We start from the raw sequence: 72,089 nt of genomic DNA, 5'->3' as shown, positions 1-72,089 counted from the left end.
TCTTTTTACCTTGCCTTCCTTTTCTTCAAAGCTTCTAATGATCCCACTCTTGACAGCACCTCACAACAGCAAGGGTCAGAAAAGAAGAAATTTCTTACCTACCATATCCTCTGTCTTTGCCACTCTAACTTCCTGGGAAAGATTAAACAATAAATGAGGATATTTCCTCTATTTATTAGAAGAACTACATGACAGAGTCCACCAGGCTTAAATGCTAAATGGAAAAATTAGGGAATTTGGAAAATTTTCTCTCAAGACAATTACTTTGATTGCAAAGCTAGAGACTGAATGTATAATCCTATTTTTGAATGCTAGAAGCTGATTATCAACTGCCTTTCTTATTATATTTTTTCTTAATGTATTTACTTCTTTCTAGGCATTTCACTGGTGCCCTGATGGTGCAGTAGTTAAGAGCTTAGCTTCTAACCAAAAGCTAAGCAGTTCGAATCCATCAGATGCTCCTTAGAAACCCTATGGAGTAGTTCTACTCTGTCCTATAGGGTTGCTGTGAGTTGGGATTGACCTGAAGGCTACAATTTTGTTTTTTTTGTTCAAGACATTTGATGAATGGGAGAGAAGTTTATATTTTATAGAGAGCAAAAGATAAAAGCACATTAAATTTTTATATTAGTATTACTATTTATGGAAAGTTTTTTGTTTTGTTTTGTTTTTCCTATTTGAGTGTAAACTCCTTGAAGACAGAATATACCGTGTTTATGTTTTTACTATGAAATAGAATAATAATTAGAGAGAAAAACTTAGGTGGCATACCACAATGTAAAAAGAATTTTTACCATGAAAGTAGATCCCGAGAAAGAAATGTTGACCAAAATGGCACTGCCATTCTCATTATGGGATGTGTGTACAAAAGGAAAAATAGGGTGAATCAATGACTTTCATGCACTCTATATTACTAGGACCCAGACAAGGCACTGTTTAGTCAGAGGAGTCGTATTTTGATAGCAATAACTGGCTGAATATTTTTGCCTTTAGTTTGTAAATTAATCTCAAACTCCAGGTCATTCCTTTGGATTGAGACAGCAAGAGTGCTCACTTTTAGCTGTTTATCATGATTCTCAAGAGAGGACTTTGTAGGACATAGATCCTCAACATAAGTTGATTTACTCATAAATTATTTTTTAAATCTTTAAAAATGAATAAAAGCAAAAAAGTGTCCTTGATCTGTATTTGTGACAATAAACTCACATATATTAAAAAAGAGAAACATATTATGCCCTTAAGATAAAGGCCAAAAAATCATCTGCCTAAGGAGCTATAAATGATAGGTCATGCTTCGTATTCCTCAAGATTCAAACACTGGGCTTCATTTGAAGGGAAATAATTATGTAGAAAGTACACCCAATTTCCTTGATCATAAAAAAAATAATTCTAGGAAGCATTAGCAAGAGAGAACAGCCTGATCTGGCTTATAATAATATGTATGACTAAAGTACAAAGTAATTTCGTCCGGGCAGGGGCATGTTTTTTAAACACACCTGCAAGGGTACACAAAATCTTTCATTTCATTACTCTTTAATTGGTAGGACTTAATTGTATGCAGAATATTAATACTTTAAGTCAATCTATTTCCACTTAGATTTTCATGTCTGAAGGTTAGGGGATACTTGCACAGTATGTCATGATGGTAATAATTTGCTTACAATTTGGTTTGAAAATATGCCTATTAATGATTAAGTATATTTTGATATGATGATTAAATTCATAAAGAAACATTGGGAATTAGATACCAATATTACTGATTACACAATAAATAAGAAGGCTTTTCCCAAGACTTGCCATTCATTTTTTTTTTTTAAAGGTGAAGAGACAGCACTATTTCTAGCAGACCACAGGCCCCCAATCATGTCTGTGAGATGCTGGCTAGCTAAACAGCTTTCCTCAAATAGGCAGCACATTTTATTTTTAGATGGATTATTTTGAAATACTCAAAAATATATGTGCATTAAAAGATGGGTACGACTAAAGTTAGTTTTATTTCTTTAAATAGATCCAGGTAAAATGGAAATTGAGTAAATGATCATTAATAGCAGAATGTTAATAAAATATGCTATATAGAGATGATATTGGTATCGTATATATAATATTATACATATAATAATATATAATGACTTTAAAGGGTTGAAAAGCAAAGATGTCACCTAGAAGACTAAGACTAAGGTGTGCCTGACCCAAGCCGTGGTGTTTTTAATTGCCTCACATGCATGTGAAAGCTGGGTGATGAATAAGGAAGACTGAAGGAGAATTGACGCCTTTGAATTGTGGTGTTGGAGAAGAATATTGAATATACCATGGATTGCTAAAAGAACAAAGAAATCTGTCTTGGAAGAAGTACAATCAGAATGTTCCTTAAAAGCAAGGATGGCTAGACTACATCTCACATACTTTGGACATGTTATTAGGAGGGATCAGTCTCTGGAAAAGGACATCATGCTTGGTAAAGTGGAGGGCCAGAGAAAAAGGGGAAGACTCTCCACAAGATGGATTGACACAGTGGCCACAACAATGGGCTCAAGCATAACAACGATTGTGAGGATGGCACAGGACCAGGCAGTGTTTCATTCTGTTTTACATAGTGTCACTATGAGTCGGAATGGACTTGACGGCACCTAACAGCAACAACAGCAACATATCTCTCTCTCTCTCTCTATATATAGATATATTAAATATACATACATAATACCCATGTAAAAGTTCTCTCTTTATCTAAAGACATTATAGAGTCTGATTCACTCATATATTATTGTATAATAGCCAATGGAAAACACAGCAAACAATATTGTATAAAAATTGAGGTTCTCATTATATTAAAAAGGAAACATAAAATGAGAAATCTGCAGCAGGTGAGTAGGAATCTGTAACGAGATTTTGTTTTTTGTTTTTGCCTTTTTTCCTTCATTTTTTTTGTAATTTTCTGTATTTTCTACAATAAGGAAATATTGACTTAATTTTTTTAATAGTGCATTTAAAATTATAAACAACCTATCCTTCTGTACCATACATACTTTACAAAACTAGATTAAACATATTTTTTTGTAATAAAAAAGTATCTTCCATTTTGAAAATGATTTCATCTTTTTCAAATGATTGGACAAATTATTTGCTGTAGTTACTGATTTTTTATTTTATATTCTACTTAAAATTTTAATATCATTTTGTAAGAATAAATGTTAGTAATCGAATTTATTCAAAACATAGGAAATGACTTTCACTTTGGACAGCAATGAAAAGTAAATTCTATGCATGCAAATCATAAAAATGAATAGAAATATATTTAAATAGATATCATAAACCAAATAAAGTTTTAAAGGGATCCATACAAGTGCATACGTAGTATATATGCTGAAACCCAGCATCGTTGGTTACTCTATTAAACCATTATAGAAAAGTTCATTAGTAGAATACCTGGTCATTTTTGGATACTAGATACTTCTCTAAACCTGAGTCTAGAAAGCACTAAGTTTTGAAGTTGAATGTTGAGTTACATTGCCTTAACTTCGTATGGTACTTTAGGTTTTCAATGACCCTCCACATTCAATGTAAAATATACTTAGACAACTTTGAGGCAGATAGTCCATGAAGTTCAGAGGGTTTATAGGACTTACCATATCTATGAACAGAAGCCAGATCTTCTCATCCTGTATTTTCTACATCTTTCCCTGAGATAGCATGGGAGTCAGCATGAGTATCTAACCTGTCAAATGGATCAAAATGACCTTATCCCCCTTGGCTTCTGGATGCTGTGTACCAGAACACTGCCATTTTGTCTCTAGTGCATCAGGAACACCCCAACCATTGAGTGCTCTTGACAGGCTAGCCCTCTAAGAAAAGTCATAGATTAGGCATTTTCAGGTTCTCTTTTAGCATGATTAAAATGGGCTCCTATTTTCCCATTTTGTTCTCTTCTGGGAGACAGCGAGCTAAATAGAATGAACTAATTCTTACTAACGGAGAAGGAGAAGAAAGCATTATATGGTTCAAAGAGCACTGAATATGTCTTTCTAAAGGCAACACTTTAAATCCAGACAGGGAAGATGTTTTGGACAGTGGAATCTCATTGCGTGAATCCAATTATGTCAGGCAAGTGATCCTCTTCTTTGCCTAAACCTAGGATCAAAGATTAAAGCTGGAGTATATATGCATCTAAATTTGTCTGAAGTTTATTCTAGTTCCTGTCTCAGATCACATCATTCTTATCTACCATGATTGTACAAGTTTCTAAGAGTGTATTCCCCAAGTGTTCCTAGAGTGTAAAAAGTAATACTAATTTTACTTAACATTATATAATCCTAATGAGCATTAAATAATACGTTGCCTCACAACTCCTGCTCATCGTTTTACTTGTAATATACAGATTCATTGCAATCGTCTGTAAGGTATGGGCATTGCATTCAAACTGTGTCTTATGAAATCTGTTCCTGGCCTTATGGAAAATGTGTGCTGTATTCATACAGAAGTGGGGAGACCATGGAATTATGGAAGCCAGAATGACCAGGTTTTTTCCTGAAGCAAAGTGATAGGATTGAATTTTGTTTTGTTTGTAACCATTAAAATGTTTCAACAAAATATCCATCATACACGTTGTTGACTAAGTCAATTGAGTAACAGGCAAAGTGGACATAAAAACAATTATTGCTTTTGAAGTCTGCGAATAGAACAAAAGAGATGTCACTCTTCATCAATACAGGATTTTATAGATAAGTTTAATAGATTTCCAAATGCCTTATGACTCATGCAATTAAGCATTAGCACTAATTACTCTGTTTTTTTCTTCAAGGCTTGCTTCCTACTTTCACTCATTCAACTGAAACAATTAGATTCACCCAGAGAAATAGGTAATGTCTTTCCAAACCGTATTTCCCACAACACTTAATTTCCTGCAGTAAATCATTAAACAGTCAACAGATGCATTTAGTTTTCAGTCTCTATACAACTTCCAACAGCTATTTTGAAGGCAAAAGTGGGGATTTTTTTTCTCTTTTACTACCGGAAATCTGCTGCTGCCCCCAATTAGACAGACAAGTTATTTAAGAAATTGCTTTGCTTCTGTGCAACTTGCATGCCACTTTCTGTTTCAACATACCGAAAGTCAATATCAAATGCCATGAAAGGTCTTGGGTCAAGTAAGAGATTGAAAGCTCACTTTGTGAGCAAGGAAATGACTGATAGTTGATACACGCAATAATGGAACCATTCCTTTTAATAAGGGGGAGCGCCCAACAATTATATCGCCTAGGAAACCACATGCTTCAGAGTTGACAAATTATTGGGAAGCCCCCCCCACACACACACTGCCTTTTGTTTCATCTTCGAAATATAAAGCAAATATACTTTAGTGACATGATTTTTTTTTTTCTGGCACCTTTCCATAGCCAATTCCATTCATGCAGAAAAAGGATAAAATTCCATCATTCGAGCATGACATCTCAAAATTCAAACTTAATGAGAGCTTTGGCAGCTTCTGTCGAAGGCAGACAGTGATTAACAAAACACTTCAGAGTACAAGGCACAGCAGTGCTCAAAGAAAACAGTGATGATCTCCACTTAATTGTAGAAAAGCCCAAAGCATCTGCCAGCCGAGGAGAGCTGGAGCCATAAGGAGCTATTGCTCAGATAGGCTGTCATCTCCAGAGATCTACAACCATATGCTCAGCTCAAGCACAAACTCCAAAGAAGTTAATTTTCTGACAAAATACAGGGATAAATATGACATTCAAACAAGTGTGCTCACTCATCCTGAACACACGTTCATCTGCACGCATCAGATTTATGCATCGTTTAAACACAAGCAAATATAATTTGTTTGGAACACAAACATTGCTGCATGAGTACAGGTATAATTAATCTTTGTCTGCTCCACAGGTTCTCGTGTTCTACTGGGTAACCACGCTTTCAACAAACTTTTGATGAATGGAGGAGTCACTTGTTGCTTCATACCTAAGCAACATACACCACGTTCTTCTCAGCTCCTGAAATGAAGGCAATTTATTAGCTCAAGACGAGAAAGAAAATTTATTATGGCTATGATTTGAAGTTTAGAATACACACACACCTGAATGCAAAGATGGAATCTTGGCAAAGCATATCTGGAATACAGTCTTGCAAACAGAAGGAAAGTTTTCCAGTTGGGAAGTAGGTACCTGTCAGGATAAAGTCATCAGAAAAGTAATTTTGGGGTACCCATGGTCATGGTGTGTCCTAACTGAAAATATCACTAGGTAAAAACAAGAAAATAAGCAAAGAATAGGTTTTCAACAGCACTGAAAAAAATAAGAGGTTTCATTTTAGAACGAAAAAAAAAAAGAGTACAAAGAGGAATCCCATGTTCTCTTGTCATTTTAAGGCAAAGATTCCCGTTGTAATCTGTTCTCAAAAAATGCAACAGATAGCATCACGTGAATTAGAGGTGGCAGACAATCAACTGTCCATATCTTAAAAAACAGGTGTTCGACTTAACTTTTGCACACTAGCAAAACAGCAGTTAATTTTTCAGAGGTGAACGACCATAAAAACCAAGCCAAACCTAGTGCCGTCGAGTTGATTCCGACTCATAGCGAAACACAGTCCTTATAAAAACTAAAAAGAAGCCTCTGATGGCAAGCATCTTTAACAAGACTTAGGTTTCCACAGTAAACCTAACTCCTGTTAAAGAATTCCAATTCCCATTCCCAACAAAGAGTTAGATTTCTCCTTGGTAGCATCAGCACCTTTCAAGGTTACACCCTGAGGCTTGACCTTTTGCCTACTTGTAACTGTAGCCATTCTCCCTAAATTGAGAATTACAGAGGAAAGTGTCACTATTGTCATATGGGTGCAGAAGGTTTGTTAGAATTTGGGTTAACTTGCTATCTTGTCATTTTAGTTTTGATGTTAGTATATGTTCATCATTTAAAGATAATATCTTTCTCTGATTATAGGAGTAATTTATAGTAGAGAATTTGTCAAATGCTGATGGGTGCAAACAGAAAAGTTCAAATAATCCATGAAGCCATAATCATCAAAAAACAAAACAAAAATAGTTAATATTGTTATGCAGATCTACCTTACATGTGTATAATACTAATACTGTTGAACTCATATCAAAACATAAGTTTATTTTTTTATTTTTCTCCCAACACTGTACTCTGCAGTTAGACCCTTATCCATTATCATTATACAGTATTTGGAAAAAAAAACTTTAAATTGCTGCTTAATATTCCATTTACAGCTATATCATAACTTTTTTTTTTCCCATCCCCCTTTGGAGATTTCCTAAATGTTCTCATTATAAATAACAATATAATAAAAGCATTCTTAAACAAGGTGTTTTATCTGAAGTCTCTGAATCAATTGACATGATTGTTTTAAGACTCTATACCGTAGGTTGGAAACCCTGGTGGTGTAGTCGTTCAGAGCTACGTCTGCTAACCAATAGGTCAGGAGTTCGAATCCACCAGGCCCTCCTTGGAAACCGTATGGGACAGTTCTACTCTGTCATATAGGGTCACTATGAGTAGGAATCAACCCAACAGCAAAGAGTTTTTTTTTTTTTTTTAATACTATATGTTATTAAATTTACCTCCAGAATGTTAGTAACAAATTCTTACAGGTTATAAATGGCTTACCATTAAACGACATCTTCATTGATAGGTGTTCCTTTTTTGTCAAACCATGCCTTAGATTACTATCTCAAACAAAAGGCCTTGTATTAATATAAAAAATTGGTTAAAACAGTTCCAAGAAAGATGGCTTGGGCAGAAGAAATACTCACAAATAAATTGTGAATGAAAATGACTAGAATACATATAAATTTTATTATGAATTGAAATGTTATAGATTTGGGGAAAAATATATCATATTTTCTTCTGCAAATAGCTGTTCTCTTTTTGAGAAATATCTCTTGGCTTTTCACTACCACTCACTGTTAAATAACCAAGAGCTGTGTGGCCTACCTACCCCGCCAATCTTTTAAGTTTAGTGTTGTCTGAAGCTGTGAACTCAGATGTACCCAACATTCCTTGATCATCAAGTGAAATGTTCACCTACTGTAAAGATCAGCAGGGCATAAAGGTACAAGTAAGTTGCAGGGACAATTGACTTACCACTCTCAACATGACAATTCCTGCTTCTGTTCTATTGACTTCTCAATCCATGTCTATGGACTCTTGGGGAGTTCCCTATGATTGGTTGACTGAAGAGGAAAAAAATGAATCTGGTTTACAGGTGACTTTGTTCCACATGCTGTCCACAACAAAATGTGTATCCTCAGGACAGATCCTGAAGAACAGAGGAGAAGAAAATCACTAGCTAGGTAGAACTTTGTGCATCACAGTCATTTTCCACTTTACCTGGGAGGAGAAATGACATATTATAAAGATTTATCCAGTATAGTGATACCCCAAAAAGCCAAACTCATTGCTATCAAGTCAATTCTGACTCATAGCAACCCTATACGACAAAGTAGGGTTTCCAAGGAGCGGTTGGTGGGTTCGAACTGCTGACCTTTTGGTTAGCCTCAAAGCTCTTAACCATTGCACCACCAGGGCCCCACTATATGTATGGATGGTGACTAATATTTGGCCAGATGGTCAGGGTTTCAAAGTACTTGAGTGTTAATAACAAACTGCTTTAAGTAAAAGGTATGTGGGTGGACCACTCCAAATGGTCTCAAAGCGGCAGAATATGTGTGTTCTCCCTTGAAGCTCTCCTCCACTATGGAAAAGGCTCTCAATAATCAGGCAGACAAGATAATCTAATAGCCCAATATTCCAATATTCCAGTAAAATGGATTCCATTTCACCCAAATTGATCTGGCAACTAGCACTGCTAAGTGTCGTGATACCATTATGAGAGACCAATCTAAAACCTCAAAATTTTGTCATAATGCCCTAGAACCATTATCCATCCACCTGATGGCTTGCTTATTAAATTGAACAAATTCCATAATGGAGAGTAGAGATTTGTCTCACTAGAAAAAAATACTGTTTCTGGATTTGAATTTTCCTTTTTAGTCTACCATACTTCCAGCAGCAAAATCATCTGGGTACTTATAGCATTGTCTTATTCATCATCATCAAGGAACTTATTTTATAATTAAAGAAGATAGACAAAGAACTAATGCCTACGGAATTCTTTGTTCTTACCATACCCGTTTTACTACCCATCTGTCAGTTTGTTGTACTGTTGTGGCTTGCATGTTGCTATGATTGTGGAAGCTATGCCATCCACGTTACAAATATCAGCAGCGTCACACATATCAGACCGGATTTAGCAGAGCTACAAAACTAAGGCAGGTCAGGAAGAAAGCACTGGCAATCAACTTCTGAAGATTAGCCAGTGGAAACCCAAAGGATCACAACAGAATACTGTCCAACACAGTGCTGGAAGTTGAGTGCCTTAGGTTGGAAGGCCCTCAGAACACACAGTAGCTGCAACAATAGATTCAGCGTACCAACAATCATGAAGATGGTGCTGGAGTGGGCAACGTTTCATTCTGCTGTACATGGGATTGTCATGAGTCAGACATGACAGTTACCTGTCTCAATGGCAGGTAACAACAAGCATACCCATTATTCAGAAACAGCTGAACTTATATATATGTTGCTGTTAGATGCCATAGAGTCGGTTCCGACTCATAGCAACCCTATGTACCACAGAATGAAACACTGCCTGGTCCTGAACCATTCTCACAATCATTGCTGTGTTTGAGCTCATTGTTGCAGTCACCGTGTCAGCCCTTCTCCTTCATGCTCTTCCTTTTTTTCACTGACCCTCTACTTTACCCTTCTAGTAACACGTCCAAGGATAAAGGATGTGAGACAAGGTCTCACCATCCTTGCTTCTAAAGAGCATTCTGGCTGTACTTCTTCCAAGGCTAATTTGTTCATTCCTCCAGAAGTCCATGGCATATTCAATATTCTTCAAAAACACCATAATTCAAAGACAGCAATTCTTCCTCAGTCTTCTTTATTCTTTGTCCAGCTTTCACTTGCATATGAGGCAAGTGAAAATACCATGGCTTGGGTAAAGCACACCTTAGTCCTCAAATTTACATTTTTGCCTTTAACACTTGAAAGAGGCCTTTTGCAGCAGATTTGCCCAATGCAATGTGTCGTTTGATTTCTTGACTGCTGCTTCCATGGGTGTTGATTGCGAATTCAAGTAAAATGAAGCCCTTGATGACTTCAATCTTTTCTCTGTTTGTCATGGTGTTGCTTACTGGTCCATTTGTGAGGATTTTTGTTTTCTTTATGTTGTTTTTTTTATGTTGAGGTCTAATCCGTACTGAAGGCTGTAGCCTTTCATCTTCTTCGGTAAGAGCTTCAAGTCCCCTTCATTTTCAGCAAGCAAGGTATTTCATCCTCATAACACAGATTGTTAATGAGTCTTCCTCAAATTCTGATGCTCTGTTCTTCTTCATACAGTCCAGCTTCTCAGATGATTTGTTCAGCATACAGATTGAACAAGCATTTTAAACCATGTAGTATCCCCTTTTGTTGGAATGACTGCCTCTTGGTCTATGTACAGGTTCCACATGAGCCCAAGTAAGTGTTCCGGATTTTCCATTCTTCGAAGTGTTATCCATAATTTGTTATGATCCACACAGTTGAATGCCTTTGCATAATCAGTAAAACACAGGTAAACATTTTCTGGTATTCTCTTTTTTCTGCCAATACCTATCTCATAATAATATCCCTCATTCCACATCCTCTTCTTAATCCTGCTTTGAAGTTCCCTGTCTATGTACTGCTGCAACCATTTTTCCCCAATTATTTTCAGCAGAATTTTACTTTCATGTGATATTAATGATATTGTTTGATAAATTCTGCATTCTGCTGGATCACCTTTCTTTGGAATAGGCAGAAATATGTATCTCTTCCAGTCATTTGGCCAGGTAGCTGTCTTCCAAATTTCTCTGCATAGAGGAGTGAGCACCTCCAGCACTGCATCTATCTATGTATCTTTCTTTCTTTCTATGTACGTGTGTGTGTATATATATATCACACACACATATATACACATATATATTATTTTGAGGAGGTTTACTATAAAAGAAAGAAGTTGGTCATAAATAAAAATAACTTATTATTCCATGATAACAGAGAGAGGGCAGAGCACGTGGATACAGTTGCAAATATATCAATAGATGTGGGAATATGTGGAAGTGGTCTTCTGATTCTCTCCTGCTTCTATTTTCTTTGTGAAATAGGTAGCAAAGTTATCAGCGGAGTGTCAAGATCTGTAACTCACATAAATGTTTGAGGAGAAAAGAGAAATGTGAAATAGTAGTCTAGGACAGTGGAAGAGCAAGTGAGAAATGTAATAACACTAAGGACTTGAGACTGGTCACCTTGTATGTAGGATTTTTCTCTCGTCAACTTCAGCTCTGCATGTACCAGCATGGAGTAGATGGACAGCTAGCTATAAAAAAGGGTTAGGGGTTAAGCAGGCCGCTAAGAAGAAGGGAGAGATAAACAAGTGGAAGGATGCAAGGGAGTGATTATACTAGACCAGCAATCTAAGCTATGAGAAGGGAAGTGAAGATGAATAAGGTGAGGAACACATTCATCTCACGCTTCCCCAAGTACTTAATTATTTTGTTTCTACCCTATTCATCTGGAGTCCTAACAAACTTTTTTACTGTCTATTAAGTACTGTTTTGTGTCTTGAATAGCAAACTCTTTCAAAACACAAATATCTCAATAGCAACTTATTGATAAATAAATGATCACTGACTACCCGTAACTTCTTTGAAATGGGAATTTATCTCATGTATGGCCCATAGAATGGCAGAAGAAGTAGGTGGTAGGCTTAACTACTTGGCAAAACATTTTCAAGAGACAAGAGGAAGAACCATGCACTTTGAAATCTCTTAGACATGGGCTTGAATTCTGACCTAGCTGGTTATATGGTTTCTGCAACCAAAGCAGGTAACTAACCCTCTCTGAACCTGAGTTTCTTTGTCTTTGAAATAGAGATAATACTTACCACACAGCTTTACAGTGGATATGAAACAAGGTAATAATGTATATTACCTAATACATTGTAGGCCAGTTTATTTTTAAAAATGTGATGACTTTTCTCCTCCTGTCAGCTGATCTGCCTAAACTGTGTAATCTGAAATACAAGGTCATCTGGGTATTAGTGGATACTGTGTAATAAACAAGATTCTGTGGTCAAACATGTTTAGAAACGCTGTGTCAGGCAACGGTAAAGAGTGTTCATTATTGTAGAATTTGCTATATGTTTGATACGTTCATATACATTTTCAATCTTGAGAGAGGGCTGTAATCTGCAATGTTTCCCACATGTATTTGACAGGAAAATTCATTATTTTCCAAAATATTTAAAGGGCCTCTTATTCCACAAAATGTACTATTGGGAGACATTTCTTTGCCTGAATTTCTACTCTGAGACTTCATTCAAGGAGAACCAAACCCTATATACTGTATTTGTCAGAACCAATGGCCTTTTCAAAGGCCATGCCATACTTTTAAAGAGATCACATAGTTATTTTTCAAGGGGAAACAGTCTAGAGACTCTTAAGGAATCAAATTAGGAACTTAATGTTGAAGTCTTCTTAGGCCTCACTAAATTCTCTGTATTTTAAGTTGGGGCTAATTCCTCTTTACGTAATTTATTACAATAAGTATTTTGTCACACCCACAAAATTTGAAAGTTGGGGTATACTTTAGAGTTTAGCTAAGGGCTTAGAAATCATACTAACGATAAATAAACTGAAGCTCAAACACATTAAATGACGTACGGAAGTCAATGTGGCTCATATTTTGGGGGGTTTGTTTTTTTTTTTTGCGCTTTAAGTGAAAGTTTACAAATCAAGTCAGTCTCTCACACAGAAACCCATATACACCTTGCTACACTCTCCCAATTACTCTTCCCCTAATGAGACAGCCTGCTCCCTCCCTCCACTCTCTCATTTTCTGTCCTTTTCACCAGCTTCTAACCCCCTCCACCCTTTCATCTCCCCTCCAGGGAGGAGATGCCAACACAGTCTCAAGTGTCCACCTGATCCAAGAAGCTCACTCCTCACCAGCATCCCTCTCCAACCCACTGTCCAGTCCAATCCATGTCTGAAGAGTTGGCTTCGGGAATTGTTCCTGTCCTGGGCCAACAGAAGATCTGGGGGCCTTGACCACTGGGGTCCTTCTAGTCTCAGTAAGACCCTTAAGTCTGGTCTTATGAGAATTTGGGGTCTGTATCCCACTGCTTTCCTGCTCCCTAAGGGGTTCTCTGTTGTGTTCCCTGTCAGGGCAGCCATCTGTTGTAGCCGGGCACCATCTAGTTGTTCTGGTCTCAGGATGATGTAGTCTCTGGTTCATGTGACCCTTTCTGTCCCTTGGGCTCATAATTGCCTTGTGTCCTTGGTGTTCTTCATTCTCCTTTGATCCAGGTGTGTTGAGACCAATTGATGCATCTTAGATGGCTGCTGGCTACCGTTTAAGGCCCCAGACGCCACTCTTCAAAGTGGGATGCAGAATGTTTTCTTAATAGATTTTATTATGTCTTGGCTGTAATCTTTATAGAAGCATATCACCAGGTCTTTCTCCCACGGAGCTACTGGGTGGCTTCAAATCTCCAACCTTTAGCAGCTGAGCACTTAACCATTGCACCACTGATCCTGAAAATACAAGCTCTGGCACTGTGATCTTGTTGTAAATGAAGAAGTTTCAGATATCTGTTACCAAGTTAAAGAAGCAACCAACTTTTTATTGACCTTTTATTTATTAAGTTTCAATTTTTTATTTTATACGTTTTTGTTTGAAATTTAAATCTCAGCCCAGGTGGGTTGAGACCAATTGATGCTTGTTAGCGTTTAAGACCCCAGACGCCACTCTTCAAAGTAGGATGCAGTACGTTTTCTTAATAGATTTTATTATGCCAATTGTCTTAGATGTCCCCTGAAACCATAGTCCCCAGACCCCTGCTCCTGCTACGCTGTCCTTCTAAGCATTCAGTTTATTCAGGAAATTTCTTTGCTTTTGGTTTAGTCCAATTGTGCTGACCTCCCCTGTATTGTGTGCTGTCTTTCCCTTCACCTAAAGTAGTTCCTATCTACTATTTAATTAGTGAATGCCCCTTTCCCAATCCCCGCCCCTCCCCCCTCTCGTAACCACAAAAGAATGTTTCCTTCTCAGTTTAAACTATTTCTCAAGTTGTTATAATAGTGGTCTGATACAATATTTGTCCTTTTGCAACTGACTAATGTCACTCAGCATAATGCCTTCCTGGTTCCTCCCTGTTATGAAATGTTTCACAGACTCCTCACTGTTCTTAATTGATGCATAGTATTCCATTGTGTGAATATACCATAATTTACTGACCCATTCATCCATTGATGGGCACCTTGGTTGCTTCCATGTTTTTGCTATTGTAAACAGTGCTGCAATAAACATGGGTGTGCATATATCTACTAGTGGAAAGGCTCTTATTCTCTAGGATATATTCTGAGGAGTGGGAATACGGTAGTTCTATTTCTAGCCTTTTAAGGAAGCACCAAATCAATTTCCAAAGTGGTTGTACCATTTGACATTCCCACCAGCAGTGTAAAAGTGTTCCAATCTCTCCACAGCCTCTCCAACATTTATTATTTTCTGTTTTTTGGATTAATGCCAACCTTGTTGGAGTGAGATGAAATCTCATTGTAGTTTTGATCTGCACTTCTCTAAGGGCTAATGATCGTGAACAGTTCCTCATGTATCTGTTAGCTACCTGAATGTCTTCTTTAGTGAAGTGTCTACTCATACTTTTTCACCATTTTTTAATTGGGTTATTTGTCTTTTTGTAGTTGAGTTTTTGTGGTATCATGTAGATTTTAGAGATCAGGCGCACTGATCAGAAATGTCATAGCTAAAAACTTTTTCCCAGACTGTAGGTAATCTTTTTACTCTTTTGGTGAAGTCTTTGGATGAGCATAAGTGTTTGATTTTTAGGAGCTCCCAGTTATCTAGTTTTTCTTCTACATTCTTTATAATGTTTTGTGTACTGTTTATGCCATGTATTAGGGCTCCTAACGTCCCCATTTTTTCTTCCATGATCCTTATTGTTTTAGATTTTATATTTAGGTCTTTGATCCATTTTGCATTAGTTTTTGTGCGTGGAGTGAGGTATGGGTCTTGTTTCATTTTTTTGTAGATGGATATCCAGTTATGCCAGCACAATTTGTTAAAAAGACTGTCTTTTCCCCATTTAACTGTTTTGGGGCCTTTGTCAAAATATCAACTGCTCATATGTAGATGGATTTATGTCTGGATTCTCAATTCTGCTTCACTGATCCATGTATCTGTTGTTGTACCAGTACCAGGCTGTTTTGACTACAGTGGCGGTATAATACGTTCTAAAATCACGTAAAATAAGGCCTCCTACTTTGTTCTTCTTTTTCAGTAATGCCTTATTTATCCGGGGTCTCTTTCCCTTCCATATGAAATTGGTGATTTCTTTCTCCATCTCATTAAAGAATGTCCTTGGAATTTGGATGGGAATTGCATTAAATGTATAGATTGCTTTTGGTAGAATAGACATTTTTATACTTCCTATCCATGGGCAAGGTATGTTCTTCCACTTATGTAAGTCTCTTTTCGTTTCTTGCAGAAGTGTACTGTAGTTTTCTTTGTATAAGTCTTTTACATCTCTGGTAAGATTTATTCCTAAGTATTTTATCTTCTTGGGGGCTACTGTAAATGGCATTGATTTGGTGATTTCCTCTTCGATGTTCTTGTTGGTGTAGAGGAATCCAACTAATTTTTATATGTTTATCTTGTATCCTGATACACTGCTGAACCCTTCTATTAGTTTTAGTGGTTTTCTGGAGGATTCCTTAGGGTTTTCTGTGTATAAGGTCATGTCATCTGCAAATAGAGATACTTTTACTTCTTCCTTGCCCATCTGGATGCCCTTTATTTCTTTATCTAGCCTAATTGCTCTGGCTAGGACTTAGAGCACAATGTTGAATAAGAATGGTGATAAAGGGCATCCTTGTCTGGTGTCTGATCTCCTTGGGAATGTTTTCAGGTTCTCTCTATTTAGGATGATGTTGGCTGTTGGGTTTGTATAAATGCCTTTTATTATGTTGAGGAATTTTCCTTCTATTCCTATTTTGCTGACAGTTTTTAACATGAATGAGTGTTGAATTTTGTTAAATGCCTTTTCTGCATCAATTCATAAAATCATGTGATTCTTGTCTTTTGTTTTATTTGTGGGGTGGATTACATTAATTGTTTTTCTAATGTTGAACCATCCCTGCATACCTGATATGAATCCCACTTGGTCATGGTGAATTACTTTTTGATATGTTGTTGAATTCTATTCGCTAGAATTTTGTGGAGGATTTTTGCATCTACATTCATGAGGGATATAGGTCTATAATTTTCTTTTCTTGTGGTGTCTTTACCTGGTTTTGGTATCAGGGATATGGTGGCTTCATAGAATGAGTTTGGTAGTATTCCGTCCTTTTCTATGCTCTGAAATACCTTTAGTAGTAGTGGTGTTAACTCTTCTCTGAAAGTTTGGTAGAACTCTGCAGTGAAGCCGTCAGGACCAGGGCTTTTTTTTTTTGTTTTGGGGAGTTTTTTTATGACCTTTTCAATCTCTTCTTTCGTTATGGGTCTATTTAGTTGTTCTACCTCTGTTTGTGTTAGTTTAGATAGGTAGTGTGTTTCTAGGAATTCATCCGTTTCTTTTAGGTTTTCAAATTTGAGTATAGTTTTTCATAGTAATCTCATGTGATTCTTCTAATTTCAGTTGGGTCTGTTGTAATATCCCCCATCTCATTTCTTATTCGGGTTATTTGCTTCCTCTCCTGTTTTTCTTTTGTCACTTTGGCCAGTGTTTTATCAATTTTGTTGATTTTTTCAAAAAAACAGCTTTTGGTCTTGTTAATTATTTCAGTTGCTTTTCTATTTTCTATTTCATTTAGTTCAGCTCTAATTTTTATTATTTGTTTGCTTCTGGTGCCTGTGGGTTTCTTTTGTTGCTCCCTTTCTATTTGCTCAAGTTGTAGGGATAGTTCTTTAGTTTTGGCCCTTTCTTCTTTTTGTATGTGTGCATTTACTGATATAAATTGACCTCTGAGCACTGCTTTTGCTATGTCCCAAAGGTTCTGATAGGAAGTGTTTTCATTCTCATTGGATTCTCTGAATTTCTTTTTTCTATCCTTAATGTTTTCTATAATCCAGTCTTTTTTGAGCAGGGTATTGTTCAGTTTCCAAGTGTTTGATTTCTTTTCCCTGCTTTTCCTGTTATTGATTTCCACTTTTACGGCCTTATGGTCAGAGAAGATGCTTTGTAATATTTCAATGTTTTGGATACTGCTCAGGCTTGCTTTATGACCTAATATGTGGTCTATTCTAGAGAATGTTCCATGTGCACTAGAAAAGAAAGCATAGTTGGTTGCTGTTGGGTGGAGTGTTCTGTGTATGTCTATGAGGTCAAGTTGGTTGATTGTGGCATTTAGATCTTCCATGTCTTTATTGAGCTTCTTTCTGGATGTCCTGTCCTTCACCAAAAGTGGTGTGTTGAAGTCTCCTACTATTATTGTGGAGCTGTCTATCTCACTTTTCAATGCTGATAGAGTTTGTTTTATGTATCTTGCAGCCCTGTCATTGGGTGCATAAATATTTAATATGATTATATCTTCTTGGTGTATTGTCCCTTTAATCATTGTATCGTGTCCTTCCTCATCCTTTATGATGGATTTAACTTTAAAGTCTATTTTGTCAGAAATTAATATTGCCACTCCTATTCTTTTTTGATTGTTGTTTGCTTGATATATTTTTTCCATCCTTTGAGTTTTAGTTTGTTTGTGTCTCTAAGTCTAAGGTGTGTCTCTGGTAGGAAGCATATACAGATCTTGTTTTTTAATCCATTCTGCCACTCTCTGTCTCTTTATTGGTTCATTTAGTCCATTTACATTCAGGGTAATTATGGATAGGTATGAATTTAGTGCTATCATTTTGATGTCTTTTCTTGTGTGTTGTTGACAGTTTCTTTTTCCCACTTGATTTTATGTGCTGAGTAGATTTTCCTTATATATTGTCCTTTCTTCATATTTGTTGTATTGATTTTGTTTCTGCTGAGTCTGTATTTTTCCCTTGTATTTTATTTTGATGAGTAGGGTAGTTTGTCTCCTTTGTGGTTAACTTATTATTTACTCCTATATTTCTAAATTTAAAACTAACTTTTATTTCTTCGTATCGCCATATCTTCCTCTCCATATGGAAGGTGTATGATTGCATTTCTTAGTCCCTCTTTATTATTTTAATGTTGTCTTCTTTTATATAATAACATTGCTGTTACTCTGTTTTGGGTTTGTTTTTTTTTTTTTTTTTTTTTTGATTTCTCTGTGTTGACTTCTGGTCGCTCTGCCCAGTGTTCTAGTCTTGGGCGGATACCTGATATTATTGATTTTCTAACCAAAGAACTCCTTTTGGTATTTCTTGTAGTTTTGGTTTGGTTTTTACGAATTCCCTAAACTTGTGTTTATCTGGAAATGTCTTAATTTCACCTTCATATTTAAGAGATAGTTTTGAGGGATATAGGATTCTTGAGAGGCAATTTTTTTCCTTCAATTTTTTAAATATGTCATCCCACTGCCTTCTTGCCTGCATGGTTTCTGCCAAGTAGTCTGAGCTTATTCTTATTGGCTCTCTTTTGTAGGTGACTTTTTGTTTATCCCTCACTACTCTTATAATTGTCTCTTTATCTTTGGTTTTGGCAAGTTTGATTATAATATGTCTTGGTGACTTTCTTTTAACATCTACCTTATGTGGAGTTTGATGAGTATCTTGGATAGATATCTTCTCATCTTTCACAATATCACGGAAGTTTTCTGCCAACAAATCTTCAACAATTTTCTCTGTATTTTCTGTTATCCCTCCCTGTTCTGGTACTCCGATCACTCATAGGTTATTTCTCTTGTTAGAGTCCCACATGATTCTTAAGGTATCTTCATTTTTTTTAATTCTTTTATCTGACTTTCTTCAAATATATTAGTGCGAAGTGATTTATCTTCAAGTTCAGAAATTCTAGCTTCTAGTTGCTCAATTCTGTTTCTCTGACTTTCTACTGCATTGTCTAATTTTGTAATTTTATTGTTAATCTTCTGTATTCCTGATTGCTGTCTGTCTATGGATTTTTCCACCTTATTAAACTTTTCATTATGTTTCCTGAATAATCTTTCTAATTTCTTCAGTTCTTTTGTTCCTTGGCTTCTTCTGTGTATTGCCTCATTTCCTTCCTGATGTCTTGAAGGGTTATGTATATTCAGCTTTTGTATTCTGCATCTGGTAATTCCAGGAATGCACTTTCATCTAGAAGATCCCTGGATTCTTTGTTTTGAGAGCTTGTTGAGGTGATCATTGTCTTTTTATGTGACTTGATATTGGCTGTTGTCTCCAAGCTATCTATAAGTTATCGTATTTATGCTTGCTTAGTGTGTCATAGGTGCTTGCTTTGTTTTGTTTTAGTATACCCCTATGGGTTGCTTGAGTGAGCTAGCTTGATTATTTTTGCCTGTGGAGCTCTGGTACCCTGTCCCCAGCTGGCTAGAGCTATTATCAGGTATATCCGTCTAGGAGTCCATTTGGTTTTCTTGTATGAATTCAGCTCAGGTTTCCAGGTAGCCAATCATCAACTGTGTGGTGCAGACTCTGTCCTACAGTCTTAGAGGGGCAGGGGTGATTGGTGTATATACCGGTATCTGATTGCAGCAGGGGGTCACGCTCTGAACAAGGCAGAGGGCTGAGAACCGACCCCAAGTGTCTCTGAGGAAAACACATCTCTGTTCCCTGGAGCATGCTGGTGGGTGGGTTCTGCAGAGGGACCATGGGCACCCAAAGTTTTTGGTTGTAAGGACTGGGAGGTACCAGTTATCTTTGGACCCCTGTCGCAGGTGGCTGGGTGACCTCAGTGGAGCTACCAGTCCTTAGGTCCCTGATGTGGGTAGGTGAGGACCTTGTTTAATAGGCAAAGCAATGTCAAACGTCAAACACTCACCTCTCCACCACACAGCTGAAATGGTTGGAGTCTGCCAACAAGGGCCTACTCTCCCAAAATAGGCCCACACAGGTCCACACAGAAGGCAAAGGTGCTCAAGGTCCACAGACAGCTTATGCCTGGACAGGAACCACTGCTGTCCTGAGCTCCCCAGTTAATGGAGCTAGCAAATTATCTTTTCCCCCCAGTCACAAATTTTTTCCTTCCCCAAGGCCGGGAGGATGGCTCTAGTGCTCACCAGGGTCTATCTCAGGCCCAGGGATTTGGCTGCTGAAGCCGGCTTGGGCGGGGGGGCACAGTAAAATATATGCAAGCACTTAGCTTTTGCCGAGAGCGCTGTTCTCCTCAGGTCCTGTGATGTGAGTAAGCTGTGTGGCTGGCTGCTTCTCCCTGAGGAAACTGTAGCCAAACGCTAGTACCAGCCCGCCACCGCCACTGCTCTGGGAATGGTGCCTGAGGGCTCCCTGTGATTGAGGTCCGGTAACTCCTCTCCACTTCTGAATGGTCTCTTCCTCCCCCTGCCCCTCAGTTCATTGTCTAAGCTTGCCTTTGAAGCTCAGGGCTCCCAGCTTGTCATAAATATACTTGTTTTACTTGTTTTTGGGGATCTTTGTTGTAAAGAGGGCTCACCAGAAGCATCCGTCTATTCTGCCTTCTTGGTTCCGCCATGGCTAATACATATTTGCCTAAAGGCAAATCATTTCATGTGTTCATTTGTCCTCTAACTCAATAATTTTTCATATATCATAATTTATTAAGCTATTTTTGTTTGATAATAAATATAATAAGACTAAAAGTAGCCTTGGTGGCACAGTGGTTGAAGCACTGGGCTGCTCACTGAAAGGTCAGTGGTTTGAACCCACCAGCTGTTCCATCGGAGAAAGGTGTTGCAGTCTGGTTTCCATAAAGATTTACAGCCTTGGAAACCCTAAGAGGAAGTTCTATTATGAGATGAATTGACTCAATGGCAGTGGGTTTGGTTTGTGTTTTTAATAAGTCTAAGTAACTTTTGTGCTCAGACTAGCTTTTATTCTACACAGAGAAAACCAGCCAGCTAATAACTAGATATACAGTTGTTAGAGGAAATTAAATTAAAAAGGAAAATACTCCCCTAAAGATAAGCAAAAAGATAGATACAGAGCCCACTTTGGAGAATATTAAAGGAGAAGAAAGTGCTATACAGCACCACAATTATAGTAGGAGCCTTCAACACACCACTTTAGGTGAAGGACAGAGCATCAAAAAAGAAGCTCAATAAAGACAAAGAAGATCTAAATGCCACAATCAACTAACTTGACCTCATAGGCATATACAGAACACTCCACCTAACAGCAGCCAAGTATACTTTCTTTTCCAATACACATAGGACATTCTCCCAAGTAGACCACATAGTAGTCCATAAAGCAAGCCTTAACAGCATCCAAAATATCAAAATATTATAAAGCATCTTTTCTTACCATAAAGCCATAGAAGTAGAAATCAATAACAGAAAAAGTAAGAAGAAAATCAAACACATGGAAACAGAACACCTTGCTCAAAAACTAATGGGTTACAGGAGAAATGAAGGTCGGAATAAAGAAATTCATAGAATCAAATGAGAATGAAAATACATCTTACCAGGATCTTTAGGACACAGCAAAAGCAGTGCTGAGAGGTGAATTTATAGCCATAAACGCACACATCCAAAAAGAAGAAAGGGCCAAAATCAAAACATTAACCCTACAACTCAAACAAATACAAAGAGAGCAGCAAAAGAAACGCTAGGGCACCAGAAGAAAGCAAATAATAAAAATTAGAGCAGAATTAAACGAAACAGAGAATAGAAAAACAATTCAAAGTGTTAAAAAGACCAAAAGCTCGTTCTTTGAAAAGATCATAAAATTGATAAGCCATTGGCCAAACTGGCAAAAGATAAACAGGAGAGGAAGCAAATAGCCCGAATAAGAAATGAGATGGGAGATTCCAAAACAGATCCAACTGAAATTAAAAGAATCATAACAGAATACTATGAAAAATTATTCTCTAACAAAATTGAAAACCTAGAGGAAATGGACAAATCTCTAGCAACACACTACCTACCTAAACTAACACAACGGGGGTAGAACAACTAAATTAACCCATAACAAAAGAAGAGATTGAAAGGGTAATTTTAAAACTCCCAACAAAACACAACCCTGGCCCTGACAGCTTTGATGGAGACTTCTACCAAGCTTTCAGAGAAGATTTAACACCACAACTACCAAAGGTATTTCAGAGCATAGAAAAGGATGGAATACTCCAGTCTCATTCTACGAAGCCAGCATATCTCTGATACCAAAACCAGATGAAGACAACACACACACACACACACACAAAATTACAGACCAATATCCCTCATGAACTTAAAAACAAAAATCTTCAAAAAAATTCTGGCCAATAGAATTCAACAACATATCAAAAAAAGTAGACACATGAGACTAAATGGGCAGCTCCTGTCCGAAGGCAAGATGAGAAGGTAGAAGGGGACAGGAGCTGGTTGAATGGACAACGGAAATACAGGGTAGAGAGGAGGGGTGTGCTGTCACATTGTAGGGAGAGCAACTAGGGTCACATAACAATTTGTGTATAAGTTTTTGTATAAGAAACTGACTTGAATTGTAAACTTTCACTCAAAGCACAATAAAAAATAAATAAATATGAGGTATAAAGGAAAATTATAACTCTATCTTCCTAGGAAATTTAACCATCTTTTTCATATTTTCATCATTGATTTGGGTGGAAAAATAGCATTCGTTCCCACTTTGTTGTTGGTTTTACATTTGATCTTGTTATTTGGCAGTCCCACATTATGATATTGTGTTGTTATTGTTGTTCGTTGCCATCAAGCTGATTCAGACTAATGGTGACTCTGTGTGCAGAGCAGAACTGCTCCATAGGGTTTTCAACGCAGATCAGAAGTAGATCAGCAGGCCTGTTTTCTAAGGCTTGTCTGGGTTATGAGAACATAGTGAACTCATTTAACTTTCCAGCAACCTGTCTCAAAAAAGTGAGCACAGGTGACAGGGTGCCTTTTAACATTCATCATTTTAAGGTTTGGTGCAAACAGTTGATGAAAGAAATCTTTGATAGTCAGATGGCCACAAGGTCCTTGAAACAATATACTTAGAGCATCAAACTAAGGTGCGTGCAAACCACATTCTAATTACCTTGACCTACTGGAGAGAAATATCCTTTTACTTCATTTTGGGCTAACCTTCATTTTGCCATTCAACTGAAAATAATGGCACTTAATGTGAGCTATACAAAGACTTGCTTTGCCTTTACAGCAGCATCCTGTGCTCCAAGCAATGTCAATCCATACTTCTTTTATTTGGGCGAATCGCTTTCTCTGTGAGTCTGTGGAAGAACACCAGCAGAGGGAAGGGTACTTAGTAGAGTCGCGGTATATAAATAGCTCTGCTGAGAGCATTACAAAGGCTCTGTTGTGCTATCACACAGCAGAGCCAATAATGTACAATATGAAAAATCCCTGCCAAGTGCACAGAGAATACAGACAATGTTTGCCATTTCTCTGATCAGTTGTTTGTTATGTGTTGCAAGAGTTTATAGAGATAGAGCCAGAAAAGCCTACCACACCCCAAAGTATTCCTATTATAACAATAACAACAGCAACAACACACACACACACACACACAAGCATATACTCACGCGTGCACAAACCTTAAAAACAGCAGAAGAACATCAACAAAAAAACAGTAGGTAGGGAGTGGGATTGAGACACAAAAACCTCTGTACAAACAAAAATGGAATTTTCACAAAGCACCAAAGCCTTGTGTAACCATTTCCTTAAAGATGGCCTCTGAATTTTCCAAAAGCACATCAGCCCCGCCATTTATAAAAGGGCTAATATAAAGGATGTTTGAAGAAAATCATACCATGAAATCTGAACTGAGTACTTTAAAATACTAAAAGCAAAACAACTTATTCCCCATCAAGAGTTAAAATTTTGTCTTAAAAAGATGGACTCCAAAATCCATATCACTGATTTTTGTTTTCAAAATATAGCTCGGACACAAGCCAAGAAATAAGATCTTATTAAGCTATCAGTTAATATTCTCTTTGATTTTATTTCTACATTTAAAGATGTGGTTGAGTCTACGTGGCAGGTAAACACGTGTTCTGGGCATTCTTGATTTTAGCTACTATCACTCTGAGCATTTTAATTTTTAAGAGAAAATTTTCCATGAAAATTACCATAAAGAATTATATTTTATTATAATAGCCTAAAATAAGAGTGTAATAATACGTTTTAAAGTTTTGTCTTGTTTTCTCACCTAATCTCTCCTTTGTTTTCTTTTACGGTGACTGTTCCTCCTTTGTCAGCTCCAGTCCTCTAATCCTCCTTTGTCAGCTCCAGTCCTCTAATCCTCTTCCTCTTCTTCCACTTCTGTCTTTCTTTCCCTGCAGTCACTTCTAACTTCACTTCTAATCCTTCTTTTGTTTCTGTCTTTTTTTTCCATATGTCTTCTTCTGGGATCTCCTTCTGTCTCTTGATATCTGGATTGACTTTCTTTTTCTGTTTTCTCTTTCCCTCCTTTGCTCTACATTCTACACTATTCATTCTTTTCTTTTTCCTTCATTGCCACAAGCAAAAGTATGAGATAAGAGCATATATTTTTTGAAATGATACCTTGCAAATTTTCCCAAACTGTAAGGATCCAAATTTTCAAGCTGAATCATTCTAGTACACGCAACATCCCTTCAGTGAAATCCAATCATACATTATTGCCCGGTTCGAAATTCGCCTTTACAAAGAAATCTTTCTCTCTTTCCTTGGGAAAAAAGTTTGCTCCCCTGTCAGCCCCAAAAGAACTGTATACACTGCTCTATTTTTTAGCTCATCCTATTGTTCGCATATTAATCTGGCCTAGTGAAGTGTGAACTACTTGATTGAAAAATACATAACACAAATTTTTTTTATTGCTTGTGCCTGAAATGATATACTAAACCCAGTAGGTCCTCAATAAACACAAGTTGAATGAATATGCACTGAGTTTGTCACTTACTGGAAAAGTTACTTAACCTATACCAAAAAACAATCCCTTTGCCACCAAGTTGATTCCGACCCATAGTGACCTTATAGGACAGAGTAGAACTGCCCCATAGGGTTCCCAAGGAGGGCTGGTGGATTTGAACTGCTGACCTTTTGGTTAGCAGCCATCGCTCTCAACCACAACACCACCAGGGCTGCATAGAGGTCACAAATTCCTAATCCATAAATTGTAAATAATTACTACGCGGGATGGTGGTATGCTGTATTTGAAATGCTTAGCACAGAGCCTGGCACATAGTAAGATTTCAATTTGTTTGTTCTTAGCTTTTTGGAAACTAAGTAGAACTCTCCTTAGCTCAATAGTTTTGCTATGGTTATAATTTCTGTTAAAAGAAGACTGCTAGAATTCCCCAAATGCTATTTTATGGTCAGCAACATCCTGCAAATGTGCTGCTGGATGTCTTATTAAATGATATATAGACTCCCTAAAGGTGAAGTTGAGGACTTGAAACTTTTCAGTAATGGGCATCACTAAAAAAAATGGGCATCACTAGGGAGTAGAAACTCCAGATGGCTCATGGCAGAGCCAGCTGTCCGGTGAGCATTGCTTGACGAGAGCTATGGCCCACAGAGAACAGTGAAAAGGTAGGGGCCCATCTGAAAGTCTGGCTCGGTGGCCTAGGGTAAGATAATGTGCACATCAAATATGAGATCTATCATTTGATCCATTTATGAGTGATTTATTATTAACTCATTCAAGGAATTGCATGTAAATTCTACTCCATTAAAGAACAAGCTAACTAATATTTGTTTTGTATAGAATATCACTTTCCTAAAGAAATCTTACTTTCTTTTTAATATTCTTAAGGAATAAAAAATTCCAATGTAAATTATACCAAAAATACAAAATAGAGTTCCAGCACTCTGCCCTAAATAAATCTATTTATGCTGTAAATGGCTTCCCGTACACCTCGCTCCTAACCCGAAAAAAACCCAGTGCCTATTATTTGCACTATGGGTAGAAAGGGGAGAAAGCTCTATAGATCTTTTTTATTCTGGCAATTAGGAAATGATTCTTTCAGTTCTTGCCTCACATCCAACTACCCTTTCAAAAAGATTCCTAAATCCTCAAACTTCCTAAACAACTAAGAAAAAAAAAAAAATCAAGATTTTTTTTTCACCCACAATTGCCCTAAACATATAAGCCAAATGTTACCCAAATCTATTCTTTTCTATTCATCTTTGTCTGTTTCCCTACTCTGTACTTGTATCATTATGTTTTTGCCCTGGAGGATATCACTTTGAGCCAATATCAATTAAAGTTCATCCTGATTTGTTTTGTAAAATAATTTTTTCCATTTTCTCAAGGTCGTTATTATTTTCATTGTTATTTCTCTCAATTAATCAGGTCTTGCAATAGCTCTGAAGTATGTAGCTCCCAATACATTTAGAAAGAAGTGTCTGGCTTTTTCACCTTTCTGAGAGAACCTACACTTCAAGAAGTATCAGCATTCCTCTTCTTTTTCTTCCTGAATTCTACACTGGTTTCCTCCAGGTCTAACCTCCCTCCTATTTATCCTAGACTCTTGGTCAATCTCTTAAATCCCTCTCTTGCCAGCCTCTTAAGTCCTTTGGGCATACGCGGTTGCTGTCTTGCAAATGGTCCTGGATAACTTCAGTCATCTACTTATTTCATTTTTTACATGCAAAATGCCAGGCAGTGATGAAGAAAAATCGCAAAAGCATGACATTTTGTGCTTTTACAGATATACTGATTGTGATTTTAACAGTGCCCTTCAGGTTGATAGATAATTTTTTATGTATTTATTTGTACCCTTTTCCATTCCCAGAGTGTCCATTCCAAGACTTCATTATTCTCTTGAAACCTAGTATTGAATGTGTATTTATTGACTCTCAGTATATATCTTGCCCATTATTTTGTAGAAAAAACAAAGATCATCTGGAATTCACTCTCTCAACCTCCTGCTTCTCAGCTTTCTTTTAAAATATCATTGTCTCCTCAAACATCATAACCTCTTTCCTTGCTATTTCAAGGAAATGAATGGACCTATTCGTGTTCAAGAACAGGCCCATTGTTTTTTTCAAGATCAATGCTCAATAGCAAAGATTTTATTGATCCACATCAACATAGGAAAAAAAAAAGGTGGGGGAGGTTTATTATAAAGTGTTTAATTTCAAGGACTGTATTTGAAATACGTCTTTCTACATTAATTGTCAATAAATATATTTGATTTTATACCTAAAGGAAATGTTACATGTAATTGTTTTCATTACTGGTTTTCCCCTCTCTACTGGGTTCTTTCAATCATCCCCTATTTGAAAAAGGATGAAAGAAGGACGAGAAAAGTAAGATAAATATACTTCCTGCTTGCCCGCTCTCCACTTAACTCTTTTTTAAAATTTCTTGCTCCTTTTACAGTCAAGCTTCTTAAGGCGGGGGTGGGGAGGAAACAAAACCATACATCCATCCTCTCAATTTCCACAATTACCTCTTACTTCTCACTGCTTAACCACTAATATTAGACTCCTATTAACTAAAATTCCTTTTGTTAAGATCAACAATCACCTCTTAATAGCTAAAGGCAAGAGACACTTTTAACTCATGTTCCTTGATCCTAGTGATACCCTTGGCAATATTTACCATTCCTATATCTTTGAGAGTTTTTCGTCCATTAGCTTTGATGATGCAACTTTTCTTTCTTTTTTTTTTTTTTTTTGATTCCTCTACTTACTGTCTGACAACTCTTTGTCTCCTTTTGGGAATTTTTCTTATCTGATAGGATCTTGTATTTTTTTGGTGGTGCTCCATGTTCACTTCTTCGTTTGCTTCTAGCCTCACATTACTCATTTTCTGTATGTAATATTATTCTGATCCGTAACAAATACTCTTTATCTTTTATAGATCTCCTTATTGAGCTCCAGATCTCTGTGATCAACTTCCCACTATGCACTTCTATCTGTATATCTTGTTAATCACCAGCTAAATGTGCTCAAGCTACAGATTCTCTTTTACCCTAACCTATTCTCTTCCTTCACATGTTTTATTAATGTGATGCTGTATACTCTAACTAACTCTATGGGGCAGTTCTACTCTTCCCGATAGGGTTGCTATGAGTAGGAATCGACTCGACGGCAATGGATTTGGTTTTTTTGGTTTTTATACTCTAACTAGAGTCCCTGTGTGATGCAAATGGTTAATGTGCTCAGTTGCTAACTGAAAGGTTAGAGTTTCTAGTCCACTGGAGGTACCTCAGAAGAAAAGCCTGGCAATCTATTTACAAAAAGACCAACCAAGGAAAACACCATGGAGCACAGTTCTACTCTGACATGAAGATGACATGAGTGGAAGTCAACTTTTTGACTACTGGGTTTATATCCGAACTAGTTGCCCAGTCAGAAATCTGTTCCTCCCTTACTTTCTTTCCTTAGGCAATCTCCGGGCCTATTAAAGCAACCTGTCTCTCCAGTCATGTTTCCTATCACTCTTCAGCATCTTTCTTATCTATCTTATTAGACTTCATGGTTTCTTGTTGTTGTTGTATGCCATCTAGTCGATTCTGCTTCATAGTGACCATGTAGAACTAAGTAGAACTGTCCATAAGGTTTCCTAGGCTGTGAGAAAGCAGACTGCCAGAGGCATAGTAAGGGTAAGGAGCACTCAGGGACAATGTCTAAGTTTGCACCCCATTTGGCAGCTGACCTTATTTGGCGCCCCCTTGGACTTGCACCTGGGGAAAAATGGCCCCATGTGACCACTCTTTGCTATGGCTCTCCAGACTACTACATCTTCTCAGGCAGTGCCTGACCTCTTGGTTACCAGCAAAGTGCTTAACCATTGTGCCACCAGGGATCCTTTCATAGTTTCTGATACCTCATGATTTTTGCTTAGGGCATGTGCTACCTCTCTTCCTGGAATGCCTTTTCCTTTCTCCCAAATTCTTCTGTAAACTTTAAGACACAGCTGAATATTCTTTCTGAGGAGCCTTCTTTGTTTTCTCTTAAACCACCCTTCCTCTTTGCCCTCCAGTGGATTCCAACTCATAGCAATCTTGTAGGACAGAATAGAACTGCCCCATAGGGTTTCCATGGAGAAGTTGGGGGAGTCAAACTGCTGACCTTCTCATCAGAAGCCGAGCTTTTAACCATTGTGCTACTAGGGTTTCTGGTCTCTCTTTGAGTCCTTGAAATATTCCATATTAAAGGATTTCTTACGTGCCTTTTTTCAGAACAAGATTAAGAGCTTACTGCCTTTTTTTATCTAGTATGGTACCTGGTTTGTGTTGTTGTAGTGTTAAGTGCCAGTAAATCACTTCAGACAAATAAAGACCCTACGTACAACAGAAGGAAACACTGCCCAGTCCTGTACCATCCTCACAATGGTTGTTATGCTTCAGCCAACAAATCTACCAGCTGCTCTCTGGAAACCCTATAGGGCAGATCAGCTTCATACTATAGGGTCGCTATGAGTCGGGATCCACTCGACTACAATGGGTTTAGCTTGGTCTGTAGAAGCCATTTAATCAATGTGTACTGGTAAGTGGCAATCTCTCAGCATTGAGTCAAATTTCTCTCCTTGGTTTCAGGAATGTAATAAAATCCCCAGCTCATTCGTAGGTGTTCTGTAATTCTTTCAGACATGAGGAATATACCTAGCTTGCTAAAGGCAACTTCAAGCTTCTACTTAAAAACAATCATGAGGCTTTGCTCACAAAATCTTTTGGAGCAGCTTGAAGCCTATCCATGCAAATAATAACAATAATGATAGTAGGAATATGTCTTTGGCTAAAGCTATTGAACATGTATAATACTATTTGGAACACTTGGTATATAAGCAAATTTAGCAAGACCCTAAAGGTTCATTAATGTATGAGTCTAGGAAAATTGGAAATCACCAAAAATTAAATGGAACACATAAACATCAATATCCTAGGCATTAGTGAGCTGAAATGGGCTGGTATTGACCATTTTGAATCAGACAATCATATGGTCTACTATGCTGGGAATAACAACTTAAAAGAATGGCATTGCGTTCATCAACAAAAAGAACTTTTCATAACAAAAATGTATGAAGAATAAGTCCTGTATCCCACTTTGGTAAATGTTGTCTGGGATCTTAAATGCTAGCAAGTGTCCATCTAAGATGCATCAATTGATCTCAACCTACCTAGAACAAAGAAGATTGAAGAACACCAAAGATATAAGGTAAAGATGAGCCCAAGAGACAGAAATTTCCACATAAACCAGAGACTCCATTAGCCTGAGACTGGAAGAACCACAGTTGACTGCCCTGACAGGGAACACAACAGAGAATCCCTGATGGAGCAGGGGAACAGTGGGATGCAGATCGTATATTCTCATAAAAGGACCAGACTTAATGGTCTGACTGAGACTAGAAGGACCCCCAAGGTCATGGTCCCCCGACCCTCTGTTAGCCCAAGACTGGCACCATTTCCGAAGCCAACTCTTCACATAGGGATTGGACTGGACTATAAGACAGAAAAAGATACTGGTGGGGAGTGAGTTTCTTGGCTCAAGTAGACACATGAGCCTATGTGGGCAACTCCTGCTTGGAGGTGAGATGAGAAGGCAGAGAGGGACAGGAGCTGGGTGAATGGACATGGGGAATACAGGGTGCAGAGGAGAGGTGTGCTGTCTCATTAGAGGAGAGCAGCTAGGATTACATAGCAAAGAGTATATAAATTTTTGTAGGAGACACTGACTTGATTTGTAAACTTTCACTTAAAGCATAATAATAAATAAAAAGAACATTTCAAGATGTATCCTGAAGTACAACACTGTCAGTGATAGGGTAATATCCATATGCCTACAAAGAAGACCAGTTAATACAACTCTTATTCAAATTTATACACCAACCACTAAAGCCAAAGATGAAGAAATTCAAGATTTTTTACCAGCTTCTGCAGTCTGAAATTGATAGAACATAGAATCAGGAGGCATTGATAATAACTGGAGATTGGAATGCAAAAGTTGGAAACAAAGAAGGATCGGTAGTTGGAAATATGGCCTGGCTGATAGAAACGATGCCAGAGATCGCATGATAGAATTTTTCAAGACTAATGACTTCTTCACTGCAAATACCTTTTTTCACCAACATAAACAGTGACTATTTTTTTTTTTTATACACATGGTCCTCACCAAATAGAATACACAGGAATCAAATCGACTACATCTGTAGAAAGATATGATGGAAGAGCTCAATATCATCAGTCAGAATAAGGCCAGGGGCTGAATGTAGAACAGACCATCAATTGCTCATATGCAAGTTCAAGTTGAAACTGAAGAAAATTAGAACAAGCCCATGAGAGCCAAAATATGACCTTGAGTATATCCCACCTGAATTTAGAGACCATCTCAAGAATAGATTTGATACACTGAACACTAATGACCAAAGACCAGATGAGTTGTAGAATGACATTAAGGACATCTTACATGAAGAAAACAAGAGATTGTTAAAAAGACAGGAGAGAGAAAAGACCTAGATGGATGTCAGAAGAGACTCTGAAACTTGCTCTTGAACGTCAAGCAGCTAAAGGAAAAGGGAGAAATGATGAAGTAAAAGAACTGAACAGAAGATTTCAAAGGGTGGCTCGAGAAGACAAAGTAAAGTATTATAATGACATGTGCAAAGAGCTGGAGATAGAAAACCGAAAGGCAAGAACACGCTCTGCATTTCTCAAGCTGAAGGAACTGAAGGAAAAAATTCAAGCCTGAAGTTGCAATAGGGAAGGATTCTATGGAGAAAATATTAAAGGACTCAGGAAGCATCAAAAGAAGATGGAAAGAAAACACAGAGTCATTATACCAAAAAGAATTGGTCGATGTTCAACCATTTCAAGAGGTAGCATATGATCAGGAACCAATGGTACTGAAGGAAGAAGTCCAAGGTACATTGATGGCATTGGCGAAAAACAAGGCTCCAGGAATTGATGGAATATCAACTGACATGTTTCAGCAAAGGATGCAGCTCTGGAAGTGCTCACTTGTCTATGCCAAGAAATTTGGTCAACCCAACAGAAGAGATCTATATTTATGCCTATTTCCAGGAAAGGTGATCCAACCGAATGTGGAATATCAAACAATATCGTTAATATCACATGCAAGCAAAATTTTGCGGAAGATCATTCAAACCTGGCTGCAGTGGTATATTGACAGGGAACTGCCATAAATTCAGGCCAGATTCAGAAGAAGACTTGGAACCAGGGATATCATTGCTGTTGTCAGATGGATTCTGGCTGAAAGCAGGGAATACCAGAAGAAGGCTTACCTGTGTTTTATTGACTATCCAAAAGTATTCGACTGCGTGAATCATAAAAAACTATGGATAACATTGTGAAAAATGGGGATCCCAGAACACTTAATTGTGCTCATGAGAAATCTGTACGTGGATCAAGAGGCAGTTGTTTGGAGGGAACAAGGAGATATTCTTGGTTTAAAGTCAGGAAAGGTGTGCATCAGGGTTTTATTCTTTCACCATACCTATTCAGTTTGTATGCTGAGCAAATAACCCAAGAAGTTGGACTATATGAAGAAGAACAGGGCATCATGATTGGAGGAAGACTCATGAACAACCTGCTTTATGCAGATGACACAGCTTGATTGCTGAAAGTTGAAGAGGACTTGAAACACGTACTAATGAAGATCAAAAACCACAGCCTTCAGTATGGATTACACCTCCACATAAAAGAGACAGGAATCCTCACAGCTGGACCAACAAGCCACATCATGATAAACAGAGAAAAAAATTGAAGTTGTCAAGGATTTCATTTTACTTGGACCCACAGTCAAAACCCATGGAAGCAGCAGTCAAGAAATCAAAAGACAGGTTGCATTGGGCAAATCTGCTGCAAAGGACCTCTTTAAAGTATTGAAAAGCAAGGATGTCACCTTGAAGACCAATGTGCGCCTGACCCAAGCCATGGTATTTTCGATTGCATCATACGCATATGAAAGCTGGCCAATGAATAAGGAAGACCGAAGAAGAATTGAATCCTTTGGATTGCGATGTGGGCGAAGAATATTGAATATACCATGGGCTGCCAAAAGAATGAATAAATCTGTCTTGGAAGATGTACAACCAGAATGTTCCTTAGAAACAAGGATGGCAAGACTGCATCTTACATACTTTGGGCATATTGTTAGGAGTGATCAGTCCCTGGAGAAGGACTTCATACTTGATAAAGTACAGGATCAGAGGAAAAGAGGAAGACCCTCAACAAGGTGGGTTGACACAGCAGCTGCAACAATGGGCTCAAGCATAACAATGATTGTCAGCATGGCTCAGGACTGGGCAGTGTTTTGTTCTGTTGTACATAGGGTCACTGACTCAGCGGCACCTAACAACGACGAATGTTCATATTACTAATAATATGTCTGGGAGGAAGTTGGTAAATGGCGAATTTAACTGAAAAAAAATTGAAATTAAGGGCTTTCTGGTGTTAAAGAATTTAATTAGTCTAAATTATTTTTCTCAAATACTCTGTCCTCCATGAGAGAAAAGTGTGAGTGGCAGCGAAAACCCAATTAATCCAAAGCTAGTCTTTTTATCCCTAAATTTTAGAATTATAACCTCATTTTATAAGATTATTCACAGATTTAAATTATTTTTTTCATGGAAGAGTTTAGGGAAGTAAAATATGTTACTTTTACCTCATAAATTCAGCTCACAGTGTTGCCCTATCTTGTCCCTCTCCTCACACACCAACACAGGATCTCCCACCTCTCCAGGCACCAGGATCAAATTTCTCAAGGTCCACTGAGTGCCGCGGTCACTAGAGTGATAGAATAAAAAAAAGGTTGAGGTTCATTATAATTTTTCTTTAAATATGGGACTCTGAAAGACAAAATAATTTTCAGGATCTGTAGAGATTATGCTCAACTGTGTCTTTTAGACTGTGACTAGCAATTGGTAGAAATATTTTCATTTGGGGGAATGGGGTGAGAAAAGGAAACTGCTTCATGCTGCCTAAATTATAAAAACTACTCATAAGACCAGATGTATTGTTAATTTCCTGGAAAACAAATCAGAACTGGTTTGAAGATGGCCTTTTAGCTGCTTTTTAAAAATTATTTTTATCTTTTTTTCCTAGCATAGAGGAAATAAGCATTAAATGATATGCTGATGAGCACAGAAAATATCATTCAGCAACAAACAAATGGAACTCATGAGGTGATAAGCAAGAGATTAGGTAACATATCACAGGGTTTTTAAAAATCTAAAGAAAAAAGAAACTGAAATTCTTAAGAATGCCTTATCTCCTAGAGGACGCCATTGGCGCTGATCTGAATACATGCTTTGGAGCAGGGGATGGAGGAATGGAGGGGGGCATGAATCCTTTATGAACACTTCCATACAAGTTATTTTAAACCATAAGCCATACTTTCTCATTGCTACCTCAACTTCTGAGGGTAAAAAAATGCAAAGATGGATAACATTTAAAGAAAGATAAATGATAAAGGGGCAGTATCTCGAATCTATCATCGACTGCTCCCTGTGCTTGTAAAGCACAGATTTGAAGTGGGAGTATAATTATTGGAAGATTTTTATGTTTCTCTTCATTGAGCTGAGGATCAATAGCATATGAGCTGAAGGGAGAATTTTGCCAGAGTTAGAGAGTTTTAGTAAATATTAACTTGCTCAGCCATGGTGGAAGTTTGAATTGCTATTTAAAGATTTATAAAGTAAAAAAGAAAAAAAAATGCTATTCTTCAAAAACGTATTTCAGTTGTTGGACACTTGATAATAAATTGTAGGTTAATTCAAAATTATTTAAATGATAAATATGTCTTTAGATTTTGGTCTCATGAAACAGTTTTTAAGGCAGATCTGTATCCTATTAATCATTGTAACTCAAGTTTCTACCAAAATGTCTAGCATGTAGTGTTACTCAATAAATATTTCCTAAACAAATGGCGAATCTATAAATTGGATTGATTTGGACTACTAGTAATAATAAGGGTTAAACACTTATTGAGCGCTTACTGTGTACCAGCCATAGCAGCTGCCACTTAGAACATGGATTTTCCAAATAATATCTTATGTAATCCTCGTAGCAAAATTAACAAGCAGGTTAAATTTTTATACTTGACTTAAGTATAAGGAAAGGGAGACTGAGAAGTGACGTGACATTCCCTAACTTATCAGTGATGGAGTCACACACAGACTGACTTCAAAATCTGTGCACTTAACCTCTATGTCATACATTTTCTGAATCTTCCTGTGATTGCTAAGGTTGTGTGTCAACTTGGCTGGGCCATGATTCTCAGTGGAAGGGCAGTTGTGATATAGTTTGGCAGTTGTATAATTGTATGATCACCTCTATGATGATATTTGATGTAATGTGATCACCTCCATGATGAGATCTGCAGTGAGTAGTCAATCAGTTGAAGGGAGTTTCCTTGCAGGTGTGGCCTGCATCCAACACAGATAGACTTTCCAGTGAGGCTGGCAGGCTTTTCTAGCTTTGGATCCTGCAGCTGGTTCCTGTTCATCTGACCTTCAGTTCTTAGGACTGAGCTAGGAACTTATCTGCAGTCTTGTCTGTGGATCTTGGGATTCGTGGATCTTCTCTTCTTGTGAGCAAGAGCCCTGTTGTCTGACTTGCCTATCTTGGGTTCACCAGCCTGTGTAGCTTCATGAATCAGGAGAAGCCTCCAGCCTTTGGGAAGTTCCAGCCTCTACAACCACGTGAGCCGTTTCCTTGACATGAATCTCTCTCTTTCTCTCTCTCTCTTTATATACATACGTGTGTATGTATATATATATATGTATATATAGAGAGAGAGCCCTGGTGGTGCAGTGGTTAAGAGTACATCAGCTAAGCAAAATGTCAGCAGTTTGAATCCACCAGCCACTCCTTGGAACCCCTATGGGGCAATTCTACTCTGTTCTATATGGTCATTATGAGTCGGAATAGGCTCAATGGCAATGTTTTTATATATGTATTTATATGTTTTACTGGTTTGGCTTCACTACAGAACCCAGCCTGAGACATTTCTGCTGTATTTTTAGAAACTCTTACTCATTTGACAAGCATTTATTGAGTGTCTTTTAACAGCTAAGAGTATAATAGTGAACCAAACAAGATGTCTGCTTAGATTAATGTTATTATATTGAGGCAGGGAAAGGAGGAGAGGCACAAAAATAAATTAATTAAATAAATAAGCAAACAAATAAGTACATTCAAGCAGAATAATGAGACAATATTCTGACAGAATATGTTGCTACTTTAGATAGGTGAGTCAAGTAAAGCTTCAAATAAGATGACATTTGACCAGAAACATGAATGAAAGGGGAGCATGTTCTAATTAGGAGGAACAGCAAATGCAGATACCCTGTGGCAGGAGTGCCCTTGGAATCTTAAAAGGACACCGAGGGGGCGAGTATGGCCAGAGCATAATGAGGGGAGATAGAAGACAATGAGAACAAAGATGAGGTGGGAGGAGGTAGAGGATGTTATGTTGCTGTTGTTAGGTGCCATTGAGTCAGTTCTGACTAATAGTGACCCTACCTGTACAACAGATGAAAACGTTGTCCAGTTCTGAGTGATCCTCACAATTATTGCTATATTTGAGCCCATTGTTGCAGCCACTATGTCAGTCCATCTCATTGAGGGTCTTCCTCTTTTCTGCTGACCCTCTACTTTACCAAGCATGATGTCTTTCTCCAGGGACTGGTCTCTCCTGATAACACATCCAAAATACACAAAATGAAGTCTTGCCATTCTTCCCTTTCAGCACTCTGGCTGTACTTCTCCCAAGAGAAGTCTGTGGTATATTCAATATTCTTTGTCAACATCATAATTCAAAGGCATCAGTTCTTCTTCAATCTACCTTATGGGTCATGATAAATACTTTAGATTCTATTCTGAGTGGTTTAGGAAGCCATCTGAGGATTTTGAGAAAAAATGAAATGATGGAAAAATAGTAAACACATACACACACACACTTTTTGTTGTACAAACAATAGACTGTCCATGAAAGGTTATGAAGAAATATAAAAATGCTCCTTCAGACACAGAAAAAAATTAGTGTTTTTCTGTAACTCTGTACCTCTGTATGGCACTGAGCATATCTTCCAAAAAGGAGAAAAATACCAACTCTCCAAGGCCATTTGCGTTTGTGCATGTTCCTCTGTTTAAGGTTGCACACACTCCCTGGGCTATTTCTTCTATCATGATCTCATTTATAATGCCCCATGTATTAACAACTTATAGAGTAATACCAGCCAATACTAATCTCTTGAGTTTCAGATCCTCATCTCCAGGCATCCATTTTGCCCCGCTTCTTGAATATTCTCTTCACAAACAATTCAAACTTCATGTATCCAATTCTAAGGTCTTCATCTTCCCAGTAATCTTCGTTTCTCCTGTAATGACTAATTGTATGTGTCAACTTTTTTAGGCTGTGTTGCCCAATTGTTTGGTCTAGATGTTGCTGTGAAGTTGTTTTGTAGACATGATTTACATTTATGATCAGTGGACTTTAAGTAAAGGAAATTAACCTCAATAATGTGGTTAGGCCTCATCCAATCATTTAAAGACTCTGAAAGCAGAAACTGAGGTTTCCTGGAGGAGAAGAAACTCTGCCTAAAGACTCTAACATAAAAATTTTGCCTGAGCTTCCAGCAGCCAGCATGCCCTATGAATTTCGGATTTGTCAGCCCCCACAATCCCATGAGCCAATTCCCTAAAATAAATATATATTTGCTGTTGTTGTGTTAGTTGCCATCGAGTCAATTCCTACTCATGGACAGTTCATGCGTGCAGAGTAGAACTGCTCCATAGGATTTTCAAGGCTGTGACCTTTCAGAAGCAAATTGATAGATCTCTGGGTGGGTTTGAACCGCCAATCTTTCAACTAGTAGTTGAGCGTTTAATCATTTGTGCCACCCTGGGAAATATGTATGTATGCGTGTGTGTGTGTGTGCGCACGCGTGCACTATTGATTCTGTTTCCCTGAAGAACTGTGACTAATACTAATCCTAAATCCCCTTTATTGTTAAATGGCATCACCATCCACTTATTCCAAGCAAAAGTACTCAATTTTGTTTTTGCTTTAACTTAAGAATATTTATTTAAGGTCTATTATGTACCAGATACTGTATCTGGCCCAAGGATATGGATGTGAATGAAACAAGTATGGACTCAAGACATGAATCTTAGAGTTTAGTGGGGGTAGTCAAGAAACAAATAATATCACAAGTGACTAGGTACACGGGAAAAGCACAGGCTGCTAAAAGACTATATAATATCTTGTCTGAGAGATCAGGGATGATCTCCCAGGGAAATTTCCACTTAATCATGAGCATTGAGTGTCAAATAAACATTGAGTCCAGTGAGAGTGGACAGGGGCAAAGGATGGGGGTGAGGGTTACAGAAAGAGATTACAGAGGGAAATAAATTAAACGTATTTTAGATTTTTGACAGAAGGAACCACTCATGCAAACACCCCAGGGAGAGAGTGTGGAGAACAAATAGAGGTAAGGGTTCAAATTGAAGCCTTGAAGAATATTAGCTATTAGAGGTTGGTTTAAAAAAAAAAAAAAAAGGAAAAGAAAAAAGAAGGACACAAAAGAAACAGGCAGAGATGGAAAAGAAAAGCCAGGCAGAGAAGAGAAAATTCAGAAGAGTATAATGTCAAGGAACCAAATGACAAATAAAAAATCAAGTAAAATGAAGACTAAAAATTGTCCACTGGATTTGTTAACATGTTTGTCAATAAATGACTCAAAAAGAACAACTTTATGGATATGATGGTAGAGCAACTAGAATTGAGTGGATTGGAGAATGACTAGTACTCCTAAGTAGCTATTTGTCTTAGTTATCTAGTGCTGTTGTAACAGAAATACCACAAGTGGATGACTTTAACAAAAAGAAATGTATTCTCTCACATCTAGTAGGCTAGAAGTCCAAATTCAGGGCATCAGCTTCAGAGGAAGATTTTCTTCTCTGTCAGCTCTGGTGGAAGTTCCTTGTCATCAATCTTCCCCTGGTCTAGGAGCTTTTCAGCACAGGGACCCTGAGTCCAAACAACACATGGCCCTGCTCTTCTTTCTTGGTAGTATGAGGTCCCCACAACTCTCTGCTTGTCTCTGTTTTATATCTCAGAAGAGATTGGCTTAAGACACAATCCAATCTTGTAGATTGAGCCTTGCTTCACCAACATAACTGCCACTAATTCCATCTCATCAACATCATAGAGATAGCATTTATAACACATAAGAAAATTGCATCAGATGACAAATGGTGGAAAATCACAAAATACTGGAAATCACAGCCTAGGCAAATTGATACACAAATTCTTGGGGGACACAATTCTATCCGTGACATTCCATCCTTTAAAACCAAAAAAAAACCAAACCCCTTGCTATCTGGTCGATTCCAACTCATACCGACTCTATAGAACAGAGTAGAACTACAGCATAGGGCTTCCAAGGAGTGCTTGGTGGATTTGAACTGCTGACCTTTTGGTTAGCAGCCGAACCCTTAACCACTATACCACCAGGGTTTCATCCTTTAAAAAAAAAATTTAGGCCTCCAAAATTCATGCCCTAGTGACATGTAAAACAGATTCACTCCATCATATCACAGCAAAAGTCTTAGATCAACTCCAAGTCCAAAATCTAAAAATTCCTCTTTATTTGTGAAATCTAGAATACAAGTTATCTGCTTCCAAAGTACAATGGTGGAACAGGCATAAGCTAGACGTTTGCATTACAAATGGGAGAAATTGCAGGGAAAGAAGGGACAGTAGGCACCAAGCAAGTCAGCAGAACACATTACGTTAGACCTCAAGTTTTTAAAATAATCCTCTGTTCTCTGAGACCATTTACACAACGGCCCTACCTTCCAGGCTGTAGGTATTGGCCACACTCTCCAGATTCTGAGTGGAGGCCCTTCAGCAATGGGCTTCAGCTCTGCCTTCCAGGTCTACTGGAATGGCAACTCTGCTCCCTCAGCTGTGAGTGGTCCCATTCTCCTAGTCCATCTGAGTTGTGACTCCACCCTTAGAAACATCTGAGTTGTGACTCCACCCTTAGAAACACCAGAGGCCATGGCTCCACCCTTTGAGACCCCAGAGGTCATGGCCATATGCTTTGAGCCTGAGGCAACTTGGCTTCCTGTGTTCCTTGTTTCTTCAGCTTCTGCTTCCTGGTTTCTTGGTCTCTTGGACCTTCGGGCCTCTCCGTCCTGTCTGCCCTGCTGGGGCAAGTGTTCCAAAGCTCTATAGCTCCACAGATTAGCACCTGGAGGCACCCCACTCCAGCAGGAATCCTCCTGCACACAGGCATTCAGCTCTATCACCATGTGGGTCACCTCCAAGATTGTCTCGTGCTGATCTCCTGGTTCTGCTGCGGCTGGTTCACTGCTGTTGCCATCTCTCTCACTTCCTTCTGAGTCCTCACCAGAATTGTCTCATGTCCATAATTTCACCAACAGTCTCTTCAAGCCAACTGCTTCCACATTTCAGGTATCTGTTAGACCAGCAACCCAGTCTCCAGGTACCAAATTCTGTCTTAGCCATCCAGTACTGCTATAATAGAAATACCACAAGTGAATGGCTTTAACAAAGAGAAATTTATTCCCTTACAGTCTAGTGGGCTAGACATCCAAATTCAGGGTGTCAGCTCCAGAGGAAGACTTTCCATTCTCTGTTGGGTCTGGTGGAAGGTCCTTGTCATCAGTCTTCCCCTGATCTAGGAGCTTTTCAGCACAGGGAACCCAGGTACAAAGAACGTGTGCTCCTGCTCTTCTTTCTTGGTGATATGAGGTCCCCATGTCTCTTCGTTTGGCTCTCTCTTTTATATCTCAAAAAAGATTGGTTTAAGACACAGTCCAGTCTTGTAGATTAAATCCTGCCTTACCAACACAACTGCCATTAATCCCACCTCATTAACATCATAGAGATAAAATTAACAATGCATAGGAAAACCATATCAGATGACAAATGGACAATCACACAATCACTGGAAATCACGGCCTAGCCAAATTGATACACATATTTTGGGGAACACAATTCAGTCCATAACACTATGTAATAAAGATTAGAAACTAAATAGCAAAACATCAAACATCATCAACAGTCAATTCACACAGTGAGAAAATTGATTAGCTCATAAATAAAGGGAAAGATACTCAACCCCTTTAGGAAACAAGGAAATTCACTAAAATATTTTTTCTACACAAAAGCACACCAGATTGGCAAAACTATTCCATTTTGATAACATCAAATATTGACAATAATATGAAACTACCAGAATATTTATAGTGCTGGTTATGTCATACACTTTAGAAGAAATTTACCTTTATAAAGTCAAAGATACCCATGATCTATGACCCAGAAGTTCTGTAGAGGAATTTGTGCACATGTATACACACACATGCACACACACTAGTACGTGCACCTGCACGGCATTACTTGGAAACAAATGTTTACCAACAATAAAATAGATAAATATATTGTGATACAGGAATATGATGGAATACTATACAGTTGTAAAAATAAACTGTAACTACACATATCAACACAGATGACTCTCAAAAACATAGTTAAGTAAAAGAACACTACAGTATGACTCAATGTATAAGATATTCTCGTTTGAACAAAAGTGTACAGTAGTGTTTAGTCATATGTAAACCTGTTGCTGTGGAGTTGATTCTGATTCATAATGACCCTAAAAGACAGAGAAGAACTGCCCCAATAGGGTTTCCAAGGCTGTAATCTTTCAGAAGCAGACTGCCACATCTTTCTCCTGCAGAGCGACTGGTGGTTTCAAACTGCCACCATGTTGATTAGTAGTGGAGCACTTAACCACTGTTGCCACCAGGGCTCCTAGTCATATATACACAGTGATTTGTTTGGAAAAGAAACAAAAGTTCAGCACAGGCTTAGTTTCTTATATACAATATAGTGCAAGAGAGTGAGGATTCAGAAGAAGCATGTTAGGAATTATAAACTACTGGTTATGTTCTATTTCTTAATAGATAACCAGTACATGGATATTCATATTACTGTTATTTTCTTCTTTGAATCCACGGTATATTTATTTTCATTTTCTTTTTTTTTTTTTTTAAGGGTGGCTAGTAGGGTAACAAAGGAGTAGAGGATATACATGCAATCATTTGAAGAACCTTGTGAAGGAGAGATAAGAGTGGTAAGAAGAGGATGTGAGGCCCAAGACAGTTTTTATAAGATAAAAGAAACTACAAACTCTTTTAACATATCTGAGTAGGATCTAGAATAGAGAAAATGGTTAGAGACCCAGGAAAGATAAAATAACCTCTGAAGTAAAAGCGTGGAGGACATAAATCAAGAGAAATTTGTCTGGCTTCTATTTCCTTTTTAATTGAGGAAATAATATTCTTTCTCACAGATGTGTATGATAAATTACTTAAGGATATAAATCAAAACATTTTTGGAAAGAAAGTATAAACTAAACTTCAACTTTCAGGTCCCTTGTGATTTATTTTTTCATTTCTCCTTTAAACTTTTTCTCATGGGACAAAGTCAACAGATATATGAGAAGATAGAACAATGAACACTTATGTTCTTGTCATCCAGATTCAACAATTATCAACACATGGGCAATTTTATCCCATCTGTACTCCCACACATTTCTCCCTGTTCCATGTTATTTTAAAGAAAATCGCAGGTAAATTTTTTAATCTGTAAGTGTTTCCATTTGCATCCCTAAAAAATCAGGCCCTTAAAAAGCCACATCCACCATACCAACGCCTTACATTAACAATATATCCTAACGTCATCAAAATCTGTAGTTGACTTCCCTTTCACACTGGTCCTAGCACACACTCCACAAAACTCTTATTTTCCTACTCACAAGCACTTATCTCTGATTAGTACCATTAAAAACAATAATTTAAAATAGATCCTCTGGATCCATCACTTGCATGAGATGCCATCAACTTCTAGCTACGAAATCTGTAGAGCTTCCCAAGAGTATGCCACCCTCTCCTCCTTGCCCTTTTATAAAATCGGATAACGTGTTCTCCCAATTCTCTCACTTGTGTTCTGAGTACCAAGTTATTCAATTAACTCATAACCCAAGTAATCTACAGCTCCTGACTTACTTACCAATTAAAATTTTATCATAATAATAACTAGAGTGATGTTTCGTAAGGAAATTTGAAAAGAAAATGGAGATAAAATAGAGCAGAGTCCTTATAGAAAAACCTAGAGTGGAGAGGAAATGTTCAGTTTTCGTCATGTATTTGGCGCAGAAAAAGAACTCAGTACATGCACAGAGAAGCATGCCAAAATCATCCACTTTTTTCCCAGGGCTCTGATACCAGCTGACTTCGATTAAATAGCAGTGAGCTGGAAAAGCATTCTGGGTATTGGTATGCAAATGAATTCTCCAAGCATTTCTTCCTATGGCTTTGGAATTCCCACAGCCACAACTACAATGAAACTTATTTTTTTTAATTGCATTTTTAGCAAGAAATATAATGCTAAAACTGTCATTTCCATGGACCTTCCAAGAGGAACAAAATAATTTTTAAAAAGATAAGATTATTTTTTAGTGTTTTCAAAGATATTGAGAACATATGCTTATGTCATATACTTTAATTCATAGTTTCTGCCTCAATACACTGTAGTGCCTTTCTCTGAATTAAGACATTTTTATTTCGGCACGTTTAAGGAGGGCCATAATTGGCATGTGTACAAAGCAGCTAAAGATCAATGATTGGATAGTCAGAAAACATTGTTCATGTATAGCGTCTCAAGCATCAGTTTAGCTTTTTAAATAAATGGGGTCACAGTCATTTAATTTTGTAAGAAGCTACGAGTATCTGAAACAATAAGTAATTTGAAAAAAAGAGAAGAGAAAAAAATCACTCTGCAGTACAGACATTCACACAGAGAATTTTAAAATATATTTAAATTTGACACAATGTCTGTCAATTCCCCTCATCCTAAAGAGAACGAATTATAATAAAGACATCTCGGGCACAGATGAAATAATACGGTGGTAGTGCTTTAATAATGTGACAGAGCTTCTTGATTTTTCTTAGTGTTTAACCCCACCTCTTCCCGGCCTCCCCACTTGAAATAAAATAGTATTAGATTCTAAAATTATAAAATGAAATTCAAAATACATAATGCATGCCATTCTTTGTTGTATAAGACAGGATCACTTTGCAGCATACCCCTGCAGGGGGCCTAAGAAGGAGTTTCCAAAACATTAATGTATTCAGAAGAAATGTCAAAATAAAGAAAGCCTGTAAACACTGTCTGTGGGAAGCTTTTCTATGCCTTTCCCCAATGCAAAATGAACTCATATTTTTCCACAGAAGTGGGATCTGTTTCTGCCATCTAGTGACAATAAGGCCAATGGGTACTTAGGAGAGAAAAACATTTTCTAAATAAGTTAAACTGTCAAACTAATGCAACCAAGATTTTACATACATGCGCATGAACTTGGAGCCCTTATGGTGCAGTGATTAAGAGCTATAGCTGCTAACCAAAAGGTCGGCAGTTTGAATCCACCAGCTTCTCCTTAGAAACCCTATTGGGCAGTTCTACTCTGTCCTATATGGTAGCTATGAGTTGGAATCAACTTGTCGGCCACAAGTTTTTTTTTTTTTTGGCAAATGCATTTAGACACCGAAGTACCCTCACGCAAGAGATATTTTTAGAAAAGAACAGCTTAATAGGGCACCCAGAGTGTAAGTGGTGTTCAGATGGTCCTGACTGATTTTTCTTATTGTGGTAAAATATACATCACATATAATTTCTCATTTTAACCATTTTTAAGTGTACAATTCCGTGCCATTAGTACATTCACAATGTAGACTAACCATCACTACTATCTAATTTTGGAAGTTTTTCATCATCTCAAACAGAATCCCTGTAACCTCTAAGCAATAATTTCCCATCCTCCCCTACCCCCAACCGCTGGTATCCTCTATTCAACTTTTTGTCTCTATGAATTTGTCTATGCTAGATACCTCATCTAAGTGTCATACAATATTTGTAATTTTGTGCCTGGCTTATTTCACTTAGCATATAATTTTCAAGGTTCACCCATGTCATAGCATGTTTCAGAACTTCATTCCTTTTTATGATTAAATAACGTTTTAGTATGTAAACATTTTGCTTATCCATTTATCTGTTAATAAAGCCAAAAAAATAAAACCTGTTGTCATCAAGTCGCTTTCCACTCATGGTAACCCTAAAGGACAAAGTAGAACTGCCCAGTAGGGTTTCCAAGGAGTGGCTAGTGGATTTGAACTGCCGACTTTTGGTTAGCAACCTGAGCTCTTAACCACTGTACCACCAGGATTCCAACAGAGTCCATCTGTCAGTAGACACATTGTTTCCACCTTTTAGCTATTGTGAATAAAGCTGCTGTGAATATTGGTGTGCAAATGTCTGTTTGAGTCCCTTTCAATTCATTTGGGTATATAACTAGCAAGGAATTGCTGGATCATGTATTAATTCTGTGCTTAACTTTCTGAGGAACTGCCAAACTGCTTTCCACAATACCTATACCATTTTACAGCAATGGACGATAGATAGTTCCAATTTCTCCATATCCTCTTCAAAACTTGTTATTTTCCTTTTTTTTTATTAGAGCCATCTTAGTGGATGTGAAGTCGTATCTCATTGTAGTTTTCATTTGCATTTCCCTAATGATTATTAAAGGAACCCTGATGGAGCAGTGGCTAAGTACTGGACTGCTAACCAGAAAGACAGTGGTAGGAACCCACCAGCTGCTCCATGGGTAAAAGATGTGGCTGTCTGGTTCTGTAAAGATTTACAGCAGTGGAAACCCTATGGGGCAATTCTATTCTGTCCTGTAGGGTTGCTATGAGTCAGAATCAACTCAACAGCTGTGGGTTTGGGATTTGGTTAATGATTATTAACTTTGAGCATTTTCTTACGTGCTTATTTGCCATTTGTATACCTTCCTTGGAGAAATGTCTATTCCAGTTCTTTGTTCAGTTTTATTTGGTTTGTCTTTTTGTTGTTTAGTTGTAGATGTCCTTTATATATTCTGGATATTAAAATCTTATCAGATGTAGTATGATTTGCAAATATTTTCTCTCAATTTATAGGCTGTCTTTTCACTTAGTAATGTACTTTGATACACAAAAGCTTTTAATTTTAATAACATCTATTTTATGTATTTTCTACAAAGTAAAAACATCTTATTGCCTGTACTTTTGGTATCATATCTAAGAGTTCGTTATCAAATACAAGGTCAAGAAAAATTTACCTTTATATTTTCTTCTAAGTATTTTAAGTTTTTAGCACCTCTATTTAGGTCATTGATCCATTTTTAGTTAGTTTTTGTATATGGTGAGAACTAGGGATCCAACTTTTTTCTTTTGTATATGAAAATCCAGTTGTCCTAGAACCATTTGTTGAAGAGATTATTTTTCCCTCATTGAATGAACTTGGCACCCTAACTGAAAATAAATTGGCCATAAATGTACAGGCTTATTTCTGGACTCCCCATTCTGTTCCGTAGGTGTATACATCTATCCTTATACCACTACCACACTGGTTTGATTACTATAGCTTTATAGTAAGTTTTGAAATTGTAAAGTGGGAGTCTTCCAACTTTGCTCTTCTTTTTTTAAAGACTGTTTTGCTCTTTGGGGCCCCTTGTAGTTCCTGTGAATTGGAGGATTGGCTTTTCTATTTCTGCAAACAAAGGCTGTTGGAATTTTTATAAGGATTGTACTGAATCTGTAGATTGTTTTGGACAGTATTGACATCTTTAACAGTATTAAGTCTTTCAGTCCATGAACACAGAATGTTTTCCCATTTATTTAGATCTTCTTTAATTTTTTTCAGCAATGATTTGCAGTTTTTAGTATGTAACTCTTACATTTCCTTCATTAAATTTATTCCTAAGTGTTTTATTCTTTTGATGCTATTGTAAATGGAATTTTTTTAATTTATTTTCTGGATTGTTCATTACTAGTTGGTAGAAATACAACTGATTTTTCATGTTGATCTTTAAACTTTGTTGAATGCATTTATTAGCTCTAACAGTTTTTTTGTGTTGTTTCGTTTTGTATGTGAATTTATTTTGTGTGTGTGTGTGTGAATTCTTTAGTGTTTTCTGCATATAAAATCATGTCATCTGTGAACAGAGATACTTTTACTTCTTCCTTTCCTATTTGAATTCCTTTTACTGTATTTTCTTGACTAATTTCTCTGGCTAGATTGTCCAGTACTATGTTGAATAAAAGTGGCAAAATCAGGTATCCTTGTCTTCTTCCTAATCTTAGGAGAAAGTCTTTCAGTCTTTCACCATTAAGTATGATATTAAGCTGTGTATTTTTCATATGCGACCTTTATATGTTGAGGAAGTTTTTTTTCTATTCCTAGTTCTTTAAGTACTCTGATTAAAGAAAGGTTTCGGATTTTGGGAAATGCTTTGTCTACATCAACTGAGAGGATCATGCGCCTCTTTTTCTTTCATTCTTTTAATGTTGTATATTACATGAGTTAATTCTCCTGTGTTGAACCACCCTTGCATTCCTGGGATAAATCCCGCTTGGTAATGGTATGTAATCCATTTGCTGAAGAATCACTTTGCTAATATTTTGCTGAGAATTTTTCTATCTATATTCACAAGGGATATTGGCCTGTAGCTTCTTTTTCTTATAGTGTCTTTGTCTGGCTTTGTTATCAGGGTAATTAATGCTGGCCTTACAAATATGAATTAGGAAATGTTCTTCAGTTTTTAGGAAGAGTTTGAGAAGATTGATGTTAATTCTTCTTTAACTGTTTAGTAGGATTAACTAGTGAAACCATCTGGTCCTGAGTTTATATTTGTTGCCAGATTTTTGATTACTGATTCAGTGTCCCAATTTTTTATCCTTTAAATCAAGAATTTCAATCCTTGATTCAGCTTAGCAGTTTGTGTATGTCTAGGAATTTGTCCATTTCCTCTATTTGTCCATTATCAATTTGTTGGTATACAATTGTTTGAAACATTTTCTTATAATACTTTATATTTCTGTAAAATATTAGTAACATCCCCACTTCCATTTCTGATTCTAGTTATTTGTGCCTTTTCTCTCCTTAGTCAATCTAATTAAAGGTTTGTCAGTTCCAATTAATCTTTAATCTCTAATCTAATGTGGTATCTAATTTTTTTTATTTCCTTTCTCCTTCTAGCTTTGGGTTACATTTGCTCTTCTTTTTTCCTGAAGATATACCATTAAGATATTGATTTTAAACATTCTTCTATTTTAATGTAGATGTTTGCGGCTATAAATTTCTCTTTTACCCACATCCCTTAAATTTTGGTATGTTGTGCTTTTTGCTCTTGTTGTTTTTGCTCAGGACATGACACATCCCAACAGACTTTCATTATTTCTTCAGAGACTGACACACATCAAGACAAAAGGTATCTATTCTGCTGTGATTTTAGTTCATTTCTTTACATAAATCTTGCTAGTTCAGAAAAAGATGAAGTAAAGGATAGTCATCATTTCAATTGTTTAGCTTGGATGATTTGCTTCCAGTTGACTTTATCTCATGTGACCTAAAAGCATATGTCTATATTAAAATAATTTTCACATTTATATATTGTTAGATCATTGTATTTTTTAAACAAGTATATAATTAGGTTTCAATGCCACTTTAGAAGTTAAGCAAAAGAAGGAGATAAAGTCATAATTGTATACCAAAGAGGCAACTGTGTAAAGTATCTTGACCTAACTGATAAATCTTATTAAGAACACTTAATACTTTAAACCAAAAATATAACCAGAAGACAAGTGGATTCTTCCCCTTTATTTTGATATGTCATCATCAACAGCCAGTAAGAACAGTTCATTAAAGTGCTACAGTAATGAATTGATGAATTTTACTTTTGGGTAGTCAGTAAGCTATGCTCTGTTATATGGTCACAACCTCAAGTACATCTCATATCATGTGCTCCAACTCCAAATGTTGAAGTGATGAAGAGCTCAGGCTACTAACCAAAAGGTCAGCAGTTTGCATCCACCAGCCACTCTTTGGAAACCTTATGGGGAAGTTCTACTTTTTCCCGTAGGGTCTCTATGAGTCAGAATCAACTCAACATCATACAACAACAACAACCCCAAATATATCTCATAATGTGTACTGGGGTATGGAGATGTTTGTGGAGAGTAAACAGATGGAATAAATGCAAATCCACTATCCAAAGTGGAAAAAAAAATGATTTAATGATGATATAGGAAACATGCCTCACTAACAAAAAGTGAAGCGGTAATATTGTTCCTGTCTAGTGAAGAACAGCACATTATACATGATAAAATTCCTGGTTAAAACGGCCTAAAGCTAAAAAAAAAAAAAAAACTAAAGTTTGATATTTTCTTATGTACCACGATAATTTTAAATTTACTGCATATTTCTTGAAGCTCAATTATAAAACATCATAGGATATTTTCCATTCCCCATTTAAGGTAATTTCCCAGAAGCAGACTCTTACATAAGTATTCATACATAAGTGACCTGTTATAGAAGGCTTCCCAGGAGAAACTAGTAAGGGAATCAAGGACACAGGGTATAAAAAGGAAAGGCATCCAAATAAGGGTGAGATTTCCATCAAGGTTGGAAAGAAGATAGCTTGAGATTTTAAAGTTTTCTTCTCTGGAGATAAGGAAGCTGGAGTTTCATATATCAGTCAATCATTGACTAAGGGCCACCACAAAGGTATAAATCCTCAGGTCATCTGTTCCTATTGCAAAGTGTCTCCAATAAGCAAAGGGATGCCTTCTGAGAATTACAAGTTCCATGTTGTTAGAGAAAAAACACACAGAAGGTGGAGAAAAGGTATACGCCAATAGTAAACGGGATCTTCAGAGATCCAGGCGGAGCACGGGCAGTGTTTGCTGCAATCTCAATTTTTATTAGCAGCATCCCAAACCAAAAAACCCGTTGCCGTAAAGTCGATTCCGAATCATAGTGACCCTCTAGGACAGAGTAGAACCGCCCCATAGAGTTTCCAAGGAGTGCCTGGTAGATTCGAACTGCTGACCTTTTGGTTAGCAACCTTATGCCACCAGAGTTTTCAGAGTATGTCAAAATCAAGCAGTATCTGTATCAGTCTATCTAGATTGGTTACAACAATCCCAATACCTCAGGGTCTTAAAACAACCAAAGTTTTGTTCTGTTTTCTTATGATACATTTCACTTGTAGGTCAGCAGGGGGTCTGCTCATTGAACTCACTCAAGGATTCAGAACAGCCATATCATAAATGCTGCCAGCCATTATGCCACAGAGTAAGATAACTCTAAAAGATCCTGCACTGTTAAGGAAATGTTCTTGTCCAGAAGGGATATACATCATTTTTGCTCAGAATTCACTGGACAGAATGTCTCATGTCCCCTGCTTGCAACCACATGGGTCCTGGAGGTAAAAGGTAAAAAGCAGGAAATGGGCAGACTAATACCTATCACAATGCCCAATAGAGTCAACAGCTAAACCATCACTTTTGAATAAGACAAGGCTTTAAGTGAATGCAATTCTAAAAATTGAAATCATAAAGTCAAGAAACATACAGATGGTTCAAAAACACCAAACAATTGGTATATTATCCTGGATGCAGTGGAATTATATTAAATTACAGATTGCAAAGTAATAAATTGGGAAAGAAAAACATGATAGAGCTCTAGGTAATAAAATTTAAAATGTAAATACCTGAAAAAAACCTCTATTAGCAATAATAAGATTAGTAGAGCAGAGGAGCTAGAAGATATACTTCTCAAGGTGAAAGCCTAACTTCCCAAATAACATGCAGAAAATAGTGAACCAGGAACAAGGATAATATAGCAGAAAACAATTCAGCATTTAGGATGGATGAAAAATTCAATTTTACAATATGATGTTATTTTTAAGCATATAGGAACGTGCTTTTTTTTGCACCTTAAAAGAAGGAAATATAATATTTCCAAAATGACATTCATTCTTTCTTTCTTTCTTCAACTCTCTAGGATTTTTTTGCTCAAGTCAGTAAAACAGTGGAAGAAAGGAAGAATTAAGAGTCAAAGATAATGTTTAGAACTTTGTGACTGTGCCTCTGAACCCTGGATAAAGGTCCGCCATTGAACAAGCCTCTGAGATTAAAATGTTATTTTAAACCAAACTGTAGTCAGTTTGGAAATCTATAACTCAACATCAAGTGCAGGAGGATCTAAGAATAAATATTGAGCATTAAATTTCCAAAGGAATATTGAAAAGAATGGTATTAGGTTGCATATTATTTTATAGGAGGGTCACATATGGAAGTGTATAGATTATTCAGTACAAAATATTATTAATAGAAAAATTAAGCCAGGTTATTTTAAGTATATTTGGAAACCACATGCATGTGGAACAGTGAATTGACACATAGTTAAATGACAAAAGTTATTCAGAATATACTAAATCCGATAATATAATCTTAAATTTATTGCTGCTTAACAACAGTTAAAATGCCAGTAAAAAGAAAAAAAATAGGAAGGACTATCAAAATTTTGCAGTCCATTCTTCCAGAATCTAGATCAATGATGAACATTTTTTTTTTCTTTTTTAGGACAATGTAATAAGAAAAAACAAAAACAAACAAACAAAAAAGAAAAAAAAAGCCTCTGCACTGCTTTTTATTCCCATTCAAAATAAAATGTAGCTATATTGAGCCTCATGAAGGAAAAAAAAATGTATTCTTCATTTAACTTATGTCAATGAGAACACCTGCACTAGTTGCACAGTGGTTAAGAGCTTAGCTGCTAACCAAAAGGTCAGCATTTCAAACCCACCAGCCACTCTTTGGAAACCCAGTGGGGCAGTTCTACTCTGTCCTATAGGGTCCCTGAGTCGGAATCAACTGGAGGGCAACAGATACGGTATAGGTATCTAGATAACTCCTAATTTCTCATCACTTATATTTGTATAGTGCTCTAGGGCCCATGTCTTGATTCAGTAAGTATTAAGCACTTATTATTGGCCACTGTGTCTACATACATTAGTTTATCTCATTCTGGAAAATTCCCATCAGATTAGTATCATTATCCTTTTATGCAAAGGTGAAGTTTTTTGTCTATGTTAAAATAATTAATTTTTGAGCTTGGTACAGGAATAACTTCCATACAAAACAACATGTACTGAGTGCCAGACACTCTACTATTAGGCTCTGAGGTTATTAAGTTGAGTAAGAAATGATCTTTATCCTCCCCTACCTAGCCTTTCTTAACCATGGTTGTAGAATTTTCTTGCTTAAACTGATGAGGAAGTGAGGAACCTTGCATTTGGGGGCAACAACGTCATGAATTTCCAAGAAGAATGAGGTAAATTTGAGCTGAGCTGAAGTTACATGTTAAAGTGGCTTAAGTTGAAGCTTAGGAGCCATTTACAGACCTGATGTTGATATTCACTGCTATAGGTCAGCAGCCATAGCACTTAACCACTACACCACCAGGGTTTCTATTCACTGCTATAAAAATAAAATCTCTGCTTTCACTAGCTGGGTCATCAAAGGGTCCCATGACTGGATTACATATTATAGCTACCTCCCTCCCATAAAAATGTTTTTATTACATCATACCATGGCAAGATAGCATCTGCCAATATAGGGACATTACACAAAACAGCCTTATGAAATGCCTCATTCTATGATAAATACGATTGCAGCTTTTCTTCCTTACAATAAACAAATATATAAAAATTGTTTCCTGATCTTGGTTTCATGAATAGTTAATATGCATCTTCAAAGCAACTAATTTATTTTTACCTTAGAGATATTGATCACATTTCCCTCTTTGACTAGTTTCTAGAAAGAATAGAGTTAAACTGGTGATCTACTTCTAAACCATTGCCATCGAGTCAATGCCGAGTCATAGTGACCCTATAGGACAGAGTAGAGCTGCCCCATAGGCTTTCCAAGGAGCACCTGGTGGATTTGAACTGCCAACGTTTTGGTTAGCAGCCATAGCTCTTAACCACTGTACCACGAGGGATGGCAAATATTTTGTACACCAACCTCACTCCTGGTCTTTTTTATTTTTACTTTCCCTTTCCTTTCTTAAACACTTAAAATTCATTTTACCTTATATGCATGTTTATAAATTCTGATAAATTAATTTTCTTAAAACACAGAGTACTGGTCAACAAATAACTAAATGCTCCGGAATTTATTTTGTAAGAAAACAGATTTCAGAGTTCATAGATTATACCTTTTTTTTTTTTTAATATGGGAAACAGCAACAGCAATACAATCCTTGGATGAGCCACTGGAAATAAAGAAGATAATTTGAGCGAAGTTGTTGGCTAGATAATAAGAGAGACAAGTAAATTGCAGCCAGAGTTACAAATCAGTGGTATAGGCTGGAAAAGAGCATCGTTAGAGTTCATGGGTTCACAGAGAGACACAAGCTGAGCTGCTGGTAGAAGAAATTTTCAGTCTCCCTTGCTTCCATGCTGAGAAACGTAACTTAGTAGTACATTTCAACAAGCACACCGGAAAACTTGAACAGGAGAGCATATCCGTGTTTACATAAAGCACCAATGGAGGCTACAGACACCAGGAGTCTAATGATTATAGATTTACTTTAAAAAAAAAAAAAAAAGATTTACTTTAAGTTGACTATTAACCTGAAAGATCCTTCAAGCCTATTTTCATGTGAAATCCTGTGAAATGAAACTAGTAATCTAACAGCAATAGCAAAGCATAAAATGTGTGAGTTTGCACTCTAAATTCATGGATTGTTATATTCATCATATGGTATGTATGCTCAAAAAGTGTCAAAAGTTAAGCCCATTGATTTCCAATTACTGGTTAACTTCAATCAACTACTAAACAGGTTATAGAAGCATCTGTAAAGAGAGCTCCATGAAAACAAAGAACTCCCGGGGGAGAAGAATGGAACCAGAAGAGCAGAGGAGAGTCGGGCATGGATATCTTTCCATGTTTACTCTCTCTGTGATCTAGAGGACCCAATAACAAACAAACATTCTATATATTTTAAAATTTCACTTGGAAATGAGAGAAATTACCATTAACACATCAGAAATAATCCTGTACAACTGAATACATAAAGAAACCACCAACTCTATGATCTAATACAGTTGGCATGATGTTTAACCAACATAAAGCATGAAGAAATAGATCTTTATCTGGGAATAGTTAAGATGTCAAAGAAAAGTACTGTTTCTCATTTTTATTATATATTTCTCAATGCACACTTTTAATAATCCATATTTGATAAGTAATTTGTCTGGGAACTACCATAGCATCTGATTCAGGTACTGAAGTTCTGGAGAGAAGATAATACAGCTGGCCTTATCAGCCTCCCATAGCCAGGACAAGAAAGAGCCCTGGTGGCGCAATGGTTAAGTGCTCGGCCGCCAACCTAAGGCTCACTCCGCCACAGGCTCTGCTGGAGAAAAAACCTGGCGATCTTCTCCTTTAAAGATTACATCTTCAGAAATCGTATGTGACAGATTTTCTCTGACCTACAGGGTTGCTATGAGTCGGAATCAACTTGATGGCATACAACAAGCAGCCAGTACAACGAAGGTCCCTGGGCTCACACAGAGCAGTAGTGAAGTGCCTGTGATTTGGAGCCCAGTTGCCTGGGCTAAAATCTTCCTTCTGAAATTTATTCACAGGTTATACAACTCCTGAGGTTCCATTTAATTACAGGTAAAATGAAGATAATTAGAATGCAGAGGAATAGTTATTAAGAGGATTAAATGAGATAATGTGTTTAAAGAAGAGAGCAACTGAATAAGCATTTGATAATTTTCAAATAGACATGCTTAGCATATCGTATCTTTAAGTGAGAAACATTAGCCCTAATAATTGGTTTCTTTCTTGTCCCTGCCAACTTCATTTAAATTAACTTAAGTAAACCAGTTCCTGTCAAGTCAATTCCGACTCATGGCAACACCATGTGTGACAGAGTTTTCAATGGCTCAGTTTTCAGAAGTAAACCACTAGGCCTTTCTCCTGAGGCCCTTCTCGATGGCCTAGAACTGCTAACCCACCAGAACTAGCACCACCCAGAAACTTCAATTTGTGCAAAGTATTCCTTAACACAAATTATAAGAGTTTTACCTTAGATCTTTTGAGGTTAGCTCAGATTTAAGATTTAAGATAATAGAATAACTTAGATCATGAATTCATCCAATATTTTTAAGCAAGCAGAGTTATGTCCACAGTTCATATTTTAAATTAAGGAGAACACAAAAAAGATTGATAGCAAATAAATGTCTGACATCTTTTATAACTATTCTTTATTAAAAATTGTATCATTCAATCCACAAAAGAGGTTTTAGAAAACCACTTTCTCAAGTTAAACCTGATCAGATGGGAGGTTTTACTTACATTAATAAATTGAACGAACATTTTTAATTAAAAACTCATGCTATTTTCAAAATATTGCTGAAGAGTGGATTTCTGATCAATTGTAACTGCCAAATGGGAGATTTTCATAAGCTGTTTTTAATATTTCACTTTCATGAGCACATCACTTAAATATGCTGCCTACCAAGCTAAAATAGAAATGCTATCCAATCACAGTATTAAAATGATGCAATAACTTAAGTACTTTTCTCTAATTTTTGCTTAAAGACTTTAAATATAAAGCATGAAATTTAATAATTGAATTAGCAAAGCTCTTCATCAAATTACTTTAAGTAAATTTCCACAGCAAGCAGATTGACAAAGAGTTACAGTGTAGCTGGTTAATAAGTTAAAGTTGTGCCCAGATGATGATTTGACAAGTGTCACCGATGATTGCAATGAGAAAAAATAATTTATATATGCATTTTCCATTAAAATTTTTTATATTAAGTTTTATGAAATTAAGTTTTATTAATATTTATAATTGAATGTGAGTTAGCGTAAAAGAGGAAAAAACACTTATTTGCAACATTTTATATTTGTCTAAAAACAGTTTTTTGCTTTTGGCAAAAGGATTTTCACTTTCATTATTTTATGTGATTATTAAAATATTCCAGTGATGTAAGGAAGCTATTATTTATCCCACTTAATAAGAAAACTGAGAAACTTAAAAAATTAAAGGGTTTGCCAAAGACACACGCTAATGTAGAACTCAGGTCTGCAGTCTTCCTTAACTACATTTGCTTTTCTCTACCCACAGCACGTTTGCTGTTGTTAGTTGTTGTCAAGTTGGCTCCAACTCTTGGCCACCTTACCTATAACAAAACATCGCCTGGTTCTACAAGGTTTTCATGATCATTGGTATGTTTGCATCTATTGTTGCAGCTCATCTTCCAGCACTGTATCAGACAATATTCTGCTGGGATCCATAGGGTTTTCTCTCACTGGTTTTGGGGAAATAGATCACCAGGACTTTCTTTCTCATCTGTCTTTGTCTGAAAACGCTGCTGAAATCTGTTCACCAAGGATGACGCTACGTGTATTTGAAATACCACTAGCGGGTTGTTGTTGTTAGGTGCCATTAAGTAGATTTTGACTCATAGCAACCACATGTGACAGAGTTGAATTGCCTTCTAGGGTTTTCTAAGTTGTAAACTTTACAGGAACAGATTGCCAGGTCTTTCTTCCATGGAGCTGCTGGGTGGGTTCGAACTGCCAACCTTTCAGTTAACAACCAAGTGCTTAACTATTGCCCCACCAGGGCTCCTTACCAGTGCCATAGCTTCCAGTATTACAGCAACACCCAAGCCACTACAGTACAACAAACTGACAGACAAGTGGTGGATGTCACATTTAGGTAGAAGTAAAAGGGATGGATCCAGCTCAGATTCCTTAGCTAAGTGAATAAAATTAGAGCCTAGGCAGGAAGAAAAGAAAAGAACCTATTCCTACTTTCTCTTGAAGTTTCTTACAAACATAAAGCCCTAGAATGTACATATGTTTGCTTCTTTTCTCATCAGGAGAAAAAATAAGCAGCAACAGCATTAATTACAAAGTGATCAATAAAACATCCAAGGAAGAGTCTTTATGGACCAGCAGCATCCAGCGCCTGGTGAATAATTGGACACCTTGCTCATCCCTAGCTCAGGACTGGGCTAGGAACCCTCAATTCATTTTGGCTTCATTATTAACTGTGCTCTCACTTTTTTGAGGGAAGTGGTTTTCGAATGCTTTTGCCAGATGCAAAAAGAGCTTAGAAGGCTTGCAGAATAAGCTATATTAGAAATTTTAGAATTTAACATCTGTTTTTCTTTTAAAGAAGCATAGGATCAAATGGTGATCAGGATATAACACGTGAGCACAATTAGGAAGAAGTCATTTAGAGATGGAAACATCTTCAAAAACACGGTTATATGTCCAGAAGGAGGGTCAGAATCTGTAAGATCTGTCAAGGGTAAAAATACAGAGTACAACACTCATTCTGGATGATAACATTAAGGTTAAATTTTAAAAATCCCTGAATGCAAACTCCAGGAAGGTCAAAGAGAACAAATGAAGAGTTTTAAACAGGCAGTCAATCAGCATCAACAAGATCAAACCCCAAATGCCACTTAAATATGTTTAAGGCAGAACACCTATGCCAGACACTATGCTTCTCACTGTCATATACATTATGTGATATTTGCGAGGTCCTCATGAGGTATTGCGATGGTTAAAATTGTGAGTCAACCCAGCTAGGTCATGATTCTCAGTGTTTATATGTGATCACTTTCATGATGGAATCTGCTGTGACTAGCCAATCAGTTGAAGGGGAGTTTCCTTGGGGGTGTGGTCTGCATCTAAATATAAGCAGACGTTCTGGCTTTTTGCTTGCTCTGGATCATGCGGCTGTCTCCTGTCCTTCTGACCTCCAGTTCTTGGGACTTGAGCAATCAGTTTATCTGCTGATCTTGGGATCCTTCAATCTTAACAGCCTGTGAACAAGAGCCCTGCTCTGCAACCTGCCGATCTTCAGTTTGCCAGCTCCTGCAGCTACGTGAATCAAGAGAAGCCACTTTCCTGATTCACGGGCTTGGGACATTACAGCCTCTACAATCCTGTGAGCCGTTTCCTTGATATAAATCTTTCTTTCTATATATATATACATATATATATATATATACACATTACTGATTTCGCTTCTCTAGAGAACCCAGCCTAAGGCAGGTATGTAATAATATTCCCACTTTACAGATGAGGAAACTAAGATCCAGTTATTTGAAGTAATTCTCCAAACTAATAAAAGGCATAAAAACTTAAAAAAAGAATACAAAAGTTACCATCCAGTCAATTCAGAGCCATGGCAACTCCACGTGTCTCTGAGTAGAACTGTACTCTGTAGGATTTTTAATAGCTGTGATCTTTTGGAAGTACATTGCCATGCTTTTCTTCTGAGGCACCTCTCAGTGGATTTTAATCACCAAACTTTCAGTTAGTGACCAAACATTTAACACTTTGAGTCTCTCAAGGACTTCTAAAATTAAAATTTACCTATTGCCGTCGAGTCAATACTGACTCACAGCCACTCCATAGGACAGACTAGAACTGTCCAATAGGGTTTCCAGGGAGTGACTGGTGGATGAACAGCCAGCCTTTTGGTTAGCAGCCAAGCTCTTAGCCACTGCTACACCAGGGCTCCAATAAAAACCATAGGCAGCCTAAATCCCAAGTTTTTGGAATTCAGTGCAATTATGCTGAACTCCTGGATATATAACCACAGTAGGACAGACTTTAATATGAGGTGCATTAGCACATTCTGCAAATACTGTGCAGTATCTTTTTGAGAACATGGACATAACCAGAGCCAAGCACTATGGTACCACAGAGTCTCAGGAAGGTTCATGCTGGTTTTCTCTGAGGCTGTAGCTAAGGCATCTTTTCCCCCATTGCAGTCATTACAAATAAATAACGTAAGGAATTCATAATATTCATTTTGATTAAAAAAAATGGCTTAATTACTACCTACCCTGGTGGTACAGTGGTTAAGCTAACCCAAATGTCAGTCGTTAAAATCCACCAGCCCGCTCTGTGGGAGAAAGATGTGGCAGTCTGCTTCTGTAAAGATTACAAAAACTTAAAACCAAACCCATTGCCATTGAGTCAATTCTTCTATAGCGTTACTATGAGTCAGAATCAACTAAACATCTGTAGAGATTACAGCCTTGGAAACCCTATAGGGCATTTCTACCCTCCTTCTAAAGTCGCTATGAGTCAGAATCAACTCAACGGCAACAGGTTTGGTTTTGGGGGGAGGTTTTGACTCATGCTGCAGGACTATTGCGATACTAAATACTTTCTAGCTAAGTTTTTAGAAAACATTCCACAATAAATATATAGATATTTCCACACTTTTTTTGGTGAAAATACCTCTTAGTGTGATTAACTTCCATTAGTGGTATGATCCCGTCTTGGCAAATATTTTGTAGGCAGTTGTGGTATCTGTATTCTACTGAGGGAGAAATTAAGGAGAATGTTATTAGTCTGATCACCATTTCTTTTTTTTCCAGTTGTCCTTCACAGGTAATGATGGAGGGATAAGAAACTTAATTCCCTTTTTGAAATTCAGTAAATTGTCTTTTCATTGAGAGAAAATTTGGGTATGAAATTATCAAAGAGAAGGTGAAAAGTTTTGGTGAAAGGCAAAGCTTTCACAAAGTTTGCTATATTACCTTGCAAGGGCTATGAGACCATACAAAAGTAGTAGCCCTGTTTGGGAAGTCCAGCTTTTGTGAATTTGGAGGGCTAAATCAGTAATTACATCACAGATTACTTTACTGATACCCTGGCCAAGGCTAGGAGTCCCTAGGTGGCAAAAACAGTTAAGTGCTCAACTATGAGATTGGCTCAGCCCAGAAGTGCCTTTGCTGGTGATCTGCTTCTGAAAGGTCAAAGTCTTGAAAATCCTGCGGAACACAGTTCTACTCTAACACAATGAGTTGAAATCAACCTGAAGTTAACTAACAACAACTACAGCCAAGGCTACGAATTGCCTAGGTGTCTGGGTAAGAGTGATTCTCAGGTTAATTTCTCTTTCCTGAGAAAATCAGAAATAAGATGATTATGCCACAGGAAAACTTATTTTTAAAATTGTGAAAAATTTTGATATGGAGGGCTAAAGAGTAGATTCCAAATAAAATGGATCATTAATGCCTTATTTGAATAAATCAGAGGCCAAATGGCACTCCTAGTAGAGAAAATTCACATACAGTAAAAACTTGACATAACATGGTTAGCATATGTGACAAAGATTGCTAATTGTTCAATAAGCTCCTTTTTTATCCCTCCTCGGCTCACGAATAGACTATATCTTCCTTGCTGGTAGGTGGGAGCATGAGTCAGTTCACAAAAGCAAAGTGAATGAAAGTGAGTATGGCACTTTCAGGCCAGGCACACAAAAACTCCCCATGCAATCCTGCGTGCTCTCCTTCTCTTTCCTTACCTAGAAGCCAGATGTAGAGGACCCAGTGGAGGAATCTGGGATCCTAGAGATGGTAGAGCCACTAGGCAAAAGCAGGCTGGGACGCCTCAACATATATTAAACTAAGACATGATCAAGAAATAAGGTTGTTAGTGACTTAAACCACATAATTTTAGATTTGTTTATTTTAGACAGCAAGGTCTGGTCTGACCAATGCAGCATTTAACATGAGTATACTTTAATCACCCTGCAATTGTTCATTTTCAATCCTCCTGATATCCTTATTCTCTACATTTCTTATACAAACCTTGTATATCTTCTTGGGTTCTCTTGACCACCATTTTCTTTCTCTCTCTTGATCAGGTCCCCATTTATATCAGGTCACCCCTCCACTTTTGGACTTGGATGAAATAACACATCAGAGTGAAAGGGAGGGAACCCTGGTGGCACAGTTGTTAAGAGCTACAGTTGCTAACCAAAAGGTCAGCAGTTTGAATCCCCCAAGAGCTCCTTGGAAACCCTATGGGGCAGTTCTACTCTGTCCTATAGAGTCACTATGAGTTGGAATCGACTCTACAGCAGCAGATCTGTTTTTTGTTTTTAGTGAAAGGGATCAGTCACCCTGAGAAGCACTGAGAGGTCAGATGATGCAACCCAGTAGCATAAAAAAAAACTTCCCATGGGGTCTGACCAATGGTTCACTTGAGATGGGAGGGAGCTGAGCAGACAAATTTCTTCTCTTTCTTTCTTCCAGGTATGGATACTTGCCACACTTCCAGAAAAGTTCTGTGTGTTGAGTGAATACACCTGCTAAGCAAACTTCAATATCTCTTAGTGACTCATTATGCGATGGTGACCAGTGTTGTAACACAATGCATTCAATTGCCTTGCATCTTCCATACAAAATGATAGTGCCTAAATCTTACCTTGGAGCCCTGGTGGCACAGTGGTTAAGAGCTACAGCTGCAAACCAAAAGGTCAGCAATTCAAATTCACCACCTGCTCATCGGAAACCATATGGGGCAGTTCTGCTCTGTCCTGTTGGGTTGCTATGAGTCAGAATTGACTCGATGGCAATGGGTTTTTTGTTTGTTTGTTTAATTTTACTTTGAGTCCCTGATGGAGCAAAAGATTAAGAACTTGAAATGATGAAGTTGGAATCCACCAAGAGGTGCCTCAGAATAGTGGTCTGGTAATCTGCTTTCAAAAGGTCACAGCCTTGAAAACCCTATGAAGCAGTTCTATTTTATACACAGAGGGTAGCCATGAGAATGAATCAATTAGATGACAAACTAACAATAACAACAATCCTTACCTTAGGCTTTGCTTTTTAAAGGGCTGAGCTAAGTCACAATATATGCATCATTATTTTCCAGGGACATGGTACCTTATGTTCTTTTCCTTCCCACCACCAAATTCTTATCAATATCCTATAATCACATTAAATTTTTTTAAAAACAGTAATTACAATCTTATGCTACAGTGGCAACAAAGCTGTAAACATAGGATTACTGAATTTCTGATGTTAGATTTTTTATAAAACATTAGTAGAAGATCAAGGAGCCCTGGTGACACAGCAGTTAAGTGCTCAGCCGCTAATCAAAAGGTAAGCAGTTTGAACCCACCAGCCTCTCTGCAGGAGAAAGATGTGGCAGTCTGTTTCCGTAAAGATATTCAGCCTTGGAAACCCTGTAGGGCACTTCTACTCTGTCCTACAAGATAGCTATGAGTCGAAATTGACTCCACAGCAGGGATTTTCGTTTCCGTTTTGGTGGAAGATCCTAATAATCACCAGAAGCAGGACGAAGAAGTTCAAAATTTAATCCCTGTCTTTATGAACCCAGTTTAGTAGGCTACAAAACATTGAAGAGATAATTGCAAACAGTGACATATGTGTTATGTTATAACCCAAACCCATTGCCGTCGAGTCGAATCTGACTCATAGAGACCCTAAAGAAATGTTATGTTATAGGTATATTAAATATGTCACTTATTATGGGTGGCAAGCAGAATAGATTGTTATAGAAGACTTTCCCTCATCTTTGAATTCATTTCAAAAGGTAAATAAAAAAAAAAACTAAACAGAAAGCCCGGGTTGGTTTTTAGAACAAATATTATAATTACGTATATAAACTATATACTTTATCTGATTATTCTTCCGACTGGTTTTTATTCTATTTACTTTTACTCAGCATACAGTCCTCATTTGAGTAGGTAACGCCTTTTAAGCCCAAACACTTAACCATCATTTCTGCCCTAGGGAAGGTTTGAAATGAGTTATCTTTTCTTAGCATGTAGTTGAACACAAGGAAAAAAATTAAAAAGTCTAGAATTAGATTTCATTATATTGCTTAAAAACCCTTAAGATCAGAATCAACTATATTCAAAATTTAAATGAGACATATTTCAAAGTCAAATATTGGTCCTTTAGGTTTTGTGCATGAGCTTTGTTCTCTTTCACCAATTCAGATGGTCAATAGCTTGCACCATATAAAACAGAAAGAAAATAATAATTCTGTGAAGTCTCTTATTTACCAGGAAACCTCCTGGGCATTTTACATATGGTTTCTCATTTAATCCTTACCACTTTCCTATAAGGTAGGTGTTTTTATTCCCATTTTCTAGAAAGAAAGCAGAGGCTCAGAAGTTTAAAAACTTTACATAAAATCTTTCAGCCAGTCAGTTTTTGGACCATAATTTAAACTTAGATTGGACATACAAGTCCACCTAGAAGTTTAAAATGATATATTAACATTTTCGGACTAAGGTATTTCTAAAAAAAAAAAAAAAACCTGCGGTATACTCATAATAAGTACCATTAAACCCATTGCTGGCAAGTCGATTCCAACTCATAGCTACCCTATAGGACAGGATAGAACTGCCCCACATGGTTTCCAAGGAGTGCCTAGTGGATTCAAACTGCCCACCTCTTGGTTAGCAGCAGTGGCTTTTAACCACTACACCACCAGGGTTTCCTAAGTACCATTAGGCATACCAAAATAATATTTTATTAAATAATATCTCTCTCAAAGAATTAGTTCAACTTTTTGAAAGCAAGCTTTAACTTAAGGCATTTCTTTCTCAGTAAAAAAAAAATCTGGCATACTTAATAAAGTAACAGATGCTATCTCAATGAACACAAAATATAAGGGCATTTTTCTTTCACTGGGCATTTGGCAACTTGTAAGGAAAATCAGGCAGCTGGGTCACAGCATAGTAAATCACTTGAAAGTCAAATATGCTCACCTCACACCATACGCTGAAACAAATTCCAGATGACTTAAATAGTTTAATATTTTTGAAAATCAAAGACAAGGAAGAAAATAATATTGGATATTTATTCAATAGTTCTGGTAAAAAAAATTATTTTCTATGCTTTGAATTTATAAAAGAAAACACAAAGTATCAACAAATGTTACCGTAACAATTGAAATATGAATTAAATAAATAAAAAGTTAAACTGCGACAATTTTTCAGCAAATGTAGCATTGGATTGATAACTTGATTATATTTATCTGTATAAAATATAAAATACTCAAACTTCCGAGCAGAAAAGTCGTGAAGAATATATCAGATAAATGGACTAGAGCTTAAACAGATAATTAACATATACAAGAAAAATAATTACCAAATGTTGAATTGAAAACGTTCATACTTTTTAGCAGCCAGAAAATGTAACTAAAACAAGTATCATTTGATATGTAAAACTGGAAAATATAAATAAATACCAAAAGTGCTGGTAAAAGTACAATAAATTCACTAACTATCCCATTCATTCATTCCTGATGACAACATAAATTGATAACAATTCTTCTAGAAAACAATTTGGTAAACCCCTTGTCAAAGATACTTCAATTATTTACAGTCCTGGGAAACTAGCCTAAGAAAATCAGGCAAAATATGAAAAAAGTTAAATATATGAAGGCACAGCATTACACTAAGGATAATTAGAAGCAACCCAACATCTAACAGTAGAAGAATGTTTTAATATTTTATTACAGATTCACTGAATAAGATAATATCTACTTGTTTTTCAAGTATTAATTGCAAAAACTTGAAGAATAAAAACGAATGCATAAATAAGTATTTCTGGAAGCACAATTCTATGGATCTAATTGCTATAAGCACATTTTGGTGGTCGTTATAAGTATACTTTTTAAAACCTTTCTAAATAACTGGAGTGGAATCCAATAAAAATCTAATAGTCATTGGATTCATGGATGCACTTTTAAAATTGCCTTCTTTTCCAAATTTTCTCTAATATGGTTTTTCCACATCCGTATATTTATAGAGAGATTAAGTATTGAAAATACATTAGAAGCCAACATGCCCAAGCACTGTGATAAAAAATAGCATTATCAAGATAAATCGATATCAGACAATAAAGGTCAAAACATAAACACTATAGGAAAATGACATATGGCTTTTTAACCAAATATCAATAACTAATATTTTATCAGGACTGCCTTTTATCAATTGACTCATTTACACTTGTAGGTTTTGACTTCAGTAAGACATACCATAATGTGAGCAAAGGAATTGTTGAAGTTAACGAACAAAGTTAGGTCAAACCTCTAAAATTCAGAAAACATCACTCTCAGGACAAGTGATACTAAACAGCATTGTGAAGCAAGCAATCACAGTCAAGTAATATCATAAATGTTGTGTTTACTGATACCATCTGGTATCTCGTAGGGCAGTGCACACCAACTTGGCAAGATGCGTGTTTCTTCAACAAAGGATTAAACCTGAAACTTGTTGCTGACGAGTCGATTTGAACTCATAGGGAAGTTAATTTAGCCATAAATAGAGAGATACAAAGAGAGCTAGATAAAAAGAAAAGTAAATGTCTTCTGTACATGAGTATTTCATACATATCTTCTCTCTCAGGTGTTTATAATTCTTTTCCGGGGCAGTCGGAATCGACTCGACGGCAGTGGATCTGGGTGGGTTAAGTTACTGGAGGAACAGCTCTTATTTCCTGGCCCCTCTATATGCATTCAGGATGTGCCAAGTTGAATTGCATTGAACCCGTTGATTCGTAAACAAAAGAGTGTAAGAAAGGATGGATGCTGGGTTTTGAAAATACGTATTTACCTTTAAGTAAAAAACAAACGTGTTCTAGAAGTCAAATGATATCTTTGAAATCTGGGAGTCGTCTGAGTCATTAGTATAGAGATCTGTCCTCTCTAGTCACTTTTTCTGCTCCTGTTGCCATTGGAAGAATAGCAGTAATAGCTGTCATTTATTGAGCCATGTGCCTCCACATGCCAGGCACTTTGCATCTGTTATCTCATTTATTTCTAAAAACAACCTTGTGAGGTCCGGACAATGGGTCCCGGAGGGCTATACGTGGCTCTCGAAACACGCTAGCAGCAACTCTTCCCCCTATCTGCTCGTAAGACTAATTGAGCTGGCTCTCAGAAATGTTGTGTGGAAACAATTTTTCAGAATTTATGGTCTATATAGTGATCTTCTCACACCTCCTCTGACAGGTGATCTAAGAAAACGTGCAAAAGCAGAAATGGGGAGGAGGTTGTTGTAGCAGAAAGGAAACAAGCCCGAACGTCAGTAGCCTTGGTGCTGTTTCTGGTTCTGTTGCTTAGAAGCTGGGTAATCTTAGTTAAATCATTTAAACTCTTTAATTCTCCAAGCCTCAGGGCCCTCATATTCACAAACCATAATGACCTTCATCTTAGTCAAGACTTTTTTATTGCAAGTAACAGAAAACAAATCAAACATGCTTAGGCAAAAAGTAAAAAGAATTATACAGGAATGTTGAAAATTTTTCTCAGTTTCCTAGTGCTGCCATAACACAAATTCCACAAGTGGATGGCTTTAAAGAACAGAAATTTATTTTTTCACAGCTAAGGAGGCAGGAAGTCTGAATTCACCGTGTGGCTCTAGGGGGAGGTAATTTTTGTCTATTTCAGCTTCTAGTTACCAGGGATCCTTGGCGTTCTTGGGCTTGTAGATTTATCTACTTCCTTCATCATCAAATAGCATCTGTATTCCCCCTGTGTCTGCGTACATGTTTTGGTCTATGCTGTTCTTTATATAACTCAATAGTGATTATGTTTAGGGTCTACCCTACACTGGGGTGACCTCAAATTATTTGTTGATTACATTACATTGCATTACATTCTGAAGATGACTATATTACATTAAATTACTTTACGGCTGCATATATACCAAAAAAACAACAAACCAAACTTGATGCTGTTGAGTCAATTCTGACTTACATCAATTCTACGGGATGGAGCAGAACTGTCCCATAGGGTTTCCAAGAAGAAACTGGTGGATTCAAACTGCTGACCTTTTGGTTAGCAGCCAAGTTCTTAACCACTGAGGAACCAGGGCTCCAGTCCTATGTTGTGTTGTTGTTACGTACCATCCAGTAGGTTCCGACTGAGAGCGACTCTGTACCACAAAATGAAACAGTGCCCGGTCCTGCGCTGTGCTTGCAATCATTGTTATGCTTGAGCCCGTTGTTGCAGCAACTGAGTCAATCCATCTTGTTGAGGGTCTTCCTCTTTTCCACTGACCCTGTACTTTACCAAGCATGATGTCCTTCCCAGGGACTGATCCCTCCTGACAACAAGGCCAAAGTATGTAAGACACAGCCTCACCATCTTTGCTTCTAAGGAGCATTCTGGTTGTACTTCTTCCAAGGCAGATTTGTTTGTTCTTTTGGCAATCCATGGTATATTCAATACTCTTCACCAACACCACAATTTAAAGGAGTCAATTCTTGTTCAGTCTTCCTTATTCAGTGTCCACCTTTCATGTGCATATGATGCAATTGAAAACACTATGGCTTGGGTCAGAAGCACCCTAGCCTTCAAGGTGACATCTTTGCTTTTCAACACTTTAAAGAGATCTCTGCAGCAGATTTGCCCAATGCAATGTGTCTTTTGCTTTCTTGACTGCTGCTTCTATGGATGTTGATTGTGGATCCAAGTAAGATGAAATCCTTGACAACTTCAAACTTTCCTCAATTTGTTTTGGTGTTGCTTATTGGTCCAGTTGTGAGGATTTTTGTTTTCTTTATGTTGTGGTGTAATACATACTGAAGGCTATGGTCTTTGATCTTCATCAGTAAGTGCTTTAAGTCCTCTTCACTTTCAGCAAGCAAGGTTGTGTCATCTGCATTACACAGGTTGTTGAGTATTCCTCCAATCCTGATGCCCTGTTCTTCTTCATATAGTCCAGTTTTTTGAGTTATTTGCTCAGTATACAGATCGAATAGGTACAGTGAAAGAATACAACCCTGACACACACATTTCCTGGCTTTAAACCACATAGTATCCCCTTGTTCTATCAGAACGATTGCCTCTTTATCTATGCACACGTTCCTCATGAGCACAATTTAGTGTTCTGGAATTCCCATTCTTCAATCTTATAGGCGTTAGAATGCCAACACATATTGTGTTGTTGTTTTTTGTTGTTAGGTGCAGTAGAATCAGTTCCAACTCATGGCTACCCCATGCACAACAGTACAACACACTGCCCTACCCTGTGCCATACTCCCAACCATTGCTATGTTTTAACCCATTGTTCCAGTCACTATGTCAATCCATCTCACTAATGATCTACCTCTATTTCACTGACCCTCTACTTTACCAAGCATGATGTCCTTTTCCAAGAACTGGTCCCTTCAGATAACATGTCCAAAGCATTTGAGACTAATTTTTGCCATCCTAACTTCTAAGGTACATTTTGGCTGTACTTCTTCTAAGACAGATTTGTTTGTTCTTCTGGCAGTCCATGGTACATTCACTAGTCTTTGCCAATACAATAATTCAAATACACTAGTTCTTCTGTCTTCCATATATTTGGGGGGGACACAATCAATAACAGAAGTGAAGCTGAATTTTCTCAAAATTTTAAACCAGAAACTGTAATGCTATCAGGAACCTGGATAACTCATTTTGAGGGCAGACACTCCAAAACCAGTCTGAAGGCCTAGATTTAAACTCTAACTTCACCACTTAATTGGTAATCACTTAAACACATGAGAGTTCAGTAATAGTACTTAATACAGTACGTGGCTCAAGGTAAGTAAACATTAATTAAATGATAGCTATTTTATCATTATTCTGTCATCAGGAATAATTTAATGATAATCGGTGACATATTCACCCTGCAGAGTTGTGTGAATATGTTTTGAAAACTGTTATGTATGCAGAGCAATACAGAGAAATTACAAAGAACTCAGGATCTGGAATGGTGAAGATTAAATTCAGTAGGTAGATAGATAACATTTAGGTTGGGTCCCAGTGGTTAATAAATATTCAATAAGTATTAGCTATAAAATTTTTATTTTATTATCTTATAAAAATCATGGAATTTTTGAGAATAAACAATTCTAGGTAAATGAAAGGGATACAAAACCTGAGAGGCATCAATTAGTGTGAAAACTACAATGAAAAAATTCACTTTAGTGGGAAAAAACCAATCTACCTTTAAACCCTAGTCTGCTCTTGTTGAATTTTCTCTTCCCTCCAAAGTTATCATGGATAAATAAATGACTAAAGTGGTTTAATTTAAATGACTTACTGTATATCCTAGTGCAGCATCCGCATTGCCTGGGAATTTGTAAGAGGGGATCGCTCTCACACTCTTTCCCAGACTTACTAGATCAGAAACTCTAAGGACCACCCCCCACCCCGACCCTACCCCAGCAGACTGTGTTTCAACAAGTTCTCCATGGGGCACTGAAGAACACTAAAGTCAGAGAACTACTGGTCTAGTAGTTCTCAGTTCTGGCTACATGTTTGAATCACCTGTGAAGCTTTAAAAAATGTTGATATTGGTGAATAAAAACCAATGAGGATGGGGTCAGGACCTTAATATTTATACATATTTTTTAAATATGACAAATGTTTCCCCCTTTAGCCAGAAAAAGAATCACAGCAATTGTCCCTACCACACAATCATGATGCCAAAGCCTGTGACCCATCACCTACGATGTCCTGAGGAGCACTAAAACACAGGCAGCATTGGTTTTAAACACCTCCAATCGGCACATTCTGGATACTTTGATACACTAAGATCTCCTCTTTCTCAGTCTCAGGGTACTACTAAAGAAACCAGTTATCCTCTAAGGAAACCAGTTCTTAGAGCCTTCATTTCTATAGATAGTAATCTCAATCAACCAAGAGAATTTATTTTTCCAAAAAAAGTAAAAGGAACATATATTTAAAGCCTAGGACTGAAAATAGGAGGGTAAAGTTTTAGACATTAACCAAGTGAAGCGCAAGAGCATAAGGATTGGGGTAGGGGTGGCGTATGGGGGGAATCCCTTTCCACTGTTTCTTTTTAATGTCAGCCTTTTTTTTTTCAAGTGCAATAAAAAAAAGAGCGTTGATCATTTCTTGCAGTGACTGGTTTACCTTAATGAATACTAATCCATTTCAATCCTTTATGGCAACTCCCAAAATTAACCGAAACTAACCATATCATTATGAGAACGGCCATTCAGCACCAGCAAAGGTGCTAATTGGTATATTTAGTAGCATGAAAACATAACTTTCAAGGATATTTGGAGGCAGAAATATGGAAGTGCATTGATACTACGGCCTCGAATGATAACATTTCTATTACTTAGTGCAACAAAAATAAAGCCATTTTAGTAGAATCATGTCAAAAGACCCACGTCTTCTGCTTTGAAAACAAATGTATTGGCTTCCTGTCAACATTTCCTGGGTTTAACAGCAGGAGGTCATTACCCTTTGACAATGTTCAGCTACACAGATATTATCTCCAATTAACAGGTTTCAACTACGATTTCTCTTTTATTGAAAAAAGGTGTTATTTTTAAAAATAAATACAAAAGTTATTCAGTCCTCTTGTCTCATTGACTAGGGTTGGGGTAATTACATTTACTCCTATAAACACACAGACACACATATACATCCAAATTGAATAGAGTACTTTTAATGTCTTCGAACCCTTTTTAAAGCATGGTAGACAAATATTCTAATCTTAGGCAGTTTGAAATGACAGCTTACTCATCAAAAAAAAAAAAAAAGTAGTAAAATAAAACATTTCCCATGTTGATATAGCCAAGACATTCTGAGCATTTCAAATTTCCAAAATAAAGTAAGTACAAATGAAACATTTATCAATTTTAATGCATTATGTTTTCTGTCTCATTTCAGAAGGTATTATGGTAATAATTCTGGATGATGGCCAGGAGCTCAGAGTAGAATTTTTAACACCCTCTCAATAGACACATTTATAGCTTTTAACTATACAGAGCACTGGTCTTATCAGCACAGAGCAGAGAAATGATTAAAATATTCTAGGGGAACTCAAACTTCGTTGTCCTTAGGTGGAAATGAGGCATCATTCTGGGCTGAAACCTCCAATTATATAAGATAGGAAGTCACAGAAAGACATCAGATTTGTACACTGACAGTCTACATGGCAGATGGTAGTGTCTGGCAATGCCTTTTTTATAACAGAAAATATTATTATAAAAATATCCACAGAAGACATTTTTAGTTCCTTGACTTAATATGGGGAAAAATTAGATTTCTATAGAAATTAGAGGTTTAATACTCAATAGTATGAGACAGTAATTTTCTTTGAAATCTATGCATTAAGTATTCTGTCATTTCTTAGAAAACTTTTTATAGTCGGAAATCATCTGGTATTTTCATCTGTCTCTGTGTGTGTGTGTGTCTTCCTTTTTAACCATCTATTTAAATTCAACCTAAATGTATATGTTTTTACACAACAGTTAAATAACATTGTAGTGTGCTGTAAATCACATTTTAGCCTTCTCCTTTGTTATTACAAAAGAATAGTCTTTATCTTAAATGGGATATTTCCTTATAGATGAAGCTTCTTGAAGGTAGAATTCTCCTGAGAACTGCACTTTTGAGTGGCATGTTCTTAAGCATATTGAATTATGTGTCAGTACAATTAGCATATTTTCCTGGATTGTAAAAAGTAACAATAGCTGACAGCTGAATATGTAGGGAAATGGTCTGTAAAACTATCTAAGAACTAATAAATCCAGACCCTGTGTGGAACAAGCAGGAGTACCTGAGTTTTTGTGATCCTGTTTTGAAAATGAATGGAAGAGCTTTAGACTCCCAGGCGGTTAGACCATTCCTATCTCATACTCAGACACCATGTTCAGTTTTTATCGTTTGGGGACCAAAGGAAGCCCAGAGGGTGGCTGAAAGAGAGGAAACAGAAATGGATATATCGTTGCCTGATTTTGGCAAAGTACATAAGATGTATCAATATAGCAATGGAAATGTCCCCAGAGATTTTCAAAGAATCTTACTAGTTGGAAAAAGGCCTCTGTGTTTTCAGAAATGTTATATTGCAGCAGTGTGTATTCTCAAACTACCAAAGAGCTGAGTCTGGTCCCACGTCATCAGAACAAGCCTGGAAAGGTGGACAGCCAGAGTCATTCCATAAGTAGGACACAGATTTGGAACATACAAATTTCACTTGTTAAGTAGAAAAGCAATACAGGCAAAATTGTCACAGCCAACAAAGCATTACTTTGGAGAATTTTATGAGGTTGAGAACGCTCCTTTAATTATGTAAACTGGAAGGGCATTTAAAGGAGTTGACGGGGTCTTAGTGTACTCCGTGGGACAGTGTGTTGTCTTCATTCCCTGTTTCTGTCTTGTTATTTTGATATACTTGTTTAATTTCAAATTAAAATGATAGG

This window comes from Loxodonta africana, chromosome 2, assembly GCF_030014295.1.
Source record: "Loxodonta africana isolate mLoxAfr1 chromosome 2, mLoxAfr1.hap2, whole genome shotgun sequence".
Taxonomy (NCBI): Eukaryota; Metazoa; Chordata; class Mammalia; order Proboscidea; family Elephantidae; genus Loxodonta; species Loxodonta africana.
Note: the sequence above shows the minus strand (reverse complement) of the source record.